The sequence below is a fragment of the Triturus cristatus genome, chromosome 6, assembly GCF_964204655.1.
Source record: "Triturus cristatus chromosome 6, aTriCri1.1, whole genome shotgun sequence".
NCBI classification, from domain to species: Eukaryota; Metazoa; Chordata; class Amphibia; order Caudata; family Salamandridae; genus Triturus; species Triturus cristatus.
The window spans coordinates 1,435,640,831-1,435,712,919 of NC_140589.1; the positions used below are offsets into that span (position 1 = coordinate 1,435,640,831).

The following is a 72,089-nucleotide window of genomic DNA, read 5'->3' on the forward strand; positions in this document are numbered from 1 at the left end:
GACAGCCCACCCAACCAGGAAGTGCCCACACCCAGGCAGGTGTACATAATTAGCCGAAGTGGCCACACCCAGGCAGGTGTACATAATTAGCCGACCCTGGAGAGGCTTGGAGTGCAGAGGAGAGGCAGGGAGCCGTTGCATGTGCGAGCGGGTAAACGAACAGCATGTCCAGCCAGAGAACACAGAGAGACGGAGGGGAAAGGAGGAGGAAGCTGAAATTCAGCCCCAAGGAACTCCAGGTGCTGGTGGAGGAGGTGGTGAAGCAGCACCAGAAGCTGTTTGGAAGGCAATCCCTGCAAGTGCCTGAGGCTGAAAAGCGCAACATATGGCTGGCCATCCAGGCGCAGGTCAATGCTGTGGGAGTGACCCACAGGGACATTGAGGTCCTCAAAAAGCGCTGGTATGACCTGAGGATTGTAACCAAGAGGAAGATGGGCGACATCCAGAAGGAGGCCAGCCAGACCGGAGGTGGAACCAACAGGGCACCTGCCCTCACCGAACTGGAGGAGCTGGTGGCGGCCACAATCGAGCAGGAGAGCGTCGTGGGCCTTGGGGACGCCGACAGCTCTGCCAGAGCCGCAACACACCAAGGTAAGACGAAAGCACAGCAATGTAGCCCCCCCTACCCCTACCCCACATCGTGAAACGAGAATCACACTGCAGTCCACACGTGTCAGTGCAGACAGGCAATGCATTCCGGGAGATGTAGTCAGGGCAACACTAACCATGACGTAAATGTTACAGGGCAACAAGGCATGTCACGCACTCGAGGCACAAGGAGACAAGAGGACATATTGGAATGTGAAATGATTTATTGTGACGCTTGCAATGCAGCCCTTCGGGGACACTGAGCCAATGTTGTATTTCTGTCCACAGATGTGACATCATGCAGGACAGGGCATGCTGCAGGAGAGACGGCACACCGGCCACAAATATCACCTCCAGCCAGCACAAGTTCAGACCAGGGAGCAGGCCCACTGGCAGCCGCACCACCAACACAGCCAGCCTCGCCGCACCCAGAGCCAGCATCACCTCACCGAGAGCCAGCATCACCACAACCAGAGCCAGCATCGCCACTCATGTTCGAATCACCGGCCACATCTCCGCTTGCAGGTGTGAGAATGAGGAGGCGTCCAGCAGCCAGGCTACGTGCCTTAGACACCTCGTCAGACGACAGCATGGGCCCAGAAGACCGCACCGGGCCCCAGGAAGGGAGCCATGCCACTGTGCCCCACACCTCACAGGCAGCACAGACGGGAGCAAGAGGGCGCCGCAGGTCGCGTGTCCAGAGTCCACCAGCACCCACTGACGGCCATGGTGTCTTCTTGGGGCTCGAGGGCCAAATGTTGAAACAACAGCGCCTGCAATCCAAGGCAGTCATGTCAGTCCAGAGGCACATGCGGGTGATGAAGACAACATTAGTCAACATGGACAATAACATTAGCGGCATGGCTGCGGGCATTCGGGACATGTCCCAGTCAATCCAGCAGTTGTGCAGCAAATTAGATGCTGACATCGAAGCACGGCGCCGGGAACGCCAGAGAAGGGACACTACCAGCAGGGCACTCAACCGTCTGGCAACTGCGACTTCTCTACTGTGCCGGCGCTCTGTGACGATGCAGGAGGGCCTAACACAGTGCTGCAGCGACCTGTCTCGGGGGATGGTGCAGGTGACAAGTGCACTAGGGGTGCTATTGACTAGTCAGGCGTCGACAACTGCTGCAGGGGATGCTGCGGAGAGCATCGACACCAGCAGCAGCATCACACCCCCCGTCCCAGAAGCACGCAGGAGCAGCAGGCGGCTTGGGGTTGGCTCTAGTGAGGATGCACAGGCCGTGCAATCCACCACTGCAGCGCGTATGCGCAAACATTGATGTAGCCCTGCTTAGCCACTTCCCATTGGGTGACGTAACCCTGGACATACTCCTTGTATAGATGGTATATTGCCAGATTGGCCTGTTCATGTGTTCATGGCGTGGTGCCACATTAAAACTACGTCATGACTTCTCACAACTCGCTGTGTCCCCTCACTTACTCAGAAATAGTTGCATGTGATCTCTGCCCGTCTCTCTCTCCCATCGATTGCAGTTGGCACTCTAGCTGCGTTGCCCTCTGGCTGGCCTGACTCATCCTCGTTGTCCTCAAAATATGTTAGTTCCACATCTGTACCTTTTTTCGTGGCAAGGTTGTGCAGCATTGCACAAGTGGCAATGATCTTGCAGCAGGTGATGGGTTTGTACTGGCGTGCGCCTCCGCTCTTGTGCAGGCAGCGGAACCTGCTCTTCAGTAGTCCAAACGTGCGCTCCACCACATTGCGTGTTGTTTTGTGTGCCACGTTGTATCGTCTCTCACTCTGGGTTGCTGGGTGTAGGTAGGGAGTGAGGATGAATGAACGGCATGCATATGCACTGTCGCCTGGATGAGTAAAAGGGAACCATCAGTGACATGCCTCTATACACTATGATTTGCAGGTTTCAAGGGGCGTCACTGTTACTTACCTAGCAGGTATCCCTCTCCGAATTCTCCGGCACTCAGTCGTGTGTAGATCCCACTATTCTGGAAGATGTAAGAGTCGTGGGTGCTCCCAGGAAACTTTGCAACAATATCTGTGATGATGTTCCCTGCATCACAGATCACCTGCACATTGATGGAGTGGGTGGACTTCCTGTTCCTGTAGATGTGCTCTGTGTCAGCTGGTGGACAGATTGGGATGTGTGTACCATCAATACAGCCGATGACATGGGGGAACTGTGCCATGTGATATAAGTCTGTTTTTGTTTTCTGCAGTGCAGCCTGTGTGTTTGGGAAGCTTATGTAGTGGTGCATTCTCTGCATCATGGCACCCAGGAACTTCCTGAAGAAACGTGACAGGCAACTCTGGGATACCCCACCCACCGCAGCTATCACCACCTGATAACTGCCGGATGCCAACAGATGTAGGCTGCAGAGCACCTGCACATGTGGGGGTATGGCGTGCGCCCTTCTTATTGGATGGTCCAGGAGTGGGTGTAGGTCTCTGATTAAGTCCATGATGGTTTCGGGGTGTAGCCTGTACCTCTCATGTATCTCTGCATCAGTCAGCTGGAATAGTGTGATGCGCTGTCTGTAGATTTGTTCCTCCCGTCGCCACACCCTCAGTCCTGCTGCCTGTAGACGTAGGCGCCTTGCAATGACGTACATAGCGGCCATGTTGTCCACGCTGTTGCATTTTGGGATTGCTTATCTGCACTGTTGATGGTTACCACCTGCTTTCAATCCGTGTTAATTACCGACTCTTATTTACCGATTTTCCTGGATTTCTTAATTACCGAGTGCTCCTACATGTCATTTTAATTTTTACCACTTCATATTTACCACTTCATGTTTACCGAATCGTTAATTATGTATTCGGTAACTCTGATTCGGTATTTTGGAATTCGGTAAATATGAATCGGTATTTACCGCCTCATATTTACCGAAAAGTGGTTTTTGGACTCCTACATCTCACTTGTCTGAATACCGGTCGGTAACGGCATATTTACCGAATATCGGCCGTTACCGACCGGTATTTGGCTACCTACATGAGGCCCTTAGTCTGGTATCCTCCCAGGATCATTTTCTATTTTTCTTTGTTGCCTCTAAGCATTGATACAACCAGATAGCTGTGGTGGCAGGCTCTGACCGACTCGCCACGTCAATGTTACATCAACTGGTTTGGTATGTTAGAGAGGGACCAGTTGTCCCAGAGGTTTTGATATAGGGTTTTTTCTGTTCTATATGTATAGAATCTAAGTGGGGTATATGGATGGTATTTACTTGTGCCAATGGAGAGGATCTCGGGGAAAATACAGTCTTGGGGTATTGCCAAGTGGGCCATGTAGTGGGGACAGGGGGGAGTGGGCAGGGGGTTGAGATGGAGAAACGTAGAATGTGGAGAAGATATTACCGGGAAGCTGAAGCAGGGGAAAACGATGTTAAGATGATTACGACCTTGTCATGGAATGTGAAAGGTCTGAACTCACCACTAAGCGCCAAAAGGTGTGAAAGTACTTGTTTGATCAAAGGTTCTATGTAATAGCTGTGCAAGAAACTCATGTTAAAAGATCAGAAGATTACAGGCTAAAACAAACTCTACCCCTTGATTTACAGATCAGCAAGTACGAAACAGAAAGGGGTGGCATTATTTCACTCTACCACAAAATTTCAGCCAGACGGATGCAGAACTGACAGAAGAATGGTGATGGTGAAGGGACGATTGGGGGAGGAAGGGTGTGCACCTTTGTGACAGCACATGCACCCAACACTGGTCTATTAGCTTTTATCAAATCACTCCTGCCAATGGTGGGAGGTTATGCGGAAGGAACAATAATAATGATGGGAGACTTCAACTTAACGTGACATTCTGGTATTGATAATACGCATCCACATCGTGCCCCCACAGGTAGTGTCTCAAAGAAGGTAAAACAGGTTGTGCAGGACTTGGGGCTGATGGATGTGTGGAAAACTTTATATCCTAACACGAAAGGATTTACATTTTTCTCACACGTCCATCAGACCTATTCCTGTCTAGATTATATTTTTATTGGTCAGGGCCTTCTGGGTGATCTTCAGAGCAGCAAAGATACTCTCCATCACTATCTCAGACCACGCACCTGTGTCCATGTCTCTTGATTGGAGTACTCACTTACCAAGAACGTCACGCTGTTTTTTTCCTAATACGTGATAGGCTCTTAAGGGATGATCTGCGAAAGGCAATTAGGGAATACTTTCAAATAAACATCCCACAAGACACCAAATTATACTCCAAAATTCAGGCCACTGGGCTAGAAGATATGATGCCGGAATTGATTCATCCTGACCAATCAGGTTTTGTCATAGGTCGACAGACATATGAAAATGTCAGGAGGGTACTCCATCTGACTGAGAAGGCTTCCATACTAAAAAATACCAGCGGTTCTGGTGGGACTAGACAACAAAGAGGCATTTGATAAGATGGACTGGCCTTTTCTCTTTAACAAACTGCAATGATATGGTTTCTGTGAGGCTTTCATTGTAATAATTTGTGCTAACTAAAACAACCCCGCTCCAGAGTGGTGGTTAACAGAGTAGGTTGAGAGCCTTTCCAGTTAAGCAGAGGGACAAGACAGGGTTGACTGCTATCTCTGATACTTTTTTGCATTAAGTATTGAACCTCTGGACGCAAGAACTAGGGCAATGCCGGAGATAAGCGGCATATGGTTTGGGTCAGTAGAACATAAAATCGCTGTTCACTGACGAACGTAAGATTGATATTCTTGGCACCGCGATCCTCTTAGATAGCCTTACAAAAGGAGCTCCGTTCCTTCGAGGGCATAGCGGGCTTCCCTATAAATCTATCCAAGTCCTTCCTGCTGAATCTTACCCTTTCAAACACAAATATCACCACGTTGGTTTATGCTACCCCGTTCCAATGGTCAAAATGCGATGTCACCTACCTGGGTATAAAGATCACACTCAATACAGTAGGCCTATACCATGCAAACTAGCCCCGACTCCTGCAACAATTAAAGAATGATCTTAAAAGATGGGTAGCAATGTACATCTCATGGATAGGCCATATACATGCATTAAAAATTACGGTACTCCCGAAATGATTATATCTATTCCAAGCTCCATCCATAAACTTAGACAAGACTTTCTCCCAATAGTGCTAACATTCATCACCCGCTTTATTTGGCAAAATGGAAGGGCTTGGTTATCCTTTAAACTACTTAGACGATCTAAAGAGGAGAAATGCTTAGCCCTACCTGATTTTGATCTATATCACAAGGCAGCACAGTTAAGGGTCATTGCTAAATGGTCATTGACGGAATCGGACAAGCACTGGCTGCACATAGAGCGATAGTTGGCAGGGTAATTTGAGATGTGATTTGGAAACCTAAGGAACACTGACCCCCTAAATGTGTACCCGATTACCCCTAAAATATGGGATGAGGTGCTAAGAACTGCGGAGTGGACCAAGTACCCCTCTCCCACTTTAACCTGGCGTTTCCCCTGGCTGTGAAACCAGGCCAATTTGATGCGTAGCGGGAGGGAGGTTGCTTAACCCTATCAGACCACGTTCATAACTAGGATATATTAACCTTTGAGAACCGGAAAGGACTTCCAACTCCCCAGCAATGGACACTTCCATTATCCTCAGCTGAAGTACCAAGCAGGCAAAAATTACCACCTCTACGCCGATGACACCCAAATCTATTACAAGATTAAAACTCATGCTGACATCTTATACCTGAACAACACCCTTACCAAGATCCAAACCTGGTTCCATTCCAATCATCTCAAACTCAACCCTAACAAAACCGAAATCATTCTCTTCTCCCCCCAAAATAATCCTCTACCCGTTCAATCTTGGATCTCTGACCTAAATGCACTCAATTGCTCACTCACCCTGTTCAACTCCGTCAAATCTCTTGGCATCACTATCGACAACACCCTAACCCTTAATGTTCACATCAAAAACTCTGCCAAAGGAGCCCTCTTCACTCTCCGTCACCTCAAGAAAATCAAACCATTCATACCCACCGATGATTTCAAACTCGTAGTTCAGTCTCTTGTTCTGTCACGTATTGATTATGGTAATGTCATCCTTAATGGAATCCCCAAGGTACACCTAGCTCCAATCAAAGCTGTGCTCAACCTTGCTGCCAGGCTCATCACGGACTGCAAACGCTTTGATCATATATCCCCGGCTCTCAAATGGCTCCCTATCGAAGGCAGATCTGCCTACAAAACCACCTGCATTACTCATAAAGTCCTCCACCAAAACACTCCGCAGTACCTCTCAAAGAAACTCCACATTGCGGGCTCCACTCGACCTCTGAGAAGCACCAACACCCTACTCCTATAGTGAAGATCGTTATCTACATATGTACAATGCTAAGTTAGCATAACCGCGTTAGATGTTAGAAAGCCATCTTGCCGCTTTTGCACACGAAACTGTAGTCACATGTTATTCAATTGAGAAATGCTTACTCGACTTTGCTTCACATGAGAACGGTCTGTTGTTAACATCCCAAACAGTGAGCAGCGACCTTGGTCTGTACACAGTGTAAAAGAAACAGTCTGGGTCGCTAGACGGTGCATGTTGTTGAGTTCAGGTTGATCGGCCCACTAGTTTAGCCATAACACGCACGCAGCTGCAAATACCTGAAAGTCGAATGCTTTTAATATTGCAGTGTTACATGTTTTCATTACATTCGGAAGAAGAGCGTTCCTAGGAGCAGAGCATAGCTGATCCTGTGATGTGAACTCTCTGAGCTGATCTTTACGGTATGGGGTTCCCCATTCAAGCCTAGAGACCTTTTATTAGTCTAATAATACTATTAGTGTGTTAGAGAAAGGAAGGTGGCTTAGATCCACTGTCATTTTAGTATGATTACTCCTTTCATTTTCTATGGTATTGTAACTATGCTGATGGTTTTGATTTTAATCGTTTGTCTGCTAATGTTAGCCAAACTGCTGCATCTTAGGACACGAGGTTTATAAAATAAAACTCTTTAAACTTTTACCGTGTCTCTGTTTATTCTGTTGTGGACTGGTATGAGAATAATTACGAAAAGGTATTTCTGATTCCCACCTTTCCTGAGAAATATACTAAGTCGCTTGTTCTGGGTGGTCTATACATTGGGACCGCCGAGCTAAACCTCGGATAACGAATGGGACACTGATGCTGGCAGGATAAGGGGTTCTGGGGTGAGTTTTTGGTACACCGCAATTCACTGAGGGCCTGGGTTCCTGCGCATAGTTCTGCGCATAAGCAGAATCCCTGCAACAATCCCACCTCTGCATAAAAAGAAAGCCACACAATCTTGCTCCTTCTCTGGCAATGTCCCTATTATCTGGAATGCCCTCCCAAAAAACCTGCGCTGTAATCCCTCCTATTCTAGTTTAAAAAAGACCTCAAAACCCACCTCCTCAATTTTTATTGAGGTTCCTAACCTGTGTCCTACTCCTGATCTCTTATCAAACATACTATATTTGTTCAGTAATATATACCCTGTTCTCCATTTACCTAATTACTTAAATGTATAGCTCCTGCCCCTGTTTATTTATCCTGATTTGTATAATGCTCATGTTGTTTGTACTTTGTATATTTCAAATTTTTGTTGCGCTACCTTTCATATGCTTTTATACCCTATGTGCCTTATACTATCCTTATCTTGTAAAGCGCTCTGATACCTCTGGGTCTAGCCAGCGCTATATAAAACTTAAAATTTTTTTTTTTTAAAAGTACTTGGCATTACACCCCGAAGTTAGAGCAGCAGCCACTAGAGAACTAACACTGATGGAGTAGTTTGTCCTGACGGCGGGCTCCTCTAAAGGGGTGATATCATTTTTGTATGCTTTACTGCTTAGCACTCTGCAATGTCCACAAGCACGCCATATGGGCTTCTGGAACACACCCTGGGGATGGATATTAACAAGAGCCAATGGAAGACACTCTGGAGAGACACTTCTAAATGCAACCACTCCATGGGCATGAGGGAAGCACATTAAAATACTTTGACATGGCAGGTACCTGTATCACACAAGGTTGAAAAAACATCCCCTTACACCTCGGATCTGTGCTTTTATTTTGTTAGGGACAAGGGGGAGCCCTAGCTATTTTGATGTTTTAGAGAGGTTGTTCACTATTGAGGAAAGTGTTAGCACTGCATCATTTCCATAATTACTTTGCAACTGTATACTCTGCAGATCTATGGTGAAAACACCTGGAAATGTTGTGACGCATAAAGTGCCATTGTCTGTAACTTATGGAAAAACAAATAAAAAGAAGTTTGAGGGGGAAAAAAAGTTTGAACACCTCTGCTCCAAGGATTGATTTTGTGCAGGAATGTACCTGCTCTTGCACAAAAACAATACTACCCATAATACAGACACCCTTGCGCCATGGTACAAGGGTGCCTTTGCTGGTGCAAGGCTGCCTGAAGTGTGCCAGTGCTATGAGAGAGCAGAAAAGTGACATAACTTCGATGTAGCGCATTCCTGCTCTCTTCCGGTTACACAGCACTGCAATTTGCCTTGCTGTGTTGCGTGAAAGGTAAGTAAATTTGGCCCTCACTCTGTACACTGGCACGTGTACCTTATCTTCCTTTGCGGATACTGCTTCATTTCAAATTGTGCAGAGAGAGCCTAACTGCCAAGTGATTGATTGATAAGTATAGCACCCAAGCTGCTCACACCTGAACATGTTTTAAGAATGATTCATGGTTAAAAGATCAGAAATGAGTAGGTATGGATGATTTGTGTATTGACTTCAATTACATCAGTCAGCATCGAGACTAACTTCCTCAGCAACAAACCAAATTGGTCACATCAATACTGTCTAACTAAGGGCGCAGACTGATCCTTTAGAAAGAGAAAAAGTCACCACCACTTGTACAGCTTTCATCTTAACCCGAGATAGCATCATGCAGTTCTCTATGTAGAATACACATGTGCGGATTCCACATTAAGGGACAATATTGGGACTAGAGAGGAAGAGGATAAAAAAAGCACCCTTCTGAAAGTCATTCTCCTCATTCCAGCTACAGGCTCTCTAGCCCATTTTACCTTAACTAAACTGGAAGTTAAAACATCAGATTTTTGCTCAGTTAGGAGACAAGTATATGGGGAGGGAGAAGAAAAACAAAAATCACAAAGCGACACTACACTCACTACGATACAGTCATGAAGATGAAGCAACACAAACATCGATCCATTTAAACTAGTTTTACTGTCCAAGTCAGAAAGACAACCCTGAAATTCCAAAACCCTATAATGTGGTTCTGGATAATTACTTTAGAGCACAAGTCCAGGAGAGGCACAAATGTAGAAATATTTACACTATTTTAGGCACATTCATTCCCCCCCCCCCCCCAAGGTTTAGGGTTCTGCAAGTTCCACTTCAAAACTGCACGCTAAGACCAGTAGTTTCCATCTAGAAAACAATTAAATGATTTCCAGAAACCCACATATAGGAGTGAGTCCTCACATGACAATTGCATTCAAAAGAGTAATTCATTGCACCAGTATTAGAAAGACATTATTGATGCATGACTTGTCACACCATTAAGCAATTCACAAGGGGACTGTGACAAAAAAATAAGAGAAGACGCTTTATACATCTGTTATAAAATACATTTCACAAAGTTCAGTTTTTATTCAGAGATACAATGTATAAAAAAGATACAAATCTGTAAATTTGAATGTACATATATGGACAAAAAAGTGACATTTACTTTAAACATATTCATTGAGAATAGCTATATTCTGTATAACTATCAAACGCCTCTCCTATCTTCTTGCTATTTTAACTGGAAATTATACTCTGACCCTCCTCCCTTCAACGCTTTATGGCAAAGGGTTAACTAGAATTTTTTATGTACTGCTAAATTTAGGTTACTAAGGCATACAAATTAAAAACATCTTTCTGTTCGTTCCCTTCTCTGCTTGCGACAAACAAAAAGCTGGAAGTCAGTAAATCAGAAACGTAATATTTCACAAGAGAAGTGTCTATCAGGCCCATATTACGAAGGCACAGTCCTTTAAACCAATTTTTTCTTCAGCTGCCCTACTACTGCAATGAACTTTGATCGACCTAACTTCTACAGCAGTTGAAATGGGCAATGTGACGACTAAGTCTTAAAATCTCACTGAGACAAATAGAATGCCCGAATGTCTATTTATAAAGATTACATTACAAACACTTAAGCGAAAGTGGATTTGGGCGAATAATGAAAAGGCCATTTATAACCAGCATAAATGTAATTTTGGTGTAACAGTACGCGTTTCATACAACTTCCAACCGGGATCAGCTCTGCTGTTGTACCAATGTCACACTGAGCAGTAAGTTCAACTTTTCTTTTACCTCGCTGAATATTGGAAAATGAGAGGATCCACAATGTCAATTTTGTTTTTTTCTAAGAAATTATGATTTTTGTTTTACCCGCAAGGAGACCGTTTAACAATATCTTCTTGCTTTTTACTTAATGCTTTTTACTAAAGAAAGGTCGGATTCAAGACTCAGGCCGCACTTACAGAACAAGGCTTTTTTTTTTTTAAATGATGCTTTCTAACGTTTACCACATTCTATCGTGCACCTTCCTTACCAGACAAAGCCTCCATTTTATACTGAATTATGGAACCATCCTTACAGAAGAATTACAGATGAAGCCAAATTTGTGTTGCAATAAAGACTTCGATAAAACAAATGACTGGTGACGTCATAAAAAAAAATAGAACAGCCCGATAAATTCAGTATTTATTTTGACCCTTACATTCTTGAATTTTAAGCTTCAATCTTAACAATTGAAGAGTTTATCTACAAACGATCGAGTTAAAGTAACTGCACTCTACATCTGAGGAAAAATAATTTTAGCTATCGGGAGGGAATCTGTATGTGGTTATCAAAGAAAGATATCATTTCTCTTCCATCTGTGTCTGCCTACATGCTTGTAGAGAATCCATTTCTAGAGGTGCCCAATGCACTCAATAAATGAAAAGAAAAAAAGAGAATTTTTTTTTTCTCGTGTTGTTTCAATTTGCTTCTCACTGTGCCACAAGACTCACGTAAATCTGAGTTAGGATTTCCTGCCTCCTACATAAACCACACATCATTGATGCTGCTATTAAGCAAATTTCACACCATAGTTTTAGGTAATTTTAATTGCTGTAGATCTAATAACTTGAGAGATGGTTTATAGTTTGATATGGGTTAGTAATCACTACTTCATATTTAAGGGAATTGCCTTTATATTAGCTTAAGCTTTGAAACGACTACAAACCAATCAGGTTGCAGAAAAATCTTGGTTAACTGTACTTCAGATTCAGAGAAGCCTTTATTTTCCTTTTTCTACAGTCTTAAAATCTAAGACTTGTAAGGTCTATGTTAAACTATAACTGTGAGTCCACATTTGTCCCATGCTAGGTTCTGGGTCTCTGGGAATTGGGACACAAGAGATACTGCAGCTAAAAACAAACAGTGCTTAGAAGACAATGGCTGCTCTTACTGCTTAGATCAATATAACCTCCCTTCCACTCTTTACAAAAACAAAAAAAAATATGATTAAAAAAATGATTCTGTCTTACACAGGCTCAAAAAACAAGCAAAAAGGATTTAAATGCATGTTTACAACGATAGAAAATACTTTTCAGATGGTATACATTCTTTTACGTAAACACAAATTTGTTAAAGTAACTTGCTACATGCAGTAGTTAGTACGGTAGTATTCTTGAAGAACTGAATATTTAGGTACAGGACGTGAAGGTAAATTAATAAACATGAATAATCAAATATCCTTGGAAAGTCCACTTGCTTTAAACACCTAATTGTTTATAAAAATATTCAACATGGGCAAACAGACTTATTTCATCATGGGCCACAGCTTCAATTTCACCTTATAAAAGGCTACTGTTTTTCTTTTACCATACAAAAAGTAATTAAAAATGAACAATACACCTCTGGATGTTTGGATATAAGCATATAGTAAAAATGATTACATTAGAAATTAATATCACATTATTATGGCTAGTTTAGGCAAACTAATTTTAGCAACAAACGTTTCTAAAATATAATGCAACTGAAATGAAAGGTACCAAGAAACTTCAATGGACTCTGCCTACTACGCTGCAGACAATCAAGACATTTTCCCCTGCTGTTTTATTCAGCTTGTGTTTTAACTTGAAGATGCACATCTATAGCATTTGTTTGGTCTTCTACAAAGGAAGACACAATGAGGCAACATAAATGCAATTAAATATATATGTATATACAAACACACATATATATTAACCAAAATGTTTTTGGAAGTACTTTTTCCTAAATAGACATTTTATTGAAACACTATTATTTATAAAAATCCACGGTTTACTTGTACTGTTGACAATGTTAGCCAAATGCTCTGTACAGTTTCCTTCAGATTAAAACCAACTAGACTATAATGCAAAAGGCTGTTACTTTTTTCTGCAGGGGTGGAGGTACCACATTTTCCATAATACTAAGAAGCTGTATTTTATCTCAAAGTCTGGTATGGCGTCAGTAAGCATTTCTAAAGAAATAAGACAAAATATATATTGGAGTGTATGTGTATACATCTGTTACTCATATATATGACACATAAATACATTGTATATAGATATATACAAATATTTATAAATGACATATACACACACACACTACTCTAATCCAACAACACTGTTTCCTCCTCCCGCTTAATGGATGTTAATATAGGATTTTCATTTTCGTTGGTTTCAGAGTCCCCGCTGCTTAGAAGAATGGATTTCCCTTCATCATCTAGGTCAAAGGCATCGGAATTTGGGGTTTGGCACGTATGTTTGACCACCTCGTTGGGAGTCGAAAATGTTTTTTCGCACACATTGCATTTGTAACGTTTATTTGTCTGTACCATGTTATCAATTTGGCTGCTTTCATCAAAATTACAGAGTTCTAGAGTCTGTTTGTCCACTACTGTGTACGTGTCTGCACTTTTCAGGCACACATGCCTGGCAGCCTGGTTGGCTCTGCAAAAGCTTTTGTCACAGGTGCTACACTTAAATGGCTTTCCTGTGTGTATGTACATGTGTTCCCTCCAGTGGCTCTTCTGAATGAACTTGCGACCACAGATGGAGCACTCATACTTGCGCCTCTTCACTTCTCTCTCAAGGTCAACCTGCTCCAAGTTATCAATATCTGCAATGTCTGTTGGAGGCGGTGTGTCTGGTGGCTGATTTCCATCGATCATTGGGGAATCAGAATTCTGTGCCATTTCACTGTCACTGAGAGCTCCTCCATCAGCAGCATCCATAGAATCTTTAGTCAGTTCTGCAGCATTGCTACAAAAGGATGGAGACATACTGGCATCACCCTGGTTGGTAGAGGTGAAGGGTATTCCTGTGTGGAGCTGGAGATGCTCACGCAGACTGCTTCTCAGATTGAATCTACGTCCACAGAGATGGCAGGCATAGTATTTTGGAAAGCTACCATTCCTTTTCATAATACTTGGTTTGACATGAGCTATTGTGAGTGATGAAGGCTGGTCTTCAGAAGGAGAGTCTTCCATACTATTTTCCTCCACTGACGGAGCAGTGGGAAGAACAGATGTCAGTTCTGGAGACAAGGGAGGCTGCAAAGTGTCAGAGAGGTTTGTGTTTTTCTGAATGGTTTGTGGCAAAATAGTACTTAACCGGGATATTGAATTACTCTCTGGTGCTGGATCTTGGGGTATTCTGGACGGCTGCTGTCTTTGCTCCCTGCCTAATTTGTCAGCAGCAGGGACTATTTTATTGGGGTTTCTGATTTGATGGTCAGCTATTTGAATACCGTATAACGAAGATGCTAAGGGAAATACTTGATCAGGATGTGAAAAGCCTCCATGGCTAGCAAGGCTTGCCTCCTGGATAAGCGGATATGCATGAAGAAATTTTATCCCCTGCTCAAGGCGGACTGGATCAATAAGCTGTGGTGCCATCTTCCCAGTGTACATCAAGTGTAGGAGATAACTGAAGATGTCTGGCTGAATGTCGGTTGGCTTTAAACGCACACATTCACTGTAAAGTAGAAATGAAAACGTCAGTACGCAGAAAACATTTATGTTCATACATAATGTATCAGGATAGTGAAGAGCAAAATCCTGTTCCTTGATATGTAACATTCAGACTAAGACACTAACTGGCCAGATAATCATTTACCCTACTTTCCTTTGCTAAATAAAAATCTTTTATTTGTTCAATTAGTAGAGTTCAAGGATTCTAGATCAATAACAAGTAACATTTTGTTTTAAAATGGATGGCAATATGACAAAAATTCAAGTGGAAATCAAATTCAAAATTAGCCATGCATATTTTTATTAGATTCACTTACGATTTACCTCATTCTGCTGTATGCTTATTTTCTGCACAATTCATGGTGTAAAAGTGCTGCATGCTTTGCAAATGAAATATAAAGTCTTGCAGTCTTCATATTAGCCCAGCTGACTTTTTATACAGGCTAGTTTGCAATAAAGATTAAACTCCCTTGAAACTATGTTTTGCTAGTCTTGATTTTAAAAATGAAGAATCAAAAAAGAGAACATTTATAAAAGCATGAACGGGTCATTTATATATGGATATCAGCTTGTAAAGTAACAAATACAGATGTATTTGTAAAAGAAGACAGAAGGATAGTAAAGTAAAAAAGTGGTCGTAGAAGGTTGTATGATAAGCATCCAGCCATACAGATATGAAGGATTTCCTGAGCTGTACTGAATACAATTGTTAGGCCTTCAAGATTATTACGTCTCCGTTTAGAGGTGCTCCAAAAGAAATGTGTACAACTCCAACTTGTTCTGTAGGATGTTTTCATTTATCAAAAATATAATACGATGATACAGGCAGTTGAGCTAGAGCTCTGGCTCTAACAGCATGTGAAGCAAACACAAGGAGGCACAGGGTCAAGACTGATTTGCAAGCTGGGTCTGAACTGGGGTGGCGAAGAGAGCTAAAGAACGAAGATGGATACAACCCAGATCTGTGACTGGGAGTGAGTATCCGAAAAGTTTTAACGCTACGCCCATCATCTCCTTGTGCTTGCTTTGTTTGAACTAAGTTGGCAGGGTATGCCCAGACGTGGGTCCCTTGCTCACTTTGCGACTGGATTCAAGCTAGCCTGGCTGATGAGGGGTGTTACCCCGAAAAATGTCCCAAAATGCTTGTTTCTGGTCCAGGGAAGACCTGGCTTGGCAGTTCAGGCTGGACGGTTCTCATAAGTAACAGGGTCAAGACTAATTTGCATATGGTTGGCTCTGAACTAGGGTAGTGAAGTGAGCAAAAGAACAATGATGGATTTAACAAAGATCGAAAAGTGATTGGGGGTGAGTGTCTGAAACGTTTCAGCACTCCGTCCATCATCTCCTTGTGTTTGCTCCAACAGCATGTGCACAAGCCGAGCTGCGAAAATATTTACAAGTAATTCATGCAACCAATGTGTCAGAATATGGTATGGTGTCTTCTAAATTAAAATAAAAACATGTATTTCTTTAACACGTCAAAGGGTTTCATTTTAGTACAACAGATTATATGCCGGATTTATGAGTATTTATTAAAAGTGAGCGTTTTCAAACATGAACTGTGAAACATTGCTGGCCCTGCTCAGGTGATTAAGCTATTACTGAACTGAGAGGCAAGTCCGCTGAAATGTGTACTCTATATATGCCCTAGATTCTGATTATAGAAGGAGCAACAGTAAAGGCTTTTAAGTAAACCAATAAAGGGTTTTTTTATACAATGCACACCCTGAACTCACATGTTGAAGGTGCCCTCATATATGATAATGAACAAAAAGGAGGCTCCGTAACAAAGTATAAGCCTAGAATCACACATGTTGGCCAAGCAGCGAAGTCGGGATTGATCCCAGATATTCCAGCTTTACGCATTGAAATTTAGCCACTAGATGGATTGCTCTTGCTGACATCAACGGTTAATGTGTTTTCCTTAATCCTTTGAGGAAGAGATTAGAATGAGGGTGAAGTGTAGATTTTATTTTTGACAGTTTTATTTAGCACAAACCTTGCCCAAAGACATAAGAGAGCTTCACAACACATACAGACTATGTTGCACATTTACACATTTTATTTTACGGCACAAAGAGACCTGCTGAGATTCTCAGGATTCTGAGTCAAGGACAGGATTCACATTTGTTTCTCCATATTACGTGGTCCGCAGCTATAGCCACTAAGCCACATCGCCTCAGTGAAAGTTCAGTTTGTTTTGGGATTGAGGGTGTGAGAGGACCTTGAGCTGAATCAGAGGCAGGCATCTGGCTAGAGCTTTCAGTGGCTCTCTTACCTCAACATGAACCATATACTGCTTGTCAAAGCCAGTGCTGCACAGTTGTTTTCCGTGTCATATAATGTGAACATGAGAACATTTAGGGAGTAACAGCGCAACCGCTTGCATGAACATGTGCCATTGCCAGTTCCACTGGTTTGATAGTTTTGCCCAATAGCAAATAGATGGGCTGAATAGAGCTACAAACAGGCGAAAACTTATGGACTAGGGGTAACTATTAGTTTGATGCTATTCACTAGGTCTGAAGGTTATGAAAATAGTGATAGTAGCATGAATGGCAATCATCCCACTTCTTCACTGGTGGGACAGGCTTTATGTCGCCTAAGAGAAGGCACTTCAATAGAACATCAGAGATTCCAGGAACAAAGAGAGGTAAAGATTGCCTCCAAGGTGGATTTCTATGGCAGGACATGAAGGGAAGAGGCATTCGTCCCAAATTCCATAAAAAGGTGCTAGGGAGTTACGCCAACTCGACAGAAAGGGAACGTGGGATTGAACAGGACTCGTTCTGCATGCTGATTAAGAGAGGGGAGTGGCAGCATTACCCACTCTCGATATTTCCCTTTGCACAGCGCAGCTAAGATGTGAAACTGAGGAGATAAATTTTTCAACCTAAGTTTGCTGACCATATTATCACTGTTTCAAACCAGAGTACCTCCCTTCCTAGTGGTAATGGAATAAATTAAGCTGTTATGGGAGTTTATGGGATATGAGATTTATACAACCAAATCTGCTTCGTGGGTTAGATGCCTTTCGGGTAAATTACTAACTTAATTCAATACCTACAGATTCACTTAACTCCCAAGATTGGTTGTTTGCGAAATATTGGGTCGGCGTTATATTTATCATTTTTATACAGTGCACAGCTCTAAAAGTATTGATAGCGCTTTAAACAGAACAACAAGGATAAACAGTCTACAGGACTTTACTCTTAGGACAGCTAGTTGTGAGCTCCATAGGAGTGGGGCAACACCTGAGAATGACTGCTGCCGACCATGTGTGGTTACGAAAGCAGAGAATAGTTTTTTTTTCTCCATTTCTTGATTCTCTAGTTCCCCCTAACTGATTACGCATGAACGCAAGGTAGGGCGGGGAGGGAAGGTGAATGTCTTTGTAACCCATACATCATAGCTTGAATTTTGTTTTGGGACTGGGAATCAATGTAACTCAGACAGGAAAGGAGGAATGAGGTCTATTTTTTAGATGGATGACAAGTCTTGCCATGGCAAGTAGGACAGTCTTAAGTGGCATGAGGGCATTCGGCAATGCCACCTTAGTGGGCATCACACAAATGTCAAGCCTAGAGAGAATGAGGGGCTGAGCTGCTGACTTAAGAAGTGGAGGGGATAACAGTGGTTTCCATTCCTTTAGGGCATTCAAGTAAACATTAGCTTATCTGGACAGTTGGTCGACCTTGAGAGTTTTGTGTCAGTGTCAACAGCGTCAGTATAACGAAATAGCGTCAGTAACGCTGGTGGTGCTACCAAGAGTACGGTTTGGTTATAAGACTGTACCAATACTTACTGCCAAACAAAACCTAGGTATGAAACAAGAAATATGCTTCAATTTCAAATGGAGACGGTAAGAGGCCTAGAACTCCGACTGCCAGAGTGCACGCAGAACGTGGGAGTCCAAATTTTACAACTTACTACTAGGCAAATCAATTGAGGTAATGGCTGGACCACTCCAAGGTATGCTCTCAAAGCCATTTGTGTTTCACTGAGGACACATCGACAGGATACTCATGAGAGGTACCATGGGTGCAAAATGGGGCCAAACACCAGTACAAATCCCAGATCACAGGTACCATGTTGAAGCTTTCGGATACTTTAAGGGTTCAAGGGGGCCTCTCCCTTTATACTGTGACATGGTAGATGTGTGAAAGTGAAGGACATGTTTGCCAAGGAGCAGATTAAGCAGTTCAAACATCTGAAAAAAGATTTTGGCTTAGGAAAGTCTTAACAGTTCCAATACATGCAAATCCAGCACAGGTTGCTATTCTCTAAAGTTAAAAGAGGCTTTCTGTGACCTGAAGCCATTTGAGAAGCTATTGCACAGACCAACACAGTACATATAATCTACAAACTTAGTGGAGTATGGATACCTGAAAGGAGTAGCAGCAGATTGCCAGGAAAAGAAAATCTTGAAAATAAATCAATAAAAAAAGCAAGTAGAAGGGCCACCTATGCAAAAGGGTTAGAATCAAGCTTTACAATACAAATGACACTTCCAACCCAACTTCATGCCACAGGAAACAAGCGGCCTGATGCTTTTTTATTTTTTTGAGGTTGGGAGCGGATCGATGACACTGTTCATACCCAATTGACTTTTGGTCTGGGGTGCTGACTGATATAGAAAGGGTCACAGAGGTGAACAGCCCTGTGGGACCCAGTAGAATTTGTACTATGATGATTACTAGAAGTAAAATGGATACTATAGGTGAAAGGACAGAAGGGAAGAGGTACCCAAAGGCTTGATGATCTTATGTAATGGTCAGCAAAACAAACATTAGTCAAGTGGGGCCTGGCTGGAGTGCTATCATACATTACTGTTTATTTGGGGAATAAAAACATTTTCTCATGATCTAGCTGGGACAGAAAACTGTTTTCTGCAGACATGGATTCCACTGGAGGAAACTTTAAAGACTTACAATGCCCACAGACTGTCTTATGGAAGATGCCTTCCGAGAGGTAACTTCCATGCAGCAGGCATCAGCGTGTCTTAGGGGGCTGCCACAAGGTACGCAAGGCACGTGGAGGTATGCACAGTGCTTGTTTGAGAGGATATGTGGCACAAAAACAGTATGTATGTGTGTAGACGGTAGGGATGAGCAGTTAGATGTGACTATGTGCATCAGAAGGAATGGAAGAGGTTACAGTACATGGGAGTTTCAGGAAGCAAGTTGGGAAGAGTACCCTATTTATCATTAGTCCTTTCAGCTTAGCACTCATTTTCGCTGAAATAAAAAAAGAAAATTTGAAATACAAGCTGCATCTCCGCATGATTGGTTGCTTCTCACTAAGACATCCTAATGCCAGCACAAACTGGCAACTGGTAACTTTACTTTGTGTAGCTTCAACCATTTGGCCCAATTAGCCCTGAGTGAGGACAACGCTTTTTCCTTCGGGGAGGTTGTGTTAGTACCTCAATTGACAGCCCTTGAAGAAATTTAGCCAGTACTGAAAAGTACTTTTTGGTAGGGTGCAAGTCCTCTGGCACATTCATACTGCAATTATCAGTGTCTGGGTCTGCCAACCTCAGCGCCTTGCAAAGACACTCAAGTATAAAGGCCCTGCTTTAATGTCCAGAACTAGCAAATGGAAATTGGCACAAAGAGCACTGTTACAAGAACAAAAGTGCCGACATCTGGGCCGAAAGCACCGGTGCTACAGTGACAGTACAAATACCAACACTGGTGGTGAAATGAGGTGCGGCGAAACCAGAGCTGCTACCGAAACATTATCCTCATGGCAATTCTAGTACTCTTAGTTCTTACTCTCGCTTTAATCACAGTTGGTTGGCAATACCTCCAAAACAGACTATCTACGTGGTGCAGGCGTTCCCAAATAGGTGGGAACACCACGCCAATCTGCACAACACTGACAGGTGTACTATGCAAAGGGCATGGTGAAAGACCCCGTGAAAAGCAAATGCAGACCAACTACTATAGGCAGGGGTACTGTGAGTAAAACAAATACGCAGTAGTGTATGGCACTAATGCAGTGCTGTGGATAGGGATACCAAAGGGGTACCGCAGACGGGGGCTCAGTACACAAGGTCATGTCAAAGTATCCATGGAGCACTGGCTATATGCTGTATCCTGCAGCCATGGATTTCTGCAAAAACTGCAAGAAGTCACATAGGACAGACCGTACCTTGGGGGCCAATCTCCCTGTACTTAGCATGCACAGGACAATGCTGTTCTAACCTGCACTAACCAATGCCACTAAGCACCATATACAGGGCATGACTTAAAGCCTTGAACCCCAAGCCTCTACATGAAGCAGGCACAAAGATTGGCCTTCATACTAGGTTTAGAGCATAGCCATAGGCCATTCTCTAATTGTGACCTAAGAAATGTATAAAACATTAAAGAATTCACTGATCAGTCGCGATAGATGGCAAAACAGAACTTATCAATGCAATACACAAAGTTATGTATGCAGTCATGAGCGGCGCATTATGAGAGTGATATGGTAGCTTAACTAACCATAACTGATGAATTTTAGGGTTTTTTACATGTATAAATCGTAACCACTATGTCCAGTTCACTAAATTTCTCATTAACAGGTTTGTTCTATCGCTGGCTAGTATACAATTGTAAAAGTGAACCTTGAACAAAAATATATACCTTTTATGCTTATCCTAAATAAAGTTTAGGATAGATTAACACAGGGGATTTCTTTTCAATATATGTGCAACTCTGGTACAACATTTGTTTGCTTCAAATTTAAAAGGAACTGTAAGCACATGGCATACTATAAACCTCCTCTAATCCTTTGTTTCATTTGAGATTTCATACCATGCGAGCAGAAACTGTATCCTATCAAACAAGGTTAAAACTGCTGCTTTTTTATACTAACGTTTGCTAGACTTACCTCCCACGAGGGTCTCCAACTTTTTCTGTAGTAAGAGCTACTTTTGATCAGTGAAAATCATTGTGATCTACTCAAGTCCAAGCCACTCATGCAATGTTACCAGACACTCCCAAGCCCAGTTTCTGTTTAATGTCCACGGAACCAAAGACTGTGGTTCCAACAAAATACTTTAACTAGAGGCACTCTGACAGGGCTGCCATGCAGGTCGATGAGAGCGTGGTCTTAGGGGGGGGGGGGGGGGGGGGAAAGAGGGATGTATGAACATGTGTGTGTATGAATAGGATATATGTGTACGGGTACATGAGTGTGTCATATGTACTTGTAGCATAGGACATACCTTTTGCCATATGTGGCACTGTAACACGTATAACGCAAATATACAACCATTTGGTTAAATGGGAGAAATGTATAGTGTAGAAAAATGTTCTATATAAAATGTTCATAATATGGAACATTTTTCTGCACTTTAAATTTCTCCAGCTTCAAAAAATTACTTTATTTTCCAGTTATAAATAGGACAATGTGTCTACCAGCCCCTCGAAGCAAGATGCCTACTGTGTGTAAATGCCCTGTAGACATGGTGCCATGTTTACAACAGAAAAATACAGCCATTTGCTGAAATAGAAGGAATTTAAAGTGAAGAAGCAAGCTTCATAAAATATTGGATGTTTATTGGCTTAATTGAAAGTGGAGAAATACGTTTACTCAGTGTTTCATTGAAATATTTTTTGTCACTTTACATTTCTCCCATTTGAAAAAAATGACAGTATTTTGCAGTTTTACATATGGGGTGTCTACTGGCTACTAGGACCAAGAGGCCTGCTGTTTGTAAATTGAACACTTTGAAATTGGATGATGAAGAGTTAACGTAATCCTTAAGTTAACTCTTCATTTTAATTTTATCACATTTATAAACATTTAGAAACACCATTCTATTCTCTGCTCCAATACGGAGTTCACAATGACTTTTATTTAATATATAAATACCGCAGTGCTTTAGTTCTTATCCTCTGTGCCCTGGGTTATAAATCTGACTACAACACTGCTCATTATCAGGCCATGCTATCTGCTGCCTGGAAATAATAATGTAAACTAAACACAAACTTCCCTTTAAAAAAAAGAAAAAAGTGGCTGTGCCGATTGAAAAATGAACTCAAGGCTGTGAGCTACTGCTAGCTCGAGATCCACCGGTATGAGACACCCGGTCCAGAGAGTGTATGGAGGATAACTGCAACAATGCAGGCTACCATAGGCAACGGGCAAATGAATTATAGAAAACAGAGGAATTTAACAAGTAAATCAAGGTGTATTACTGCAAATTTAGAAGACTGAAGTAGCACTCCCACACAAAATATGGGTAAAATACCCATATTTTGTGTGGGAGTGCTACTTCAGTCTTCTAAATTTGCAATAATTTGTGTTTGTACATTTTTGTACATATGGATGATGTCCCTGGGTAGTGGACATTAATTGAAGCTTTGAGCACCCTACAATTATTACTTATCTTTACATATTGTTGACGCCTTAAACTCATTTTGTCTATAAACAGTGTGGTGTGCCGTTCCTCCCTATTCTTAGGGACACTATTACCTATTTTTCTCATTGTATAAATCAAGGTGTATGTTGCTGAACCGCCGCAGTATTTTAGACGGTCTGTAATGAAGCAGCCGCAAGAAAAGTAGGAAAGGACAAACTTTCACAAGGAGCAGAGAGTCTTGGAGACCCAATGGTCTCTGAATGCAATAGAAACACGGTACCATAACTACAATGGGGGGTCATCTATACATATCTCTCTAGAAGCACAGATGCAATAACATCTTTATCGATCAAACAGTGAGGGGACAAGTCTCGAGGAGTAAAGAGATATTAGGCCATTCAATTAAAATCATGAACCTCAAAACTACCTCTTGCGTTACTATGCTTCTGTAAGTGAAGCAAAGGAACCAAGGCTTTATGTCCCACGGTTCAGGCAGAGATCATCTGGTAACAAAATGTGGGTCAAAAGCCAGGATGAACTCAACTTAACATGGATGGAAGGCACTCAGTAGACAGTGTTAACTAGAAGTTAAAAAAACAGAACTTTAGAAGTGCGCCTCAGTAAGGTTACTTTAACAATGACCTCTCGGCCGACTCAAGTACATCCTTGCACCAGTGTGGATTAGAATGACTATGCATTAGGCGAGGGGGGGATTTCATATTCTATATGGATTTCACTGCATTATTATTGTGACCACTGGGTTTAAAATCGGTACCAGGCTGGTAGCACACATATTATTTTAACTAGCACTTGTTTCTTTCACCCAATATGTAGGGCTCTACTGACCAGCGTGATGACTATCTCATATTAAACCTCATTCTGCATGGTGTATCTTTGTGCAGAAAAAAATATTTGCTCGGTGTGCAAGTGAGGGCAGAAGCTTTTAGGGCAGAGAAGACACCGGCCCTTAAGAAAATATTACCAGATGCTGTGGTCGAGGATTGCTTTGTGAAATACCAAAACGCCCATGTCCTTTTTTCCAGTGCACAGACTTTATAAACCGGACAACAACAACAACAAAAAAATCTCCTGAACTATAAAAATCATCATTACAATTGTTTACAACCAGGGCTGTGCGCATATACTGTGTTCAATCTCAGGATATTTTCAGTTTAATTTTAGTCTAACCAGGAGGAAACTGCAAGAGCCAACTAGTGCATTATCGTGAACATCAAGTGCTAAAACCAGTACAAAAGACCAATTCTGGACACTATTTTTCCCTTTCATGGGGCAAAACTCAGAAGTGAGTGCGAAAAATGACATGCTATCCCAACTGGTATTTTCCCTGGTGTACCTTACAACTGGTATAAACTCAGAATAAGGCCATAAATTATGGAAAAATCGCAATTAGTAGAATAGGGAAGATAAGATAAAGTTAACGGATGGTGATTTTGGTACTTGCAACCTTTGACATATTATTAAGTGGACCACGGCCATCTGGTAGAGGTGCAAATACCTGCTACCTAAGCCAGCTATAAAACCACAGCTTGGTGCTGCTTCACACATCCAGGATTACTCGTAAGCGCAACTAAGCTCCTGTTCCTTTCTTTTAAAAGTAAATTGGTTACGTGAACCTGCCCGAAGTTGTGATTTTTTTTAGTTTTCGCTCAAGACATCACACGTTGTATATTCTGAAACATATTATCTTAAAGTGGGCTTAGAGCCCGTCCATTGCTTACCATCGATTGGCTTCATTGTGGCACTCATTTGTTGGTTACTGATTTGTTAACTAGGCTTTTCTTGCTCTTCTTGTGTTTGTCCTGCCCCTGGAGAATGGAAGCATTACTATGTCCTTCCACTGCTCTCTTTTTCAGTTTCTACTGTTTCATTTGTGTTTAAACACTCTAGAATAGTGCATATGCTTTCTTTGCCCGCTGCCTCCCTCTGGTGTGTCTCTCCCCTGCTGCACTCCGTGTTACTCTCTCCCCCTCCTTGCCTTCTTCTCCTTGTGCTTTGATCAATGATTTCTCACCAGCTCCACACTGGTCTCCTTTGCCCATCTGTCCCACTCACTGCGACCTCCTTATTGCGTCCCTCCACCTGCACACCCTGCTTGCTTTTTGCCACCTGTTTTAAAAACTCGACCCCACCCGTCCGGTGGGTCAGATTCTCAAGCAAAAAGAACAAGGAAGAAGGTTACCTTTAATTATCAATGTTATTAGGTGAGCTTACTTCCAAAAACGTATTTTATGCATTTACTGAGACAGTGACAAACTGAGATGTCACTAGAGTTTAGGCTCCAATACTGGCATAAGGGTGTAGATAAGGCCACAAAGGTGATGTTCCAACACTTGCCTCAACTTTTTGCATTTGTCACCCCGAGTGGGATGGGTATGCCCAGACGTGGGTCCCGTGCTCTCCATGCCACTGGAATCAAGCTATTCTGGCTGAAGAGGGGTGAAACCCCGAAACTGGTCCTAGGATGCTTGTTTCCAGTCCAGGGAGGACCTGGCTTGGCAGTTCGGGCTGGACTGTTCCCATGAGGCACAGGGTCAAGACTGATTTGCATATGGCTGGGTTCAAACTGGAATGGCATAGTGAGCAAAAAACGATTGATTTAGGCCCAGATCTCTGTACTGGGGTGAACGTATGACATTGTTCTGCATTCTGTCCATCAACTGTTGTTTTTGCATATTTCTAAAGTCTGCCATGTGGGCTTTCCAGGTATTTACTTAAACATCGGTCACGGGGAAGCATTTCCGTTATTCGGTAAAGCGAAAAACATACTTCGGCTGAGAAGCCAGGTATTGACAGCATATGAGAAAACTATATTTGCAGTATAATACAACACAGATATATAGTCCCATTTGACAGAATAAATTCGTACAGTTGTTATGCCCCGAGCCTTTACCCTGATATATGTCAGTCGTGTATCACAAAATATTGCCACTTCCCAGCATTATCCAAGCATGGGCTGTTTAATTTTGATACATACCTTGTCTGGTGAACAAACAACATCTTAAAGTAGTTGGAGAACGAAGCCAGGACGGATTTATGTGCCTTGAAGTACACATCGCCAATAGCAACCGTACAATCGCACAGAAAACCAAACTCCCTTTGAGCATTTAGCTGCTGCAGAAGAATAAGTCCGTGGTTGGCCAAATCCATATTTGAAATCTGCAAAGCAAAACAGTCCTCATTAGAATGTCAGAATCAGGTAATATGTAGGTCAAACAATATATGACCTCCATGTGCGCTTCAGAAATCAATAATTAACAAGAAACCTGGCCAGTATGTAGATAACCATTTTAGCCACAGAGGCTAATTACTTGTTAGATCAGAAAACACGATCAATGCAAATTCAAATGTGCATGATTTTCCATTCTAATTGGAATCTTCACCAACAATCATTTTTGAAATTCCAGACGTATCAACCGAACCCTCACTGAGAAAGCAATTTGACACTAAAAGATGACGCCTGAAACACTTCTGTGGGAATATATACAGTTATGTGTAAACTACACAAGGCCTTCGAGGGAGGGGGAGAGGGAGAAAATGTAATATATATATTCACTTAAAAAACCATAGGTTTCACACATGTTATAGTTAGGTGGATATTTCACTCGTAAAAAAAACAATGAAATTCCCCCGTTATAGTTAGTTCAGATAACTATAACTCGCGCGCCCGCAATCCTGCTCATGACGTCACATATTACATCACTCATGACATGGTCAGTGGCATCATTCATGACATTACGGATGACATCATCCTTGTGATAAAATGGCGGTCGCGCGAGTTATAGTTATCTCAACTAACTATAACGGGTGAATTTCATTGGTTTTTTACGAGTGAAATATCCACCTAACTATAACATGTGTGAAACCTATGGTTTTTTAAGTGAATTTGCAAGGTTTTTTAAATGCTAATTCCTAACTATAACGTGTGTGAAACCTATGGTTTTTTCAGTGAATTTGTACGTTTTTTTAAATGCTAAGTTATGTATGTATTATTATTTTTTATATATATTTATTTTACAATAAACTACGTATTAATTTTTTTTGTTTTTTTTGTTTTTTCGCGGTGCGCGCACCCCCCCCGATTTTTTTTTTTTTTTTTTAATTCTGCCTTCGGGGTCCTTCAGGGACCCCCTGACATAGGCTAGGGGGTCAGGAACTCTCTACCCTGCCCCCTTTTCACGTTCGCCACCTTCCCTTTTCACTCTCGCACTGAAAACAAACAAAATGGCGGCTGACACTTCCTGATTTCGACCGATTCGAACGTTGACTAACATGTAACCACCAATCAGAATTACGCTTGCGCACGTTAGGGTGCTCGCACGGTGCGCGGCTATAGATATGTATGTGCTTTTAACTGCAATTTTCTCAGGAACTACTGAACAGATTGACTCCATATATGCAAAAGGCACATCCCTGACCTGAGGACTACCTCTGTGCCAAATTTCAAGTAATTCTGTTCAGCCGTTCGGGCTGTACCTTCGACTAAAGGTCCTATGGGAAAAGGCATGGGGAAAACGCGTTTTGGGACCCCCCTTTTTTCTCGGCCCCCGCTTGACGAATCCCCCCCCGATACTTTCAGGGTAGGAGCTGAGCGCCCCATTAGTTTTGAAAATTTCGCGAAGATTCGTCAACCGGCGCCAAAGTTATTCAAAATAGAATTTTCAGATTTCCTATGGAAACACGGTCCTAACTATAACTGCATGCCTGTCGATTCACGCCTGATGCGTTTCGTGCTCATTGCACTCTTCAGAGGCGCGACAGTCATTTTGGCATAGAGGCCACACCTCCCACTTAAAAATATGAGCCCTCCAATGGGCAACTCAAATAAGTCCGCGTTGGTTTGTGGGTCTTGTAGTGTGTGCCTCAGTTGTGTGCAGCTGTCAGACATTTCAAGCCCACCAATGGGCCTCCACTCGCACATCCGGCTTGTCAATCCTCCATGGATGCCTCCACATTGAGACTCCGTGATTCGGAGCTCTGTGGCCCCAAATTTCTCACACACACACACACACACACACACACACACACACACACACACACACACACACACCTGGCCCTATACATTTCTGATAATGAATTCATTTTATAGCCACGCCATACCCTGCCCGCATCTATGCGGGCAGAATAATTTCCACATCATGGCAGGGTGCGTCTAAATGTAGGGAATTGAAAAACATGTTGCCAGTTCCAAGTGTACTTTCGCCAAACACTAGAGTTCCAGGCATCACAACAGAAGCTCTTCAAAATAAAAAATGTAATCATAGTTTAAAAATCAAAATCATCTGTGGTGTATTCTATATAAATAATATCAATATGTCAATATCAGTATTCAACAGCATGATAAAAGAATCAAAAGAAAAAACTTACTGTCCAATGTGTCTCTTCTGCTTATAGAATGGAAAACTGTCCAGTTAATGGGGTGGAGGCAACATAGCACCAACTGCTCTGCTTGCACAGGCAGGAAAGTGCTACTGCTTCTCCTGACGAGATGTGTGGATCTTCTGGCACAGAGATCTGTTGGAATAATAAAAAAATATAATTAACTACAGAGAAAGCAATGACTCAAAGGAAAAATAAAATCCTTGAAATTCATTTACCCTGATACACTGCCTGCTGCGCTTAGGCTTTCTGATTTAGACTGCCCCACTGACTGCACACTCCTAGCATCTCTCCTCTTCCATTACTGGAGAGTAAGAGTCCAACTCTTCTGCTCCTCTTTTCTACACTGACTGAACAGCCTGGCTTAAAAAGGATTGTTTTTCCTTTTTGGAGTTCTTCTTATACTGCTGCAATGGGTAGGTAATCTATATTGTAGAAAGCCATTACAAAACTTTTAAACATAAAACCAGGTAAAAAGCGAAATGATTTCATTGAGGGTGCTGGACCTATAACTAGGGCGTCACTAACTTCACAAGGACATATATCAATCCACTGTTGTCCTAACTTTACATTGTATAAGGCAGATTTCAGTAATTTCGAACAAGGTTGTAATCCGCCTTTTGCATATGCACATTAGACGAGCAGATCTTTTTTTGCTGCTGTGCAGAGGACAGCACCAACATAAAACCTGTATATCACAGCGACCAAACTCCACATTTTCAACGTTCAGGAGTCCAAAGTGCAAATGTCCAGGTGTTACTTTTAATGATATTGGAACATCTAAGGGGTTATTTCTTATCCTCTTCGAATGACAATTGCTGGACTCATTTTGCAACGTTTTTGTAGAATTTTCCTTCTAAATCTTGGGATGATTTTTAAAGTAGGTTTGAAACAGGGACCAATATCTTATTTTCCCGAAGACTAAAAGGTGCTGCATGGTAACCTCCTGAATTTAAACCTGCGAGTGTAAGTCTTCACGCACCAGGCTTTCAGGTTCAAGACTAGGCGCTCGACAAAGACAGAAACGTTATCAATGAAAGAGGCAAAAAATATACGTGTGTGTGTGTGTGTGTGTGTGCAAGAAACCATATTATCATGGAAATAGAACAGAAACATTATGTTATTCAGTCTACTGATCACTTTGCATGAATGAAGAGGAAAGGAGAGGAAAATGACCAACCAAATGTCTTTGAAATCCCAGGTTAAGCTTCCGACATGCTAAGCTAAGTAAGATTCCGCCACTAAATGTGCGAGTTTCATGTGTTTATCTCAGGAGCATTAAATACTTTGGGATCTCTGGGGATTAATTTCTGACTAATCTCGGGCAGCTATTTTTCCAACTGTTTTTGCATCAAGCCGAGATTCATAAAACCAATTGTTTCAATGTGCATTTCATATTAGGCTGTTTATCACAGTATTGCTTCATTTAGAATTAAGCATTTCTTTTCTTTATTACACCAATCCGTTTGAGGTCTCATTGTAGGCAGCTGTCAAAAGACAGTGTGTTCATTACCAATACTTTTTTTATTTTTTTTATTCTGTTTATTGATTTTCAGAAAGACAATTACCTTCACCGACTTTCGGCCAGCCCAATACATATCATTATTTGCCCTTTCTTCTTATCGGTGTTTTCTGTTCCTCCTCTTGTACTTGCCTCATCTAGGGCGTAGCTTCCTTATCACTCTTTTGACTGCTTGCAGAGAATTAATTTATTTTTCGGGTTTTCAGCAATCCACATGCTAAGGCCACCCACATCTGGAGTCCTTACTTTCTCTTTAAGTTGAACACCACATAATATTTGTGATAGACGTTTACAAGAATATTATGCCACATGATACATTATGCATAATAAATGGTAGGTACAGTGTGTGCCAGCAGTAAATAGTGGTCCCCCATGAGGTAGTCTTTGTCCCTTCTTTTGATAAGACAACCAGCATGTTGGCTGTCTGTAAGACATGGACTGTGCAGAGGGTGTAATTCAGAAATATACATTGGCACCATGCTAAATTGCATCTCCCATGCTATCTTACCCTCTTTTGTGGTGTTTATCTCTTCACCACCAAGCAAACAGAGACTTGCTTAGGCTGTTTGATTTCTGACAAGACAATATGCATTGCTTGCCTAATTGATACTAGTCATTACCTTTTATATTCAAAAAGCGTGGGAATATATGCTCTGAAGATTGCCTTTTGATTTCTGGCTTACCAGTAATGAGTTTGAAAGGAGGATAGATATTGGTGCTATTAAGCCATTAGCTGTATTTCTTCTTGATTGAGAATTGGGGCATCACTTAAAAGACATCTGCGACGGAATACAGACTGGTTGTGATTTTGGATCCGAGAGAAAGACCTTCGACCTCAAAGAGCCAGAAGCAAGGGTCTGAAGACTGAAACCTGCATCACACTATGATGATCTATCAGCTGAATAGGCCAGAAGCAACTCGAGCGAGCGCACTATCAAGGGGATGAGGATCTGCAAGAACATTTCAAGAGTGCAAGTGTGATTATCTTGTGTTGCATTCCCCATGAACACCTCCGACTTTCAGAAAGAATGCATCTAATATCAACTCTCAGTTCACAAGACAGAGGATTGTTTTTCTCCACAAGGCAGAGTTGATTCGTTGGGGGTGGCCAAATTGGTTCCAGAAGAGTAGAAATGCTTTTACTAGGCTCGAGCGACAGTTAAGATGCACTGGATTCCAAACCTGAGATCCAGTACTACAAGTCCAGCTTAACTCCCCACAGCCCCATTGTTGGCCAGTGATCTCTTTCCGCACTGAAATTATCACCACTGATTATGGTGGAACTCTGGATCAATATGGGTGCTGGGTATTAGGTTGCCAATTTTTGTGGATTTCGAGCCATCTGGGCTCAAATGCCCACATCTGTCCAGACTATGTTGAGAAACTAGGGCAGAGGTCTAATATGTCATGCACAACTTGCTGCATTATAATATTGTATCGGACACCTCTGTTGCATGGACTGAACATTGTTCATAAGCTCATAGACTCATAGAAACTTGAGACAACAGTTCCAGAAAGCAACCAAGGCCAGCCAACATTTACCCAGGGAGTAACATTCACCATAGGGCTCTAATTAATTATATATATACCCCCCCCCCCCCCCCCCCCCATTGTGTTTGCTGTTGTACCTCAGCCCTCAAGATTGCTCAGGACACTGAAGCTTACTGTTTGATTTTTATTTTGAAACCCACAAGTAAATACACTAACCATTCTTTTAAAAGAAAAGCTATGACTTGATATTGGTTTATGAAGGCAAATTACTTGTTATATGCAATATCGGAGTTCAGTATTAAAACGCTATACCATTTTCCCGGGGTAAGCTTTGACTTTTTGTCATTGCTACGCTTGGACAGCAAGGCCTACAAAGAGAGTAACTTGGTTAACCAGCTGCAGTCTGATGGCACCTCAAGGCCTGGCATATCAGTGGAAAACATTTGTACCAACCAGGGGTCAGCCCCAAATAGTCACTTAAGGCCTTATGTATGAACACATTTTCCTATAGACACAGACTGGGCTAAACCCTTTAATGCATTTGGCCCTTATTGCCTCATGTAGCACAGAACAGCACTCAATCGTCAGGATTTGAGAAATTTGGAGGGGTCTTATTAGCTTCGATTTCTAGTGATAGGCTTTACAAGACTTTCATTGATAAACTATTACTACCTATGAGATGGCAGACAGATCGTTTGAGCTTAAGGTTTTATGTGAATCACCTGTAAAAAACGGTAATGATTCCAACTATGAGAAGATACTGAAGAAAATGGAAGGCAGAAAAGGGTTATAACTTTATCAATAGACAACAAATCAATGATGCATTTCCAGTGGAGACATGCGATTATAAAAGCAGTCCCTAAAAAGAATCAAATGGACAAAAGTTCCCTGTAGACATTCATGACTTTAACAAGACTTCCTTGACTTGGGAACCTAATTCAACCCTCTGATTCCACCCTACTATCAAGTTTCCCTGTGCTTGGTCCGGCTTTGACTGTGGACGAATATGAAGACAACTACCACTGAGGTGTTGGACGACACCAGCAGTGATACTGGAAACGTCCTTCTACTTTTCCTTTTGGACTAATCAACAGCCTTTGACATAACTGCCCATGGGACACCAATATTCACTGTGTTTACTCATAAGGGCTGCAAAGGCAAGATTCTTGGTTTGAGTTATTGTCAGATGTCACCCAATTTATCCCGATGGAATCAAACTAATTGTGATTGGGTGCTCAATAATCAGCATTACCCCCATCACTGTTAGCAGTTATATGGAATAACTGGGAAAATTAATGGCTGCCATATGTGTATTCATTCATCAGCCTCCAAACTTTTATCCAGCGAGAACAGCAAAGTAATTCATTCCAGTGTCATTTGTGCTAACAAACTCTTTAAATGGCTGTGGAAAGGAAAAGCTGAACAGCTGTCTGAATAGATTTTCAGGATTGAGCGTCAGCCCTATGAGCAAATCCTTCCATGTATCATTATGCAACAATGAAGACGGAAGGTCCACAGAATCCACATGCTGCTGCCTAGAAGATATCCAGCTGAGTAATCCCCTACCACAAATGTGGAAGTTATTGTTAAAACATATTAAACTGTTGCACTCTTGCATTTAGATGAAGGTAGCTACCCGCTTCATGGTTTTCTGTACTCATGCTGCCCCCCCACCCCTCCTGCCTCATGCTTTAGGGGCATCCTGGATGCCACAGCATGTCTTATTCAGGGTCGAATGAAATAGGATCACATCACTCCCATATCCTGTTGTAACTCCATTGGCTCCCTTGCATGCTCACACCATCTTTAAAACCAGCTACATGATTTACTAAGCCAGCACCCCACTTATCTTGCAGAAAAGCTGACCATATCTGGTGGCTCTCTACACAACTGAAGCCAGGACACCATTAAACTTGAGAATTAGAAGTGTGAAAAGAAAAAAGAAGGAAAAAAACACAGGCAGCAGGCCCTTTCCAAGAATGCACACCGCATCTGTAACATCCATGTACCCCTGAGGAGCAATCCAACTCCATTCCAATTTAAGAAAGTGTTAAAGATGCACTAATTTAAAAAACACTAGATCACAATGCAGTAACAGTACTTCTCCCAGTTATCTCTCCTATCACCAATTGACTGTAAGCTTGTCTTTGAACTGTTACAGCACTCTGCTGATATCCGGCTAGGTCGGCTCTATACAAATAGAGCACAAATAAATACATATAAGAGAGACCCAAGGAAAACCATTCAAGCTTTTCTACTGTTTTCTGTCCTTCAAAGATTGGAAATGAAATATGATGGAGAAACAAAGTAAACCCTTTGTTTCCACACTATTGCTGGAATACATTAATTCACACAACGTCATCGGGTCTCCATCTGGAATTTGACATGTGTTCACCATAGCCACCCTTTAAGTTGTGAACTACACAAGCATCATACTTGATAATGGGACATGCGCCTGCTCAGATTTTGGCCTCATCGGTTAACTTTTAAATTATTAACCATGGAACACTTCTATACCATGTCCTGCTCAATGGAAATCAGCCGAAAGTGTCAGTGGTTCACATAATTGCTGTCAGATCACAACTACTTTAAGCTGGTGGAATCGTCATATTCTACCCCTTGGCCCATGCGTCATAGTGTTCCTCCGGGATCAATTCTGTGCCCATCACATATACAGGCCTCCCAAAATCGACTCCTATAGTGAGACAGATGTTATCACGGTGAGTTATTTTTTAGGGCCTTGTGGTTCTGGTAAGCAAATAAAGAACAGGTGTTCTGTTGTCTCAGAAAGTGAAAGGGCAATAAAGATGCCTTTAAATCCTGTCACATTTAAACTGATTTCAGAGACGGAAGTCATATGTCAGTTTATGTCTTACAATTTCCACACAAAGAAAGAAAAGTAAACAACCTCCATGATTAAATAAGCAGCAAAGTCAGAGGATTTTGTAAAGGGAACTGTGACAATTTCGTGCTGTACAAAGAGTGTGAAATGAAGGACTGTAGGATGTCAGGTTATTTTTTAACACACATTTAAATAGCTTGTAAATGAACTGTGCAAACATTTATGAAGGCACTGTTTTTGTAATTCTGTGTGGTGAAAAAGATTTCAATAGGACGAAAACAAATCAGAACACTTTACTTGGTGATGTGCAAAATGATAAGCATTTTTGCTGAAACCTAGTTTCCGCAGATTGTTTATACAATATTTAGTTTTATCAGTAAACCTGCATGTTAGTGGGAACGTTTTTGGCCATTTCAGTGGAAAATGTGCTGTTTGTAAATGACAGTGCGCTACGAAATCATGCTTTAGTAATATATTTATTAAAAGTGAGTTTTAAACATGAACAGAAAAACATTCTTGCCCCGCTCTGATGACAATGCTATTAGTTAACTAAGAGGCAGGTATGCAGTTATTTGCACCCTATATGTGGGCTAGATTCTTATTATACATTGAGCAAAAGTTTAGTCTATTAAGTAAAGCAAAATAGTTATTGGTACAGCAGAAATGCTGAACTTGATTATTTGAAGGTGCTCTCATAAGTGATTATGAAGAAAACGGCAGCTCTGTGAAACAATATTTGCAAGGATCACACAATTTGAGACCTGATTACAGGTCAGGTACATTACAGTTAGGTTGAGTAAATTATTCAAGTCACTAGACCTACAGGTCTAGTATATTTTTATGATTTTTCGAGGCCTGCATAAACATTTATATGGCACAAATGCAGGGGCTCTTGAATGTCTCAGATGTCTCCAGTTATTGGTATAGGAACAACAACAAATTTTCTTAGAGTGTACACCAAGAGCAACATCTTTAAACAAATAACTGCACATCTAGGAAATCTAGAAAAGGCACACAACCCACACATACAGAGAACTAGATCAGGAGGATGAACATTCTCTCACATCGCTCCTAAAGTGTGAAAAGCACCCCTACCCCACATTAGGAACATCCTCCTCTCTTCTTAGACCTGGCTTTTCAGTTAACCAAACTCCCATTGACAGGTCAAGACACACACACACACACACACACCTGCACAGTGCCATGATACCCTCGCGAGTGATAGTGCACTTTATAAGAGAGCATTGTCTTTCAGCATTTAGGCATAATCTTTGAACAAAGCTATTTGTTCCCTCTCTTTTCAGATACCCATTTACATACACTAATTAGGTGGTTTAGGTGTGCTTGACATACCTGTGATTAATTCACCACGTACGTCACCTTTATGGAATAGGTGTGGATGGATTTGTAATAGCATAATCGGTCCTGGCGAAAGCCACAAGCAATTTGGAACATAAGTGGCAGAAACATGTTTTCCATAAGAGGAAGCATGGGGTAACTAGAGACACGTGACTTCCTAACTTATTATTTTTAATCATACCAGCTGGAGCCCAAATTAAAATATTAAGACTACCAGCCAGGTATTTTTAAAGAGTAACCCTGCCCCCACTCTTACCCTCCTTTTTCAACAAAGTGCTCCTGGGCATCTCAACAGTTGTAGCATGCCCCATTCTACAAAGGAACAGGATGGAACTCTGTGATCAAGCATGCCACTAAGGGGTACCCTTGGTGGTTTGTAGCTCTTTAAAATCAAAATGATTGTTTCTCTTTAGGGTTCATAGATTGAGCCAATCGAGTTGGACTCTATAGTTTGGTAAAAGCTTTACAAACAACATAATTTCATTATGCTGCCAACTTCATTGATTAGGCTGATTAAGTTCATCTCTCCTAGATCACGAAAGACATTAATTTAGCTAACTCATAGGCTGTGGTGTATGCAATGTGCCCCCATTAAATTATATGTTCTTCAAATAGTAATACACGTTCAAGCCCAAATTCCAAAAACCAAACCACCTAGCATTGTTGTTTTAGACATCTTACTCGTAAATGCAGCGCAGATAATGTTCTGCTTTTTCATGTGCTTTTTTAAGGCTATCACCTTTGCACCAGAATTTTGAGCAGCAACTCAGAATCTCAACTCCGTCAAACTTGCCCAATACATTGGCCCTACTTGTTCTCTTTCATATGATTACTGAAAAATAATAGCTAACCGATCTACTCTAGTGTCATGTCCATTGCTCTTGATCACTGACCCTTTCCACCACCTTCTGCCGATTCCTGTCGGCTATTTTCAGAAACACTGATGCCCATTTTTGTTGGATCTGTACTCTCTATTATATAAATCACAGCCCTCTCCTAATATTAATAAATTTCGACATATTACTGAATTTGTCAAGAGCTCCGGTATCGCTGTTCTGGTGGCACCATATAAAAACCATAAATAAAAATTGCTGTTGCAACATCTGAACAGCCAGTTTATTATGCAGAAACGTTTCATCCTAGTCTTCAATCCACCTCAACTCTGGTACAGTTGGTGCCAAGGACAGAGTAGCTTGCTTTGACACAGCTCTGGGAAGAGGTGTGCAAAATGGGGACTGTCCATTTTTTATGACACGTTACACAAAGAAAAGAAAATCTAGTTACCATGTTTGCCTTTTTGATCACTGCCAGCTATATCTCCAATACAGCTTCGCCAAATTCTTTTAGCATAGTGCTCACCTGGAAAGATTTCCTTTTTTACTATTTATGCTCCGTTTAGATACTAGAAACTTCGTTGTGCTCATGCTATTGCCACTGTCCAGGGAAACAGCCATTACAATGCGGCTTTTTCCACGCATGCCATTACAACGCAAGCATTGCAATCCGTAGACTTTACTACGAATTTTTTTACTACACATATGATTTTACGACGCATGCCTTTACAACGAATTTCGTTGTAAAGGTATGAATGGTAAAGGCATGAATGGTAAAGGCATATGTGCAGTAAAAAATATATATACACAAGTGTGGAAACAGCCGTGTTGGCCGGCGATCCACATTGTTAGAGGAAACAGAGAGACTCTTTTCCGCCTCCTCACAACGACATGCACCGCCCCCTCAGACGAGCTGTCGGCACAAACCACGAGGAGAGGCAAGCAAGTGTTGGTCAAAAGCAAAAAGAAAATGCCACGATTCGTGACACCAAGAACTTTATTACCGATCCCAAAGGGACCATGATCGATATGCACTAACAATATAACACCATCAAATAGAACGAGTTACACTTGAAGCAACTGACCAACTTGGCTACCCAACCCTGATACTTAAATACCATGAAAGGAAATGTACCTATGCAAAACTCTACATCCAGGCAGTTGCAACCACGAAAATAAGATGGAGTCCAGGTGAGAAAACAAAACGACTTAACAACCCTCGACTACGGACAATAGGGATAGAACCTGTTAGGTGAATGCTTTCATGTTTCACCGAGTTTACACATTGTAGCCACAAAACACACAGAACTTGGAGGACTGGCTGCTTGAAAGCACACCGGGACCAGAAGCAAAGAGATTTGTGTGACCAGCACACGGACAATTAATATAGGTCATCTGAGGTAGGACACGGATTGCAAGAGGGGTCAAAGCAATGCCAGATTACTGTGGCCCCACTGAATAAACTGAGTGTTTTCAAGGTGTTGTGTGAGGGGGAAAAAACCGTATGGAACGTTTCTGCCCAAGAAAATACTAAAATATTTATTGCATTCCACACGCTACAGCAATATTTAAGAAAGCCTTCAAGGCTGTCCAGTTAACGGATAGATGCTAGGGAGATGCACTGCAGTCGAAATGCTGTTTTCAAACTATTACTGGTTGCTATGGTTACGGCAGTGCATACAATCAGGATATGTGAAACTAGTGCAACAGTCAGGGCGCAGGTCTGTCTTTAGTTTACAGCGCCGTTGGTGGCACGGACAGTCTCAGGTTTAACTTTCGCCCATACCTAGACTCATTATTTTACTTGCATAGCTCATGTGTCTACCATTATCCCAATAATCTCTGGCTAAGATAACCTTGTCACTGTTTCTCAAACGATGTCACTTTAAGAGCAAGCGAATAGTTCGAGTGAGAGTAATCATGCATGTATTTTTATAACGTAGTATGAAGTCCAGAACACAAAAAAAGAACCAAGCCTTAATTGTTCATGGGTGACTACATCTGTACCTACCTACCAATTTCCTAAAAAGTCTTCGTTTATATGTGGGTTGCTACAGGCTATTTACCGACCAGATAGAGTACAGCCCTTAGAGTAGCATGCTTGGCCTTAAGTCCAAACAACACTAAGTGACTGGCTCTAGCTTCTCCCAGACGGTCTTTGGCACACGATTACAGCTGTTGCTTTGCCTGCCGACACCAGGAAAATGTGCGCAGCACCTGCCCACTGACAATACAAAAATGCTTTATTGGCACAAGTAAGCATTACAAACGCTTTCAATTGTTTCGGGTTTACAGCTCTATCTCTATATGCTCTCAAGAATATGACGGGGCAGTAGGCGTTCTCCCTCTATAACTCGTTATCTTGCTTAAGTGGCAGCGCCTAATTCCAGCAGTCTGTGCAGTCGCTGACAGTGTTGCTAGTGCCTGACCCTGGCTATCTCTTCCTGGCCTTGGCAGTGTCTGTGCGCTGTGATGCGGATGATGCATTATTCAGCGAGCGGCGCTGCGCTCAGTCCGTCAGCCTCTCCTCTCCCATTGGTCGCGACGGCTCAGCCACCTCGGCGCACAGTGCGGCCCCCGCCCACAGGAGCGCTCACTGCCTGGAGCCTGGGCCAGCGGCGGCCGGGGGCAGCCAGCGGGACGGAGACCAATTGTCCGGAGAGCCGAAGCTGCCGTGGCCCATTCCCGGCCAGCAGAATCCGGCGGCAGACGCTGCTCGCCACGCCCGCCGCCTCAGCCTTCCGGAGCACCGGATATGCTGCCGCTGCCTCCGGAGTGGAGGAGGCCGCACTTCCGCCGTCCGTCACCGCAGGGGGGAGGGGAGCACGCGCTAACGAACAAAGATGGCCTCCCCCCTCCTCCGGACCCCCTCCCCCCGGAGCCCGCATGGTAGCGGCGCCGCTGAAGGCCCAGCCTGCCTAGGAAGGGAGGCGCCGGTTTGGCGGGCACCTTAACTGCGGGAGTCTCTTACCAGATTTTCGGGCCTTCTGAACCAGGGGGTGGGAAGGAAGGCCCGGGGGAGCTAGAGTAAAGACCCAGGGAGGGTCCCGGTTACTAACAACCACCGTGGTGGCCCCCCTCAGAAGACCCCCGGATATGCCGGTCTACTCCAACCACGAAACTACACGCCCTCCGTCAACAATTACACACATATTAACCGGTTTCTGCCTGGTCCGAGGCCCAGTGAAAGTTGAGGACCCCCCCCCCCCCAAATATTGTCCCAAAATCTCTCAGCCCCCACTCACTGGTCTCAGACGCTCCCCGCACCAGGTAGCGAGGCCCCTATACCACCACCGGAGGACAAGGCGTCTGGGAGGTGGTGTCTCGTTACCGGGGCCGCGGCACGTGCCGCCGCCTCACCCCCAGGGATCGTGCGCTTCTTACCTGGGGGGGCGTAGGGTGTTCGCCGTGTCGCCCCTCCGGTCTCCGTACTCCCGTAGCTCCGGAGCTCGCGGCTAACTGCGGGCGGCGGCTACTGCCGGTGCTGCTGCTCCGCTCCCGTCCGGTTGCGTTAAAGGGTCACATGACCATCGGCGGCGGGGCCCCTTGTGCAGCAGCAGCTCCTCTCCCGCCGGGAGACAGGGCTGGCGGCGAGAGGCTGTGGCGGCAATCACCCCTCCCCCTCCTCTAGCGGCACCATCCCCGCCAGCAGCGCACTCACAACACATACCGCCTGCAGTCAGTCCGTGTGGCGATCACACGAGGCGCCCTCTCAGCCGCGCTCACCGGTTTAAACCCCATACACGCCCTTCAGAATAGAAGACCTATTAAGCCACAGGCCCGAGCGTGAATTGTAATTAGAAAACACAATTAAAATGTAATTTACCATTTTGTTGTGGTGTTTTTTTTTTTTATTTTTAATTTATTTTTTAGGTGGGCAATATTAGTTCACTACTTGATACCAGGTTGCACGTAGGAAATGGCTCCATATTAGTCTCATCACTTACTCTTGATCGCACTGGTGTAACTTTTCCCTTTAACTTGGGTAGTTATGTGTACGTTCAGTGGTGCGGTTTTCAACAACTTTATTCACTTTGAAAGCTTGTGATATGTAGACTTTTTTTTCCCCGCATCTGTTTTGCTCCCAGTGGTTGACGGGCACTAACCACGTGTTCCATTTTTTTCCTTTTTTTTTTCTTTCATTTAACCGTTCTCGGTTTCGTTATGTTGTGCTGGAAATTAAAAGTGCATTTTGCCTACTAAATGCTCAGACTTTAAGCGTGTCTTGACAACAAGGTCAGTCGGCCTTTTTGAAAGGAGAAAGGGCTTCTGTCGCAAACAAGGTGAGCTGGAACTCTTTAGGCTAACATCCAGATGGGCGTTTGCGACGGCAAAGACATATTGGAGAACACTCGTAGTGAGTTCTTATAGTAGTTTTTTTATGTTCTATTAGTAGTCAATCGGTATAGTTGCATAAATATGCAGTACCAGAAGACCTGTCGAATTGGGGTACAATTTCATTTACATTATGTGTGATACATTTTTGGAAGGTTTTATTTTTTTCGGTTTGTGGAAATATAAAATATACATTTCTTCTTTTCAATGAACGCTAGGTATATTTTACAGATATATACGTTACTTCAAGTGGCTGGCCTTGTTTTTAGGAATAGGTAGGTTTAGGTTGGAGGGAATTTTTTTTTTTGGGGAGAGGTGTGGTTGTGGGACCTGTCATTTTCCTATGCCCTCAACGATTTTGTGATTAGAGTCGGGTTGTGTATGTATTTTTTGCTCGTGGAATGATATCTGTATTGTTTCGTTGTCAATTTGTTGGGCGATTTTTGATATTTTCGGATAATATGTCATGTTCCATATATTGGGAGGTAATCTTGAGTAAACTTGCCCAATATTTTGTCCGTTTGAACAAACGGATTTCAAGTGTGAGGTTTACAATACTAGCTTGGTATATGGTTCTGTTTTTTTTTGTTGCCAGCTGGTCTCAGAATGCTGCTGCTTTAAATCAGCAGTCAGCCCGCCCAAGGATTCGAGCACCACTGTGATACGGTCCAACCTTTAGATGATAGTGATTGAATTGGTGCTTAATTTAGCACATCTTTCGGTGGAGGTGAGCTGACGTTTGAAAGTCACATGGTCGTGGCTTTTCTCTAACCGATTCTTGATATAATCAGCAATTGTATTAATGTAAATAAACCTTGCTCTGCTAACAGTTATTTGATGTTTTGAATTGTATTTATTTTCCTTGGTGCGTTGCAACAAGCTAGTGTTTTTTTTAAAATCTTGAGTTGTTTTGCTGCCAAATCTTTTCTTGTTCTCTGATTTGTCTAATTTTTTAGGTCTTGTCTGAGACAGTGCATGCGCTGTCACTTGTAAGATCATTTGTTACGTAACAAAAAAACAAGAAAGGGGTTAGAGCATGACCATTACTTACAATTGGTTGGGTTCATCGTCACATGTCTTTGCATCTAATTGGTCAGCACATGCTGCTCTCACCTTTTTCTCTTTGTCTATTCGATGGAGTGTGGATCAAGTACTGATTAATGTCTTAGAGTCCTTCCGCTGCTCATACTCCTCTTCATGTAATTTTTATTTGTTGTTGCTTTTTCTATCATTGTCTGTCTTATTCATTCGTTTCTTAAGGTTTTCAAAGGTGGGAGGGATGCTCTGAATTTTAGTGGGGAAGAATCAGAAACCTTTGGATATGCGAGTCATCTATTTTGGGGAGGGGGTTAATTTTTTTTTATTTTAGGTATGTCCTATGTGTTGCTCTAGATCAGTGATGTGTGGCCTGGCGGTCGCATGCAGCCCTCCTGACCTTTACATACAGCCCCCTGGGCAGCAGTATCACCGGGCTGCTGTTTATTCGACCCATCACTAACATAGCAAAAAAATGTTAAATATACAGCAAGCACTTATTTAAAAGTTAATTGCAGTTTGGGGGAAAAAATAACCAGACCCTTAACTCTAGGAACACCTTAATTTTTAAAGGCAGCCACTAGAAATACATGCTTTGCTTCCTCTACACCCCCTGCTGGCATAAGTGTGGCCCTCAGTCACACCATAGACCAAACTTTGCGCCCCCCCTGGAAAATGTTTGTGAGTACCCATGCTCTAGATGTTAACTCCTTAGGCGTTGCAGCTGTGCACAGGTAGGACAACTACCTTCCCCAAAACCACACTGCCACATGTGCAGGTCCAGTTTAATTTCTCAGCCCTTCCATCACCCCACATTAGGAGCAGCCTCCCTCATTGTGGGAGATGCTGCCATTGTGGTACATCTTCTTCTTTCCTTTAATTGCCCCATAGGATGCATGAACCTGGCACTTGATGCTTCAGAAGATCAGTACCCAGAGCAATCCTTGAAGGGACTTTTCCCATTAAACACCTTTCTCAAAGTGGGAGGGAGAGGAGTTGGCCTAACGGTTAGGGCACTCGACCTCGGACCTGGGGGAACTGGGTTCAAGTCTCGGTAACGACGCCAAACATCCTGGGATTCTGGGCAAATCATTTAATCTCCCCGTGCCTAACAAAAACATGAATGTGTGTCCTCATGTAGCTTAACTGGTGCTATGTTAAGCGCTCTGATACCTTATTGGATTTCGGGTCAAGTTCGCGCTATATGAAACTCTGCAAAAAAAAAATGTTGCTGCTCAAATGAAAGTTACTCTTCACTAGACTTGTAGAACCACGCCTGTCATATCAGAGTATGGTGAATTATTTTGTTAAGTAAGCCAATAGCTTGCGCAAGCACTATTGACGTTGCTATTTTTCAGCCATGTTGTCCAGCAGCATGGCTGTAAGTAATATTTCAAAAAAGTTGTTGCTTTTTCAGCCATGCTGCACAGTAGCCACGCTGTTGTGCAGCATGGCAAAAAACACTTTTGGACATTGCTAAATAGTAATACCATGTGGATTTGTCAGTTTTTTAAAACATATTGTACAGCAGCAGTGCATCTGCTGTGTATCATGATTGAAAGTAAAAAAAAACGCTATCATGCGGCCAGCATTGACAGTTATAGTGTGTTTTCCAGTTCAGCAGTCAGAGGAGAAATATGGTCATAGTGCTTGAACTGCTAAAACTGGTATTGATGGAATGTTTGGAAAAGTAATAGTTTCAAGCAGTGGCATTTTAAAAAAGAACGCTAGTATGCTGAAGGTGCCGGACAACCACTCTTAAATGAAACAAATGGTTCCAGATCTACCAAGCATTTTAACAGTTGCAAACACTCCAGTTTGGCATTTGCAGTTGTGAAGTGCTTTTCCTTATTCACTATTTCCATTTTAGGGGTCAGAATTTTTTCTCATGCACCTAAAATGGGATTTCGATGGATACTGATATGGTATATGGAGGGGCATGTTCTAAGCATCTGCAAATAATGTATCCTTGTTTTTCAACCAAAATATTGCTACAAAACATTGATATTTTACCAACACCTTGAAGAAGATGGTATCCCGTTTCCAAAAGGGGAGAGGAGCCCTTTAGGATCCCATCTCCTTTGTGAATGTTTAAAAAAAAAAAAAAAAGTTTAAGAGGGAGAAATCGTCTACCGTCTCTTTTTAAACAGCAAAAAAAAACAATTTAACCACCGTCCCTTTTCCTTTAATGAAAACGGTCAACAATTAAAAAAAGAAAACATTTGCTTTAGTAAAAAGTAATCAGTCTACTTAGTGGTGTGGTGATGCCAGAATATCACCATTCCTGTGATGGCTTCCATTCGTGGCGAGTAGTCATTTTCAACCTACCACATTAATATGCATGAGGTAAGCTGGATTCCGACCCGCTGCATGAGGAATTTTAAGAACAGTCCTATTAGTAGAAGCTGGTGATTCCGCTGGGAGAGAGTGTTATCTTACTCAGGCAGGTGAAACGAGAGGTGGATGCGTTTTTGGTCTTCTGGTTCAGAGTAGGTGGGGAGTCTCACTTCAGCATTTAACAATCAATAGGGGGTTTATTTCTGTGGCATAGAGATTGATATTAGTTGCACTTGCTCAGTATCATATTAGGAAGCTAGCTCTGTTGTTGGCGTTCATGCATGTTAACAGTTGGGGCCAGCTGCATGTCCTTGTTTCTTAGGATATGGATCTCTCTTTAAACCAGCGAGTTTGAAGCAGATTCTCCGCATTCATGATGTCAAAGTGAGTGGGGATGGATTGGTAACATTTTTGTTTTGTATTGACCACAGAACAGTGTTTAGTGTCCATGCGTGTTACCACATTTTGTTTTGTTCCTTCAGCGTGTATTTATTTAAGTAAGCAGCAATAAACGCCTGACCCGTTTCGGAGCGCACCGCTCCTTGCTCAAGATACCTGTGGGCTTGCCGTCATAAGAGGCAGGAGATCCAACAACAATGATGACGGAATATACATTTATATGTATTTTTTTTTAAACATAGGGGTGAATCGGGTGATACTCCATCTCATAAAGGTGACAGGAGTCTTTCTGGCCCACTTGGACAGCCAGATTTTGGGGGATTTACCCCCCCCATCTGTCCCAGGGGCATGGGACAAATGGGCCATGGGATGATTATACTTATACAGGTGGGGTGGCCCGACCAGACATTGGGACTTATCACCACCCAGAAAGCCCAAACACACTTTCTGCAGCTAGGAGGCCTATTGAGGTGGCTACCACCAGTCTGCCTCAGTTTTTATATGTTCATGTCCAGAGGGTTGTAGGCCCCAACCAGAAGGGTCTGATGGTTGTAACAGTATATTACTTTATAAATTGGTCAACAGAGAAACATTGAAGCATTTTCATCAATAGCTATTATTTACTACTTATGGTCTTTATTTTGTTAGGTCAGTGATTAGTTTGAGAAAAATAATGGCCCCTTGCTGAATTTGGAATTTAGTCTATTTTTGAGAAACATGTAGCTTTTTGGGTTTACCCTTAGGTTTCACACTCTTTTTGACCACACACTGCAAGTAGGAAGAAACCACAAAATATAGGGAAAATGGAATTCCATTTTCAAAAATGAAAAACGTGGCTTTTTACAACTGCTTTTTCTGAAGGCTGTGAAGGTGGAAATCTTTGCACAGTAAACCTTTTGTTGATTCAATTTTTTGAAAAAAGGCTTATTTGCCCAGCACATTTTTTAACACAAATACATTTGCTATCTTTTAGCTGTATTCTAGGTTTCTCCTGGGAAATTCAGTGTGAATCCACAAAATGTAGGGGGAAAAGGCAACAAATTTAGACTGGATACATTTTGTGAAAAATAGGTTGTGAAGGTTTAAGCACATAGTTACCCCAAACGGCTAAAAAGGGCTCAGCACTGGGATGGAAAAGCCTCAGCAGATAAGAGATTAAAGTGCTGTTGCACAGTAAAAGAATAGGTCAATGACATTTTATTTCTTTCTGCCTGCCTAACCCTTAGACCCTGATCACGAGCATAGGTGCTATTTTTTACACCTGATAAATAACAATACTACAGGGTACGTTATTTATCAGGTGCGATAAATAGCATATATATCGAGTTTATGGGAATAACGTGGAATCTGCATGATACTGTGCGCTTTTCCCCTATTTGATTTTGGCAGGCTGAAATTTCACCACGGTTGCGGTATTTAACACATCTGATAATTACCGGATACATAAAATACCTTCCAACTTGTAATTCTGACCCGTGTGTGTATGGGCTTATGGAAAAGTCAAAATATGCTGGAAAAGTCAAAATATGCTGATCGACTCGTAACAGGCAGTTAGTCTTTCAGCCCTGAGTTCAGTCTTACAGCATAGGCAAAAGGGTGGTTTTAAAGGAGCCTGCCTGGAACCTGTATAGAACTGCTTGATCGTCACCAAGCACTTATTAAAGTGAGAGAAGGGAATTTAAGGATCTGAGGTGATTCGCTCTAATTCCAATACTCCATACATTTCTTAGAGGGTCCTGGGGGGCTAACTCGGGGAGTTACCCAGACTGAATGGTAAATATGGCTTGACGCTCTAAACTGACTCAAGATGGGGAGCCAAAAATGAGGTCAATTTTATGATCTCCTAGGTGAAGACACATTAACTATGCAGTTAAATGCTATGCCTACCATAGTCATTGTTCATTTCATGATGTTTATGGGATGTTTTTGCTTTGAAAATGTGTCAATGTGATTTTATTTTTTTAAGTGCTGCATGTAACATTTGTTGTATTTTAGTGGAATAACTTCTGAAGTGTCATCAACCCATCACTTCTGGCAAACAAGTATTTATCACTAGAGAAACTTATGTTACAAGGTGACACCAGGTTTGTTGCAGAGCTTTGTGATTGTGTTATTTTATCAAATGTGATTGTTTTTGAGTCCGCACATTAATTACTATTGAAACATTAGAATGTTGAGAGCTCCATTGAAGACGATGGGGCAGCAGCGGCTTATATGAACTGGTATGTAGGCCTGCTGCTCTCAACATATCAATGTTCTAATACACAGCCTCTGCCTTTCTCTGCCTCACAAATATATTCAATAGGCAGAGGAAAGCAAAAGGCAGAGGCTGTGCAGAAGGACTCAGTCAGCATTCACCCTTCCCTCCTCATTGTCACTAGGGCTTCAGGAGGGAGGGGTGAATGCTGCTCAGCGCCTGGGGCTGAACTACAAAAATCAGTTCAGCAAAGCCAGGGAGAACCAGTGCCTCACTTCCACTTTCTTTCACAGCTAGTGCTGTGAATGTTTAACAGCTAACAGCTGTGGCCCTGCATATGGTTGTTAACTGTAGAACAATCGCAAGAAGAGCTGTGAACAAAGGCTTTGGAGCCGGGCTCTGCGAGACTTCCGTTTTTCTAATTAGAACATTCTGCCCTCATTGGACGTAATGTTCTAATAGCTTTATAGCCTGCTGTAACGGCTATTCTGGCCACTAAAGGCCCGCTCCCTTGTTAAGGGCCCTCACCTTCGACTCGGACCTTTAATGCTGGAGCAGACCTTTAATGGCTGGCATAGCTTGCTTTGGCAGGCTATAATATAGACCATGGGCATCTGACCTTCTTCTGTGATGGTCAGTTCCAGTGCTATCACTGACTGTACAAGAGCTCCATTTAGATTTATAGTGCATTTATAGAGGAAATTTGTTCTGAAAACATGGCACGGATCCGCCCCTCCCAAGTCAACACATTCTAAATTATTGCATTGTAAACATCTGTTTTATATGAATCCAGTAGCGCTGTGTGGGTCAAGCACCATCGGAAGTTAGCGTAACTATATTGTAGAATTTCAGAATTTCCTGTAAATCTGTTTGGGTATCCCAGAAAAATACTCTCCCTGATAATCTCCACCCAGCTCACTAACGATGGTTGGTTGATTGCTATTTGTCCACCAAATAGCTTAATCACAGAAGGCTCAGTAAGTCAGGGGTCCTGTGAAATGGCAGAGAGAGAAAAATAATTTTAGGTGCAGCGCAACCTGTAACATGAGCAGGATACCTGCAACCTTTAACAAGCATTGGCATAGCCAATAGGTCTTGCTTTTGGGCCCTTATAGGTTTTTAGCCGCGCAGCACATTATCCTGTGTGCTACAACGTCTACTGTTCTTGAACATGGGGAATTTTGACACTAATAGGCATATTGTAGAACTACATTGAGAAGTACTTATTTAACGTGTTTTTTGTACCACTAAACTGCAGAGGAGACAATAATAGGGGGGCAAATTAAACTGACAGAGAATTGAACAGAAGGGGTTGGGATGGTATAAACACAGGAAAACAGTAGCTGGTATAACCTGGTCAAGAACTAAGTTCTTCTGTATACATCCATTATAAATACAACAGTCTATGTGAGTGGATTTGCCTTTCAAATCAATTAGTAGAAACCTGTATTTGTGCACTAACAAAAGTAAACCTACGCACTTCAAGCAGCATCTAAACTCAAGTCTTGGTAAACTACTTTGCTTCATTCTGTGGTGCTACAAAACTGAAAAAATACGAGGTGGAGGCACAGTGAAGAAATGCTTAAATGACACAATGTGTAAGTGTAGTTGGTGGGCACTGTTTAAGTCTAAGGGGAATTTAACTAAATGGTTTGCTATGCCCCAGACAGCGTTTCCTTGTGGTCCCAATGGTAAATAAACAAGAAGCACAATTGGACCCCCAATAAAACATCAAATTTATGGCAAAATGTAAAAGATAATGTTAAGAGAAAGGGGGATTTGTGGAAGCTATGGCAAAAGCGGATTAAAATGACTTATGGAAAAAAGTGTTATAGTGTATAACTGAAGGAAATGCTGTGGGGTAGGAAACTGATGTGAGAAGTGCCACATAGGTTGACTACCTGTGCAGGAGCCACTCAATAGTTACTGAGGTAACCAGGCGTGCTGCTGTGTCTGGACGCAGATACTTGCACTGTCCCATACTAGACACTGCATGAAAGACGCCATCCTTGTCAAGGGGGTTAAGCCATCGACCACTGATGTCAGGGAGGAGCCAGTCATTTCCCTAGAAAGATTCTGAAACAGTTTTGTGAATGTTGGCTAGGCACAATGCGCACCTGTTGGTTAATGTGACTTGGCCTGAGAGCACAAACATTACAGTCTGTTATTGTGTGGCAGCAGTGCTGAAATCTCGTTTGCAGCATTAGCAATCAAGATGATAGGCACTGATTGCTAGCCATTTTAAATGCTGGAATAGAATGGAGAGGATGTGGTGCCTCTAGAGCCGGCTGGGATGATGCTGTCCCTAGAACCTGCCACTAGATCTGTGACCGTTTCTGTAACATTCTGGTCTGGGTTGAGGCTGTAGGGCCTGTCCTCACCCGCTCGTGAGGAGGAGAGAGATGATCCTCTGGTCCATGCAGGTTCAGGAGATGTGGTACCCACAGGTGCAGACATATTTCCATGACCCCTAGAGCCTGGCGCCGCCTCAGAGTGCCTAGTCCTGGGATATGCTGTGCGCCATTTGAAAGGAGCCTACCATAGTCGCCCATTACAAAGAGCCATGATTCTGAAGGAACGAGAGGCAGTGCCCGCCCCTTCCCGAGAGCAGGGAACCCCCCTGTGTCTTTGGGAATGGCTCATCTTGGGCTACTTCCACCGGCGGGAGGCACTGTTTGCTGAACTTGCTTCACTATGGAAACGTCTAAAATTAAAGACGAAAACAAGACAGAAAGGGGCGGGGTGACACAGATGGTTTCTTCCACTCTGACAATTTCCAGTCGCAAACTTCAGGGCGCTGGAGAGAAGGAACTTGGAATGTAAACTCACAAAATAGAATTCCTAATTTAAACAAACACAGGATGGGTGACTCGGCAGTGGAACACATAAAACAAGCATTGGCATAGCCAATAGTTCTCGCCTTTGGGACCTTTGATGTTGTTGCACCAAGGATATTGTGCTGGATAACTTCAGCACAATATCCTTGGTGCAACAACATCAACTGTTGCATGGCTAAACACTTATAAGGTACAAGGTTTAACCATGCAACAGGCGCTGCTTTGTGTTACTTTAGGGCAACTTTCCAAAGCAATGAGGGGTTGCATTGGAAGGTAGATCTCAAAAGAACACTTAGCGCCGATTTGCACCAGTCTCATTACATTTATTGCCAGATTTACATCTTTTGTTTGATGGCTAGCTGCTGATTTGGGTGTCTGAACCAAGCCAGGCCCTCTTGCTCCAACACCCCCCCCACCCCCTCTTTCAAGGTTGTCGTGTTTGTCCCAGAAATGTAGTGTCTCCTAAGTTCTTGCTGGACAAGAACTCTACAGTTGTAAAACACAGGCGACTGTGCGGTTCTGCTGATGGATAGCTGTCTTCACTGTCAGTTTAGGCAACAGGCCTCATTAGGAAATGAGGGTTAATGAGTTTACGGACGTCATTTAACACCCAAAAGCGGGGAATGGAGAAGGCCTGTCCTTAAAAGCAGGTAGTAAAAGACTCCTCCCGCGCGGTTGATTTATGCCTGGGACTTGGGTGATTTGTGACTTGTCTCCCACGGTAGGGGAGGGAGCCCGCCTAAGCATTGTGTGTGTGTGTGCGCACACGCACATTCGCTAACCACAGCCACTTTGCATACACTGAATGAGGACAGTATGTCATCCACTCTGACATAAAGCACCGGTAAGAACGTGCTTTATAAATGCTTCTCAAAAGGTTGAACTCGACCAGCTTTTGTTTGCTAAACTCTAGAAAGAGGTGCAGTGATGGCTGTGGAATGGGCGAGGCTTGTCAAAGGGGATTTGGGCCTTGTCTGCAGTGTGTTGACTAGCGAATCATAAATAATAGCTGCCTTAATTGGCTTTCTTCAACACACCCATGTGGTCATGTCATGCGAGAGATGTTCTCAGGCTGGCCCGTGAAAATGATCGCGATCAAAGGCAGATGGCGGCTGCGCGCGTGAACGCAAGCGCAAGGCCACCTAAAGCCTGTGGCAGCACTTTGAAAACTCTAGAAATATAAACATGAGAGCGGAAAGAAAAAGTAGAGTGCTGGATATTAAACATATAGCCGATAGTGAAAGGATCCATGGAGCAGGGGCGGTCTCCAGGGCGGAAACAAAATAGTCAAATGATGGGACAAATGTAAGCTATTCACCAACAAAACTAAAGGAATTTTGAAAGACAAACAAAATTGCTGATGAAAATCGTTGTGCATATTCAAAGCCCATAGAGTGAATACAGTATGTCTCGAAGACAGTGCATGCGCTGCCTAGACTCGACCTAAAAAGCAGAGATAGTGCCATCTGCTGTGCATTTACATCCATGATTGAGATGATAATCTGAAAAGCAGTAATAGTTGACAACATGAGCAGAAAATACACGCTCTTCTAAAGGCCAATATTTCACCTTGTTCTAGTCTGAAACGGTGAATTTTGAGCAGGCGTTTGCTTCCCAAGCCACGTGTTAGTTGCTCACTTGCAAAACAAGAATGATTCATCCACTTCTGTGTAACCCACATCTGCCATTTTAGAATATAGAAAACCTTGTATATTCTTGTTTGCATGGGGTGTGTCGTCTTGTCCTTCTTCCTAGTATTTTCATATTCAGTTCTCAGTAGTGAATGACATTTCAGGACATAGGAAAAAACAGACATAGGACAAACAGTATTGTAGAGATGGGAACCTACCCTGCTACCATCAGCAAGGACTTCAACATGGCATGGATTTAGTAAGGTGATAATTTTTTTTAATGTTAGGCTCTTCTCACAAAGATGCAATCGCCCAAGGACCATCAAAAAGCCCTGGAGAGAAGAATGTGCTTTTTAGGTCTCGCCTGGCCCAGCGCATGCGCTGGTCTGGCGAGACTTATTGAGAGGGCTCCAAAAAGTGCTACCAGGCCAGCCTAGAGCTACAGTGCATGTGCGCGTGCGCTTGACCGCGATTACTTTCACATGCGCGGCTGCTTTGATGTTTGATCGCGATCACTTTCACGGCCGCTTGGCATAGCCAATCGGTCTCGCTTTTGTGACCTTATAAGTATTTAGTTATGCAACTGTTGCATGGCTAAACACTTATAAGGTCCCAAAGGCGAGACCTATTGGCTATGCCAATGCTTGTTTGTTAATGGTGTTCCTCCCCAAAAGTGCTGCCAGATGGGCAGAAGTTACTGTTTTACTGCAGCTAGTGTATTTGTTTTAAAATATGGTAATTTACTTCATGGCTATGAACGTTTTACAAGTAAGGCCATGAGATCACCCAATATGCGCCAGACATATCCATTAGAATTTGCAAACCCATGTACAAGGGAATGTCCTGTTTAACCATGGAAATGACATGATGTACTAATGCAAGGTATTCACACAACAGGTGACTCGTAAATCCTTTTTCTTATGTACAATATAATTCAACAATGGCGTGATACTAAACACAATTAAATTTCACAACAATAGTGGGAAAGTGCTTGTTTCAGGACAGGTATGGCCTATAAAGTTTGAGAGCACCTGCAAAATTAACAGTGAGTATTCTCAAACTTTTTTCAGGACCATTCCTGTCCTGGATGTAGTTGGAGATTTACTCCTGGTTTTCGCAGGAAAACTATTTTCCATATAATGGCATTTCGTCATGTAAATCTATACACTGTACAATTACACATGCAGAAGTGCCTCTGCAAAGTCGCAAATGCTGATTCTACCCACTTTCCAGCAGTATGCTTGTAAACCTGCATCTGTCGCCGATTTCTAAGCATAATTCTGGAAATCTTTGCCTATTCCCTAAAATTACGGGTTGCATGTCACCATATCAAGGGCAACAATATTGACCCGCTTTTCTATTGCATCTACTACACCGACATGCCATTACTTTGTAGGGTAAGGATACCTTTACTATTCATAGTTCCATCCATACTTCTACTGGAACTTTAAAAGATAAGTGTAAGCAGAGTAAGAAGAGCAATTCCGTACATAATTTACAATATAGTGGTAAACTTGTGAAGTTAATGCAGTATATTGTGATGGAGTGCCCCACTTACAACAGATACATGTGCGCCCATAATAAACCGCAACCAAGTGTCATGAACAAATTGTTCAGTGTGGGGCTATCGAGTTCATTTCCTCCCTCGCTCTCCCCGTAGACAACCCCTCGCACTGGACCAAGTATGTTTCAGAAGACGCAGGCTATGGGGAAGAGGGGTTTTAGAGGGCGAAAGAGAGCCACTTTTCAACAGGCTGGCATTTAGAGAACCTAGAATGAATTTTGGAGGCACAGCGTCTTGTGACCAAGTAAAGGATCTCAAGGTCTTCACCTATGGGTGAGAGAACAATTACTAGTGGACGGCAGCATCGAACATACATTAGACTTAAAGGTAAGGTGCGGGACTTACTTGGTGCAAGCAGAGGGGACCCTGTAAGTAGCCCCTGGTGTACCGCAGACGCAACAGGAGCTGAAGATGGAAACCCACACTGCACGTGGAGACAGGAGGCCTCCATAAAATTCCTGCTACGCTAGTCGTTTTTTTGATAAAGCAATGAGCTAATGAAAACTAGCCAGTCTGCTCTGACAGTTCACAGATGAGTAACACTGGAGAATAACTGATACTGCAACTCTGGACATTGAATCAATTTAAGATGCTTTCTGCATTCAAGAATTCTCAAAAGGTGTGTATTGAGTAAGTTTATCTATCAAGGAGTAGTTTGTCTCAATGTCTGTGGCCACAAGGAGCTCACATCCCATATGGTGTTGTACTGCAAATCATGTACCTTTTTTCATAGGTCACATACTTGCATTATAAGAATAAACAAAGCAAAACACGAAAATGTATACATAATTTAAATTAAATTCACACATTTTATTAACGTGTCAGAACAACATCATCTGCAGAGTCTGACAGTAGAAAGGACTTCAGACCAAAGTAAAGCTAGCTCCTAATATTCACTTACACATTTTCTTCCTAAGGATGCATATATAAGGCACACAAGCTTTCTATGCTACAAAGTACCAAGAGCATGGATACACTATCAATTTTATTTCTCATATAGACACTTGTATATTCTCTTCATATATTTGGTCGAGAACGGGCTCTATCACAAGTTCAGGAAAAGTTTCCTAGAGGCTACATTATCTAGGGTGGCCAACCATCCTGATTTCTGGCTGATGTCCAGTTGAGTTGTCTGTCCTATATTATTTAGTAAATTAGTCCAGATTGCTAAAAGTGCCGTTTTTGACAAAGGACTTTGCATTCCAATGTGGGAGCATAGACGGCAGACAAAACATATTTTTGTAAGATGCAGGGCCAAGTAACAAATGCAGGCAATTTGTATGTTTTTTGTTTGTCTTTGTTCTACAAGGGGGGATTTCTTTTTAAATCTGATTGAAGATTTAAGGAGTATGTGATCATTCCAACTTCGCAGATCTGTTTGCAGAAAACCAACAATATTAAAGCACATATTTGCAAAGATCTTTTTGTTATAGAGTAAAAATATTGTTTTTTATTTTACATGGAAAATATTAGACGAAAGTATTAAGTAAAAGGAAACCATGGTTAGCAATATATGTTGCAAATATTTAAACCTTCGAGCAAATGCCTTCCTTTTAAATTATTGTGAAAGTAGTTTTCTGAAAAAGAAAGGTGCTGACATTTCAGCTTCAGTGGTCAATGCGGATAGGATTCTGACTTTGTAAATTAGCATCAAAACATCCAAAATTGATTGTTCTGGGAATATTCATATACAGTTATAACACATAAAAAGGACTGTGCCCTCTTCGCACTTTTACTAATGGAGAGTTGGATGTTTCAGATCGAGTCACAAAGGCATGTAAAACTACCTAAAAGAGTACTGTAGTGCTACTACCTGTGCTCATAAATGCTTTTGTGAATCACCCTTTAGGTTTTATTCCTTGCAATCTGGGGCATGTATTCCTAGTTTTATATTAAGCTAAACAAAAGGGCAAGTAAAAACTTGAAAGGAGTAGCAGGTTGTGCATAGGCCTGGGGAAACATTGATGGCCTGTCTTGCTGTATCAATATTTTGTATTAAGCGAAATAAAAGGCTACATTACATTCACCAGTTCTAAAAATAAATACAAAAGTAAATATTTGAAGCAATCTGCGCATTTGACTCATTAAGCTAACCTGTTTCTCATTATTCTATTTAAAACCCCAACCAAACTGCCTTCTTTCATCAGTGTAGTTCCAGGTGAGGCTCAGAGGAATGCAAGGTCGTAGATGCAGGGGAGTGGAGAGATGCGGGGACAGGGTATTCAGGGTTGGGTCAGCCATTACTTTTGTTTGCTTCCTATATATACTTGCCTAGTGGACAAAGACGTAAGGTATGTGAAGTAGGCTATTTCCCCTTCCCCCACATTTTTAGGGGCCTTAGAACCGAGTCTCATCACATACCTTCCCGGGATTACTATGTTACTACTGCCAGGCTTGCCACATCACTAAAAATACTAAGCTAGAGATTTCTTTCAATACAAATGCAATATAACAACTGTTGTTTGAGGCACTTAGAAGTTGCAAAAACAGTAAGAAGCGCTAAATAAAAACAGTTTATTACTTTTAGAACCGTGATTTAAAAACAAGTTTTTATTATTTCCTATATGAGGTGAAGAGAGTTCACAGATTATTTACAGCAGTGACTGAAACAGTAGCTTTATCACTGAATAGTAAAGCCATGTGTGATACTGGCCACTGGTACATGCATCTTGATTATTAGATGTCAATAAACAGAGCACAAACTAATGAGGCATACATATTAGTATGCAGTGTTGTTTTTATTGTTCTAAGGCATTAAGATTCTAGTGTGTTAATATTATCACAGTGGCACTGTCTTGCATCACAAGGCCTCTCTGGGAAAGAATCGCTCTTCGAGGAGCACCACTGTTTTTTTTGTTTGTTTCTGCATTAATTTCTTTACATTAGCTTACATTCAATATTCTTTTTTTTTACACTTACAAACTCTTGTTCAGTCTACTGAAGAGACTGGACCAGGGGTCTCCAACCTTTTTTGTAGTGAGAGTTACTTTTGATCAGTGTAAATCATTGTGCGCTACTGAAGGCTTTGCAACTCGCGCATTGTTACCAGACACTTTCACGCCCAGGTCCATTGACCTTAAGCTTAATGTCTATAGAACCAGATACTACTGTTTGAACAAAATACTTTGACTAGGGAGCACAACAAAAAGACTGCCATGTGTGTTAGTAACAGTGTGGTCTTTAGGGATGTGTGAACATGTGGCATATGAATGGGATGAATATATATGGGTGATTGAGAGCCGACGTCATATGTACTTGTGGCACTGGAATACCTTTTGTCCTATGTGGCACCGTTACATTTATAATACAGACATATAACCGTTTTTTAAATGGAAGAATATAAAGTCTAGAAAAGGTTCTGCAAAAATGTTCATGATATGAAACATTTTTCTGCACTTTACATTTCTCCCACTTCACATAATGGCTGTATTTTCCCGTTATAAATATGGCACCATGTCTACCACCCACTCTAAGCAAGATGCCTGCTGTGAATAAAGGAGACTTTTTTAAATGGGGGAAAATTAAACTGAAGAATTAACTTAAGGATTCCATGAAACTCATTTTAATTTAATCTAATTTCCAAGTGTTAGATTTACAAACACTAGGCATCTTACTCCCAGTGGCTTTAATCAAGGTGCCATATTTATAACAGAAAAATACAGCCATTTGTTTAAATGGGAGGAATTTAAAGAGAAGAAACATGCGTCATAAAACATTAAGACGTAATTGGCTTAACTGAAAGAGGAGAAAAACATTAAGAAAAGTTTTCATAAAAATATTTTTCTGTGCTTTCAATTTCTACCATTTAAAAAAGAGAACTGTATTTTTCAGTTATAAATATGCCAAAGCGTCTACTGGCTACTGAGAGCATGAGGCATGCCATTTGTAAATGCAACACTTTGATATAGGAGAAAATGAAAATTTGTTTTAATGAGGTTATTTTTCATTTAAAAACATTCAGAAATCCCATATTTTTATATGCAAAGAGGTACCCGCCAGGGTTGCCCTCTCTCCCCATTACTTTTTTTGTTGTTTTTGGAACCCTTTCTCGAACGAATTAGAAACAATCACCTTATTACTGGTTTTACATTGCAATCCCACCAAATTAAACTTTCTGCATATGCAGATGATATTCTTATTTACATGTCTAACCCTATTTCTACGTTACCCCCCTTTTTACATGAAATCTCATTGTTCTCTAGTGTTTCCGGCTATAAATTAAATTTCTCCAAAACTGAGATTTTACCTTTAAACTCCTCATGTTATCGACATATGTTTGATTCTACCAATTTTACATGGTGCCCTCAAAAAATTAGATATTTAGGAACATGGTTTTCCTCTAATATCCGTGATACTTTATCCCATAATTTTACTGCTCTAAAACTTAAAATTACTAATTTGTTGACCTCTTGGTCTCCCTTATTTTTATCTTGGTGGGGCAGATTAGATACAATTAAAATGATGATTGTTCCTCAGGTACTGTTTATATGATCAATGTTGCCATTCAAAATTCCCAATTATTTTACGCAGATAAATTCTATATGTTCCAAGTTTCTATGGAATAATAAACATGCACGCATTGCATTATCCAAATTAATTCATCCCAAAACAAAGGGGGGGGGGTTCGATTTCCTGATTTTAGACTATATCATAGTGCTTTTTTGATTCATCAATATTATGCTATGTCCAAAGATTATCAAGATTTATCTAAACCGTCTTGGGTTACTATTGAATGTTCATTATTAAATGAATTTTCCTTACAGGATGTTGTATTCATGACCAATTGTACTTTTATTTCTAAATATCCAATTTTGAAATATTCTCACTACCTTTTACATACACTCTTTTTTAAGTATTTTGACGCTTTTCAATCTTTCCTAGCCTCCTCATTATGGTATAATAAATACATCAAATTTCGTCATTAATCTTTTTACTACAAACATTGGAAACAAAGGGCCTTTTATATGTCAATCAGATGATTGTTAACAATGTAATTTTGCCTTTCCATCAATTGCAACAGACCTTTAATCTACCCGATTCATGTATTCAACAATATAACACTTTAGTTCCACCTCTCCAGAGATGTTTACAAAATTTCATATCTCAGCCAACTCCCACTTCATTCGCACCAGTCACACCCTTATACCAAGTACCTAATGATACTATTCCAAGTGCCTCGTTCATATATAAGTCTTTATCTTTACCCACTGGCGCACGAAACAAATCTAATGTTGAGATGGAATGGGAACTGGATTTATCTCTAACACTATCTATCTCTCAATGGGATAAATTATGGCAAAAACCCTTCGTCTTCTAAAGCTGCAAATATCACACAGTCCCTGTATTTTATTTATAATAGAATCGTTCTCACTCCCCTTCTTCTTCATAAATTTAACAAATCATTCTCACCTTCTTGTTGGTCATGTCTTAATGCTGAAGGTTCTTTAATACATTTACTTTATTACTGTCCTACGGTTCATGTTTTTTGGAAAACTATTTGGTCAAAATGTCTAATGATTTTTTCTTATAATATTCAATTTAACATCCAAAATGTATTTTTAGGTTCTCTGTCTCCAGATTTTGAACATTCTCCTTCCAAATCAATTTTACTTGACTTATTTATTTCTGTTGCTTTTAAAGTTATATTATCCTGCTGGAAAGACAATTCTAAGCTATCCTTTCTACTCTGGTGGAATTTAATATGTGATGAACATAGAATTGCTTCGATATCTGATGCCTCAATACATCTGCAGATTAAATCTGATCTACTATGGCTACCGTTCACAAATTATCTGTCATCAAATTCACCTTCTTTATAATTTTTTCTTCTCTATCCAATACTTTTTCCTTTTCCTTTTTCCTTCCTACTCTCATCTCTTTCTAATCCTTTTTCTCCTTTTTTCTTTTCTAATAAAATGTTCTAAATATAGTTTATTCACCCATTTTTTCACAGCTATACAGTGTTCTCTTTTCTAGTTCCCATTTCAGGCTTGTAATGCATATGTGTTATTTTTTCATAGTTCATTCTGACTGTTATTCTGAATTCCTGTAATCTTATGTTCACAATTTTCAATCTACTTGTTTTACAAATGTTCTTATTGTCTAACTATATGCTCATATCCTCATCTGAACGTTATCATATTTGTATCTCTGTGTTCTTTATTGTCAATAAAAATTATTTAACCTAAAAAATAATTCAGAAACAACATTTTGTTCTCACACGCCAGTACTGAGTTGGCAAGTACTTATTTAAGAGTTGAATATCTCAGTGCTTCTATTCTTCACCTCTGTGCGATGGGTCATAAATAGGGCTCCCGGTTTTCCGTTTAAACTGATTTTTACATATAAATACAGACGGAAAACAATTTTTCCTTTGCCTGTATTTATATGTAAAAACTGCAAAATACTAGCAAAGTTTGCATACGTTTAGAAATGTTGGGATTTCGCCTTTTTACTGTACTCCCCAGGCGCTCAACACCCATTACGCTCAAAGAGCTTCAGGCCCCCCTTTGTGTGTGTCAGCCTGGCGGAGACAGCTTACCGGGCTCTCACACAGCCGGACCGAGTACTTCACAGGTCTTTAAAAGACCATTCACTTGCTAACGAGGCTTTGTTCTTTCACTCCTTCTCAGAGCCCCTGCATATTCACTCTGCCGATTGCTGGAAGAATCAGCCCTCCACCCTGAAATTTTGATTATCCGCTCCGAAATTTCAAAATTTCACTCTAGTTGCGCCTCTGGTACTCCCCATGGGATACATTAATGTTTTGACTGCTGAGTTGATTTTAGAGGCATTGTGTATATTGTTGTGAAACGAAATTGGAAAATAAAGATGCTAATAAAAGAGAACACTGGTACCATTAGACATCAACATTATACTAATTTTCATGGGCACAGTATTTCCTCATTCTATCCATTTCATTAGCCTCGGTTGCTCGTGCTCAGTACCCTAGTTCCAGACCACCCGACATCTTGTGCATGCCCATTCACCCCTGTGGCCTCTTACCCTGCAGTCAAACAGCAATTTGAAATGTTGCCTTACTTTATTCTTTCATGGGCCCCCTGATAGAGCCAGCTCTGTTCGGCAGTCTTGCCCTAATGACCTTGAATATGTCTTTAAAAGAGAGCTTAACTACAGATTTCATGTAATTTCTTTTTAATATGGAACCAGCATGTGTTTCAGCTTTTCGTGCCCTCTTTTGCCAGGTCATTAGAGTGCACAAGAACACTCCTTCAAATTCTAAATGTGTTTACATCGATTATTCTGGGATAGTGAGGTGTGTTTTCAATATTGTTGTAACACAGCAGCAGCTTACTTATATATATTATTGAAAATAATCATGCATTGTCAATTTAAATAAATGTGGAAAAATACTAGCTGTAGTGTCGTCTTTTGCTTGTGGCCAAAATTAAAGTGGATAAATACATAAAAAATGCCCAAAAAATAAATATGGATAAATACAGACGGTAATGGCAAAAAAATAAATACCATAAAACCGAGAGCCCTAGTCATAAACCTTACTCCAGCACTGCTCATTATCAGGTCCTGCTATCTCCAGCCTGAAAATAATAATGTAAAATAAAGAGCCTTCCTTTAACTTAAAAAAAAAATGTGACCCTGTGCTTTTTAGGTGTCGCCTAGGCAGCGATTGCGCTGTCTCTTCGAGAAATGCTGTGTCTAAGATATGGGCTTGAAAAAAACGCCCATATTTTTTATTCGTTCCTGTTGTTGCCCCTTAGAAAATTGGCTTTTCATTGGTGAATACTCTTAGTAGCTCCCCCTTTTGAAATGTTGTATCCTCCCATGAAGACTGCCCCTCTTACATGTGTTCTTACTGTTCAGGTCATTTATACTTCAGTTGCCCTGTCTCTTTGCTGGTTAATTGTTCTGTTTGCTTGTGCAGTGAAACTTCTGTAGCATAATTTGCTTCCTGTGCTTTTATCTCCTGTGCCTCCCCCTCACCCCTGTCACAACACTGCTTCTGCTTCATATCTCTTAATCTCCCTGTGCCTCCCCCTCACAGTACTAGAACATGTTTTAGGACACATCCATTGTTTCCAGTTCCCATGCGGCTTTCTCCATTCCTTCTGTGTTCAAATGCATGTTGGTCTCTGTTGATCTACACCTGCAGTTTTTGGCTTAATTGTACAACAAAAATAAAATAAAAATGTATGTGGGTTGGATTAAGCCGTTATAATGTGCCATACTAACAACACATTTGCACTTTTCCTTGGCATGCCTATTTTCCGTGCCTTTCAGCCATTCATCCCCTGTATGCCTTCTACCATTGCTTTGATTTTATGTTCGATTCCCTGTTTAAATTACACCCACGACTGTACTACTCTAGCCAGTCTACTCTACACTACTCCACCTCTACACCATTCCACTTTATGCCACTCCACTCTGCTCTCCTCTAAGCCTCTCTGCCATGCCACTAACTTGTTCCTATGCTAAATATCAGCCATGCTGCTGTACAACATGACTAAAATACATTGGCATGGCCAATATTTCTCATGTAGGCAAGACCTAGTGGCTTTGCCAATGCTTGTTGCCAAGCACTCATTATGCTACTCTACTGTACGCCACTCCACTTTAGTCTATTACACACCACGCCAGTCTACCCCACTACTCTCTATGCCGTTCCACTCTAACCTACTCGTCTCCACTCTACCCCACTCTGGTTTCTGGCACTCTACTTTATGCCACTCTACACCGCTCCACTCTGTCACTCCACTCTACGCCACGATATCCCATTCCACGCCATTCTACTCTACCCCACACTTCTCTATGCCACTAACTTTTAGTTATGCTGAACACATTGCTGTACAACATGGCTAAAATACATTGGCATTGCCGAGACCTAGTGATTTTGCCAGTGCGTTTTGGCAAGCACTCTTCGCCACTCTACTGTATGCCACTCCACTCTGTGCCACTTCACTTCACTCTGCGCCACTCCATTCTAAGCCACTCTACACTACTCTACACCACTGCATGTCACGCCACTCCACACCACTCTATGCAACTCTATTCCCCTCCACTCTATGCCTTTCCACGCCACTACATTATATGACACACCACTCTATGCCACTACACTGCCACTCTACTTAACACCACTCCAACCTATGCAGCTCTATGTCATTTCACTCTATTCCGCTCCACTCTAAGCCACGCCACTCTACTACACTACACTATGCCACTCCGCTCTAGTCTGCTCACACTACATCACTCCACGCTACTCATCTACAATCTACTCCAGGCCACTCCACCCTATGCCACTCTAATCTATGCCACTCTACTCCACGCCACTGTTCTATGCCATTCTGCGCCGCTCCACTCTACGCAATTTACTGTTCGCCACTCTACTCAATGCCACTTTACTCCATGCCACTCTGTTATATGCAACTTGCAATCGAATAGACGCGTTAGTGCTGCGGGCTTGCTCCAGACCCTGCACTGGCTCCCAATCCGCAAGCGGATCGCCTTTAAGGCTTTGACCCTGACATTCAAGGCCCTCCATGCGACGGGAGCTAAGTACCTCCAAAGGAGACTTGCCTTCTACAGACCGGCTCGCTCTCTGAGATCAGAATCCCTGTTTTTGGCAATCGTCCCGCGAGTGAAGAGAGTGCGCTTGGGAGGTCGCTCCTTTGGACTACTGGCGCCACAGCTGTGGAACTCTCTGCCTCTTACACTTCGGGGAGCCACCAGCTTACTAGCTTTTAGAAAGGACCTCAAAACCTGGTTGTTCACCCAGTAGGTCTCTTTTTGCTCGTTGTTTTCTTTCTGTCTGTGACACTTTCTCTTTTAATGTGTTATGTTAGTATACTGCAGCCTACCCTAAATAAAAGCGCCGGGACACTCTTTTTGAGTAGCCGTGCGCTCTATAAAAGCCATTTTAACATAACATAACATAACTCTGTCACTCTACTTTATGCACCCTACGGCACTCCATGTCACTCTACGCTACTTCACTCTATGCCTCTCCACTCTATGCCACTCTACTGCAATCTCAACACTACTCTACTGTATGCCCCTCTATCCCACTCCACTTTACACCACTCTACTCAATGCTACTCCACACATCTCCACTCTATGTACTCTACGTCACTCCACTCTATGCTGCTTTGGTGTATGCCACTCTGGTCTACACCACACTGCTCGATGCCACTTGGCTCCACACCACTCTCTTCTAAGCCACGCCATGTTCTTTTAGCAATGCAACATGGCTAAAGTACACTGGCTTAGCCAATAGCTTCCATATAGCTCAGACCTAGTGGCCTTGCCAATGCTTGTTAGCCGGCACTCTATGCCACTCTACGCCAGTCTACTTTACTGCCCACCACTTTTCTACACTCCACAACACTCTACCCCACTCTAAACTACTGCATGCCACTCCACAACACTACCCAAGTCTACACTACTCTCAACTACTGCATACCACTCTGCAACTCTACTCCAGTCTGCTACTCCACTCTACACCTCTTCACTCCTTGCCACTCCACACCACAGCAGTTCAAGCCACGTCACTCAAACCCACTACATCACTCCACTCTACCACTCTACACAATGCTATTCCACACCACTCCAGTCTACACCACTCTATGCCACGCCACTCCAGCCAATGCCAATCCACTATACGCCACTCCACCCCACACTACACCATTCCAGTCTACTATAATCCACACCACAATACTCTGCCATTCCCACTCAATGCCACTCCACCATTTGCCACTCCACTCTATGCCACTACATGTCACTCTGTTCTATGCCACTCTGCGCTGCTCCACTCCATGCCACTTTACTGTTCGGCACTCTACTCTATACCACTCTACTCAATGCCACTCTATTCTATGCCACTCTGCCCCACTATATGCCACTTCACTTTATGCTCTCTACTCTGTCACTTCACATCACTACACTACTCCACTGTATGCCACTCTATGGCAATCTACTCAATGTCACACTGCTGAATGCCACTTGACTCTACACCGCTCACTTCTAAGCCACACCACTAACTTTTAGCCATGCTGAATACCAACCATGCTGCTGTGCAACATGGCTAAACTACACTGACAAAGCCAATAGCTTTCGCATAGCTCAGACCTAGTGGCTTTGCCAGTGCTTGTTGGCAAGCACTCTACTCTATGCCACTCCACTCCACTTTACTGTCCACCACTCTTCTACACTCCACGACATTCTACCCCACTCTGCACTACTCTAAACTACTGCATGCCGCTCCACACCACTCTATGCAACTCTACTCGATTCTACACTACTTCACTCTACACCCTTCCACTCCTTGTCACTCCACTGTATGCCACTCCATACCACTGCAGTGCGAGCCACATCACTCAAAGCCACTGCATCACTCCACTCTACTCGATGTCTATCTACCCAGCGCCACTACAAACCATGCCACTCCAAGTCACACCACTCTACCCTACGCCACTCTACTCTACTCTACTCCATTCTAGTCTACTCCACTCCACACCATGACACACTATGCCATTCACGCTCCACTCCATGCCACTCCACCTTTTGCCACCCCATTCTACGCCACTCCACTCTATGCCACTCCACACCAATCTGTTCTATGCCACTCTGCGCTGTTCCACTCCACTCTGTGCCACTGTACTGTCTGCCACTCTACTCTATACCACTCTATTCCATGCCACTGTAATGCCAATCTGCCCCACTCCACTTTATGCACTCTATAGCAGTCCACGTCACTACGCTACTCCACTAGATGCCTCACCACTCTATACCATTCTATGGCAATCTACTCAACACCACTCTACTCTGTCATTCTGCTCTACCCCACTCTACTCTATGCCACTTCGATCTATGTACTGTACTCTAAGCCACTCCACGCTACCCAGCTCCTTGCCACTCTACAGTATGCCACTCTGCTCTACACCACTTGACTCTACACCGCTCTCCATTAAGCAACACCACTAACATTAAGCCATGCTGAGCACCAGCCACGTTGCTGTACAACATGGCTAAAATCTACTGGCAAAATCAATAGCTCTTTCATAGCTGAGACCTAGCGGCTTTGCCAATGCTTGTTGGCAAGCACTCTACTCCGTGCCATTCCACTCTACTCTTCGCCACTCCACTTTACTCTATGCCGCTCTACTACACTCCTCAGCACTCTGTCACTCCACACTACTCTACACCACTGCATGCCACTTCACACCACTCTATGCACATCTACTACACTCCATGCCACTCCACTCAACTCTGCATCACTCCACTCTACACTATTCCACTCTGCTCCATGCCACTCCACACTCTATGCCACACAAGTCCAAGCCACACCCTCTGTGCCAGTCTACTCTATGCCACTCCACCCCAACACTCTATGCTGCTCTACACCACTCTACTCCACCCCCCACCACTCTACACCTCTGCATTCTATGCTACTCCACCCCATAGCACTCCAGCCCATGCCAGCTCACTCTATGCCTCTACATGCTACGCCATTCCCCTCCTGACTACTCCACTCTGTGCCATTTCCTTCTAGGCTGCTTCACTGTACCCAACACCACTCCAAGCTATGCTTCTCCAAGCCATGCCACGTCACTAGTCCATTCTGCCACTGTACTCCACGCCACTCTAGTCCACTCCATACCACAACACTCTATACCATTCCACAGCACGCCACTCTATGCCAGTCCACTCCACGCCACACCAGTCTAAGCCACGTCACTCTATGCCAGTCTACTCTACTACTGTACTCTATGCTACTCTACACCACTCCACTCTAGTCTACCCCACTCCACAGCACTCTATGCCATTCTACTCCGATCCACGCCACTCCAGCCTATGCCTGTCCACTCTATGCCACTCTACGCCAATCCACTCTATGCCACTCCATTCTATGCTGCTCCTCTCTACTCAACGCTACTCCAAGCCACACCACTCTACTACTCTACTCAACCCCACTCTACGCTACTCCACTCCACACTATAACAGTCTATGCAATTCCACTTCACTGCATGCCACTCCACTCTATGCCACTTCACTTTACGTCACTCTGCTAAAGGCCTGTTTATGCCAGTCCACTCCACTATAAGCAACTCCACTCTATGCCACTATACACTACTCCCCTCTATGCTACTCTATGTCACTCCACACCACTGCACCCCACGCCATTCCACCCTACACTAATTCACTCTACGCCACTCCACTCCAGGCTGTCCAAGTCACACCACTCTGCTCTATGTCACTCTATGCCAGTCCACTCCACAGCAGTCTATGGCTCTTCACTGTGCAACTATCTGCCACTATATTCTACGCCACTGTGCTCTCTGCCAATCTACACTACTCTCTGCCACTGCAATCTATGCCACTCTACTCCACTCTAGGCATTCTGCACCAATCTACCATACCCCACTCAATGGCACTCTACTTCACGCGCTCTACACCACTCTGATCTGCCACTTCATTCTATGGCACTCTACGCTACTCCACGCACTGTACTCTAGACCGCTCCACTCTGCCACTCCACTTTATGCTCTCTACTTTACGCCACTCTGCTCTATGCCACTCTACTCTTCGTCACTCAACTCTACGTGCTCTACTCCACTCTACGCTACTCTACGCCAAACCATGCTACTCTACACCAATCCACTCTGCCTCTTCACTCTACCATGCGCCACTCTACCCCATGCCACTAAGTTTTAGCCAAGCTGAACAGCAGTAATGCTGCTGTACAGCATGGCTAAAATACATTGGCAAAACCAATAGGTCTACATAGGTGATGCATATTGACTATACCAATAATTGTTTTTGGAAGGAAGTTTTTAGAACCACTGCTCATGCAACGCATAGCTGCTGGTTGCAGTCTCCCTGTTCTTTGTTTGATGGGAGGTTCTATAGACCTTCCGTGTGGCTGGGAGTGGCTAAATATGAAACATCCTACTTTGAACATTATGCAAAATGCATGATCTAACCCAGTGCTCACAAGTAAGGCTGGGGGTGTTGTCTCCCCACTGAGAAAATACTTAAATCAGTGATGCAAAACGGTGTATTTAGCAGTTTACTTCTCAAGGAACACGTCCATAAAGTAAAACGTTTTCCAATGAGTACTGCGTGGACATATTCAGAATCAGTATGAGCTGTATACTCAATCTGACCACCCCTTAAATTTTATGTCACCATTTTCAAAATAAGTGAGTAATAAAGCCATGGGTTTTATAGAATGGTCTATAGGGGCGCTTGTAAAACAGTTCAATTATGTTATGGTGTGTAAAGCACGTGTCTTCCTTGATAACAAGTAGAAAACTTGAAGATCTTCCAGCTTAATTTAAAAAAAAAAATAAATTAAGGATTTTACAAACAGTTTAAAAAATCTTTTGTGCAGTTTGTTATGGGCCTGTACCATATTCACGATCATACTATTTGTCATGTTCCTGCATTTCTCCCATCTTTAATTTTCCTCCAGTGCCCCTTGCGAGTAGATTTACAGTCATATATTATCATCTACAGTCTCCTATGTGGCAGCGTGGAAAAATAAAATGAGAGAGCAGTGTAAGTAGAGATCATAGACTTGAAAACCAGTACTTCTGTCAGTTTACTCAGGCTTTACATATTCAAACAACCAGCCTATCCATAAAGTTGCACTACTCTTGCGGGTTACAGCCCCACACAGCAGTGCTGCTGATTATGTAATAAAAAGATAATCGATCTAGATGATGCAACCGTCAGCCATGCAGGTAAGAGCGGTGGGGCCGGATGGAGTGGAATTTCGACGGATGATGACGAGCGAAAATTAATTAATTTAATTTTCATTCTTCATCGTCTACCCAGATTTTTGTCAACTCTTTGACGTGTTTTTATTTTTTTGGAACTTGATAAGCTTTATTAGGGGGAATTGGCAAGCTTGACAAATAGTAGGGAAATATCCTGTAAAACGTAAGTTTTGTGGGGAAAGAATCTGGAACTCTGCTAATGGATGAATTTGTTGTAGATGTTGTAACATGCTGTTAGAAATGGGGTTCTCTGGTTGGCAGTGGATAGCCACTGTCCAAGCAGGGACCCTTCTTCCTAAGTCAGAGTGAAGGTCTGCGCCCCTTTGACAACCCCTGCTCCACCCTGTGGTAACGTAGCACGAGCAGTTAGGCTAATCTCAGAGGCAGTGTGTTAAGCGTTTTATGACTATACACAGTAATACAGTGAGGAACACTACAAAGGGACACAACACAGGTAGGTATAAAAAAATAGTAATCTTTATATATAGGCTTATCACAAGACCAGATAACGAGAAAGCCACAATACTGTGCAAAAATGATTCTCTCTGGATGCTGCAAAAATAGTTCAAATGGGGAATGCAAAGTTCAGTTCAGGGCAATGGTCTCTGCGACCCTTTTTACTCACAGTTCTGGGATGTTCTTGTCAATAATCCACAAAAATGCCGCTACGGCGGGATAGCAATGTTTTTCCCCACGCTTTTGGTCGCGGCCACTCGCTAACAGGTGTCAGCGACAATTTTGAGCTCCGCAATGGGGACGGGGCGATGATCAGGCCAGCGAGCCCTCAGCAGCAGCGACGCGATGAATTTCTTGACGCTTCGTGACTGTGGCGATAATTTTGAGGCCCGCAAACGTGCGGGGTGATGATCAGGCCAGCGAGCACTCAGCGGCAGCAGGGCGACGATTTTCCTGATGCTCTGCGGCTGAAGCGATAATTTTTAGGCCCGCTAGCGTGCGGTGCGATGATCAGGCCAGCGAGCCCTCAGCGGCAGCAGGGCGACGATTCTCCTGACGCTCCGCGGCGGTGGCGGCTCGCTAACATGCGTTAGCGATAATTTTGAAGCCCGCAAACGTGCGGGGCAATGATCAGGCCAGCGAGCTCTCGGCGGCAGCAGTGCGATGATTTTCTTGACGCTCCTCGGCTGCCGCGGCTCGCTAACGGGCCTTAGCGACAAAAATGAAGTCTACTGGTCCTGAGACTTCAGTCAGGAGGCTAGTTCGATCTCTAGCCCTTGGGTGATTGCAGGTTCAAGATTAAAAAGTTCTCTTACAGCTCCTTTTCCCTCCTTTTTCCAGTCCAATGAAAACTACTGCAGGCCAATCCAGGGAACAGCACACAACACCAGGACAGTCCTCTCGTGCAGCTTCCTTCAGTTCCACGAACAGAGGTTTGTCTTGAGATCCAGGGGCAATACAATTTGCAGGGGTTTCAGCACAGATATTTATACCCCAAAAGTCTTTGTTCTCAGAAGCTACAAGTCACTGAACCCAGCCAGAACCAGTTCTGCCCAGCCCTGGAGCACTTTGTTTACCAGGCTGCATCCTTCCTTTCAGAAAGAGGGGGTCTGCCATCAGACTCACAGTGGGAGGTGGAGCCAGCATTCACCTTGCCAGGCACAGCCCTATTCAGGTCCAGGAGCTACCCCTCCCCACACTCCAATGCAGATCTCTCTATTCAACCCAGGTCTGACTCAGCCTGCCCTGTCCCTCCAAAACCAGACAGCCAATACACATAACAGCAGAGCACACTGAAAGGCTTAGGCAAGAAAATACCTACTTTCTAAAAGTGGTATTTTCAAACACAGAATATAAAAATAAACTTCACTAAAAGATGTATTTTAATATACTGAGCTCAGGCATACTAAATTCGTTTTTCTACCATGTTCTATGGGTCAGTTAGGACTATAGAATGTAATAGCCAAATCTCCAAAATCTGGCCTATGGAGAACAGGTAGCCTTACAGTAGTGAAAAATGAAATTGGGTGTGATTCACTACCAGGACATGCTACAAACACCAGAGCATGTCCTACCTTACACATACAATGCACCCTACCATAGGGGCGGCTTACATGATGCCAAGGGAAGGTTCAGGGGTGGGAAGTGGGTGCACTTCACAGCCAAGATGGCAGTTCTAGACTGCACACAGACACTGCAGTGGCAGGTCCGAGACACACTTTACAAGCTGCTTCTGTGGGTGGCGCAAATCAGCGCTGCAGGCCCACCAGCAGCCTTTGGTTTACCAATCCTGGGCACACACAGGCCACATTACTAGGGACTAACAGGTAGACCAAATCAGTCAATCAGGGATACATCAATTCATATGTCATCTTTACACAGGGAGCATCCGAGCTGCGGCACTGAATGGCAGTGGCGCAGCGCCCAGAGCATCTATCACCAGAAAAACGGAGGAGGCACAGCGAAAAAATTGATGGGAGACTCACGCCAATGGTGCCAGGTCTAACACATGCAAAAATACAATTTCTGCTAAGAAAGTTTTGCAAGGGTGCAAAACATTTCAACTTCCTGAAGTAGCAAATGTTTTCACCTTAGCAAAAATATTGTTTGCAAAATTATAATTTTTCATAGTTTAAAGTTTTATTCTGTGAATACATATCCATATCTATAACAGCATATTACCATTGCATTAATTTAGCAGAAGTGTTAGAATTATTTTATTGAAAAATCCTTAAGTACAATGTATTCATTACATGGTGAAACCTTAACAATACCCTTTTTTGAGAGCCAATGCAAGGCACGCAGTGCTCCAACGCAACTGTAAAGGAACTACCTCATACGTACTCAAGGAGAAATTTTAATGTTAGTTCAACATACTTGACTTTTAGGAAGGTTTATCTCCTAGACCAGGTCACACTATTGTACATATAAGGAGCAATAAGGCCCATTCATTGTAGTCATGTGCTATGGAAAGTTTGCCAACAATGTAAACAATCACCCTTTCTGCTATTTTTGCTGAATCAATAGTTTTGCTGTTAGAACTCATTGTAATCATTTATTAGCTGCTCTGCTCTGGTTGTGCATAGTTTAAGGTCACTTTCTTTGTCGGTTTGAAACTCAAAAGGTCCACTCAAAGTTGCTATCTTAAAGCTTCTTCTGAGGCTGTTAATTTGGTAAAGGAATTAGGGCAAGACACCCTCAGCCCACCCTCTTCCCACACCCTTCATCGATCATCTTTTAGTGCTGCTCAGGTCTTGAGGATATATAATCTTTCCACTATGTCCACGTGGTATGGTTTGGTGAACTGAATGCTTGCAGCTGTTGTGGAAGTCATTGAGTTCAAATCCTGACAAGGTAGACCCCTTCTTCTATCCCTCAAGGTGCGTAAATTGAGTATAATAAATCAAGTAATAGTAACATCTGTTTTTTAATCTATTAAGTAATGATAGAAGTACAGAATTCAATGCTATCTAACAACACATTGGTCGCAGTTTACAAAGGTAAATTTATATGTGTAGATCTACTCATGTGCCGTGCAAAAGTTGGTCGCACACTGCTCGTCACACCAGCAAGTTGCCCCAAAGGACTGTGGTAAATGTAGTGGCGACGGCGGGTACGCCTATGCCACGATGTGTAAAGAGAACAGTATGTGTTGCGTTAGCCATCCCTGGACACGTGTTTGGAGGTAGTTGCCTCTCGTCAGCAGGGAACAGGTCAGTGTAAAGGGGTGCCGTCTGGACTGCCAAAATGTAATTAAAAACGGGTCAAGTACCTCTCATGGCGCGCAGGTGCAGATCCAAGGCTCGTCAGCCCGTTGGCTCAAGGGAGCCGTAATAAATTGTGCAAAAGTTGGTCGCACACTGCTCGTCACACCAGCAAGTTGCCCCAAAGGACTGTGGTAAATGTAGTGGCGACGGCGGGTACGCCTATGCCACGATGTGTAAAGAGAACAGTATGTGTTGCGTTTGCCATCCCTGGACACGTGTTGCGAGGTAGTTGCCTCTCGTCAGCAGGGAGCAGGTCAGTGTAAAGGGGTGCCGTGTGGACTGCCAAAATGTAATTAAAAACAGGTCAAGTACCTCTCATGGCGCGCAGGTGCAGATCCAAGGCTCGTCAGCCGGTTGGCTCAAGGGAGCCGTAATAAATTGTGCAAAAGTTGGTCGCACACTGCTCGTCACACCAGCAAGTTGCCCCAAAGGACTGTGGTAAATGTAGTGGCGACGGCGGGTACGCCTATGCCACGATGTGTAAAGAGAACAGTATGTGTTGCGTTAGCCATCCCTGGACACGTGTTTCGAGGTAGTTGCCTCTCGTCAGCAGGGAGCAGGTCAGTGTAAAGGGGTGCCGTGTGGACTGCCAAAATGTAATTAAAAACAGGTCAAGTGAGGAGGAGCCTAGCACGCATCCAAGATGGTCGCGTGAGCACAGGGCTCCCCGGACCCTCGCTGCTCCTCGGAATTTATCCTGACTTGGTTGACGGATTCTGGAAGATGAACGTTGGCTGAACCCTAAACTCTTTTCAGAAACCAAATCGGACCTGGGAGACCTGATCTACGGTGGTTTGAACTTTTGAGGCCCAACTGATGGCTGTGCCCGGTACGAAGGTGAACTGTGGAGCCGGGGCATAGTTGAACAACAACGGCATCGGGGCTGTGCCAGCGGCCGTCCCATCACTTTCGGTTTCACTTTTGGATCTCTGAGTG

At 42.7% G+C, this 72,089-nt stretch overlaps 1 protein-coding gene across 2 annotated transcripts; it reads right to left on the reverse strand.

Moving 5' to 3' along the window:
* Positions 1-10,126: 10,126 nt before the first annotated feature.
* ZBTB2 (zinc finger and BTB domain containing 2) lies at positions 10,127-40,055 on the reverse strand. 2 transcript variants are annotated; one of them, XM_085612496.1, is made up of 4 exons: positions 39,728-40,055; positions 28,285-28,431; positions 25,895-26,076; positions 10,127-14,547 (listed from the first exon to the last, which is right to left on the reverse strand). In XM_085612496.1, exons 3-4 carry the CDS (start codon positions 26,065-26,067, stop codon positions 13,182-13,184), a joined length of 1,539 nt encoding a protein of 512 aa, XP_085468622.1. In that variant the 5' UTR covers positions 26,068-26,076; positions 28,285-28,431; positions 39,728-40,055; the 3' UTR covers positions 10,127-13,181. The 2 variants fall into 2 exon arrangements, with proteins under 2 accessions (XP_085468622.1, XP_085468623.1); XM_085612497.1 differs by lacking the exon at positions 39,728-40,055 and adding an exon at positions 38,773-39,132.
* Positions 40,056-72,089: the final 32,034 nt, after the last annotated feature.

Excerpts from the sequence above, each read along its gene's own strand:
- ZBTB2 (XM_085612496.1), bottom strand. The coding sequence starts at position 26,067 with ATGGATTTGGCCAACCACGGACTTATTCTTCTGCAGCAGCTAAATGCT. Across the intron at positions 14,548-25,894 it reads TTGTTTGTTCACCAGACAAG|TGAATGTGTGCGTTTAAAGC; the intron begins GTATGTATCAAA and ends TCTACTTTACAG.